Below are 72,089 nucleotides of genomic sequence, written 5' to 3' on the forward strand. Positions count from 1 at the left end.
CCACGTGCCCAACGTCCGTTGATTCAGCGTTCGGACAGGATCACGTACAATTTGAATATAGTTTAATAGAAAAATTTAAAAATTAATATATTTCATTTAAAATATGATAAACTCTATACAAAATATATTTCTCAAGATTCTTCAAAAAGTATAACACTATATAAAATATATTTCCTATGTTTCTCCAAAAAGTGTAATACCTATGAATACAAAAAAAAAATAAGTATGAAATAATCATTGAAAAATCTATATTTTCTAGCATTTTGAGAAGTAAAATCGTCAATAAGATTTTCAAAATCAAAATTTTCTAACACCTCATTTTCGATATATAAAATTGTCAAACCATTTATATGCAAATCATTATTGATCCTGTCCGAGCTCTGAGTCGACGGATGCTGGGGACGTGGCGCTCTCCGCTATCCTTTGGTGTCGAGGTGGACCTCCGGCGAGCCTGCAAAGAAGCTGAGCTGGGAGGGGTTTTCCGGCGACGACCCTCCGATGCTCAAATCAGGCAACGAAGAAGCAGAGTAACGTTACTGTGGCTACAGTGATCAAGATTGCATACCTTCGTCGAAGTCTGGGGGTCCTTATATAGGACTCCCGGGGAGGCGCGGGCATGCTTCTCAATGCGTGCACGCTTCCCCAAACATACTTCAGTAGGGTTGTGTCAGAAAAGCATGCCTAACGCGATTCCGCAATCGTCCGAGCATATCCCGGATGTGACGGTGGAAACTTCCACCGTATGATACTCTATCCGCTCCGGCCGCCGACCATGCTGTTTGTCGGTGGCAGGTGTCTCGAGGATGAAGCTACCAGCTGTCCTTTTTGTCTCCTAGCGTTTTCACCTGCTTTCGGGCCGAGCGGACTAGCCGCTCGGCGCTCTTGGTTTCCAGGGATGCACCTACATTGGCCTAGGCGGTGAAGCCCTGCTTCTGTGCTCGGATGGAATTGCGCCTTATTGTCATGCGGCTCGGCCGAGCGTTCCACCCGGTCCATAGACTCTACTTGAGTGTCGGAAACCCGACCCCTGGTCGGGCTGTCTTTCTTCCGGTCCGGGAGACCCTTGGTCGGATGTCCGCTCGGCATGACTTCTGTCCGTTCGACATGACCTTGGGGTTGACTTCCTTGACCGTTGACCTCCACGTGTCGTTGACCTCCCGCCAATGAGGGTTCCCCGTCCTTACCACCGGATCACATGCCTCCCCCTCAAGTCTAGTCGAAGGAGGCACTAAGTCTGACTGACTGGGCTATGATTTTGATCGAGCGACATGCACTCTGCCGCTCCTGAAAGTGTACCTCTGTTCGGCTCTAGGGAGGTCCATTCGGCCGACCGGCGAGTTGATGACTATGCCTTGTAGTTTTGATTTCTATTCGCCGCTTATCGCGCTATCGTTTTTAAGGACGGTCGGAGTCGTCGGGTCTCCTCGGAATTCATGCCAATCCTCATTAAGTTGCCCACGCGCGAGTAATGATGTTCATTAAATGCTGCCCCATCACTAATCGCCACTTGGCAAGTCCGCTGTCATCGTACGACGAGGGCGTCATCTTCGATGGGACAGACGTCGGTTCAAATCCGACGGTCCAATGCCGACGTCCCTTTCGATGACCTGGATCGAACAGTTGCTGTGGACTAAGCCCTGGGTTTATGAAGCGCCGACGCTGATCTTCCTTCTATCATTCTTGCTTTTGTGCTTTTGGTGATTCCTCTCGTGTCCAGTTTCCCGACATTCGCTTGCCTCGGCGCCCCGACGAACTTTCGACCTCCCTCTTCTTCACGCTTCGCCTCCCAGTAAGCCTTCTCCTATCTTTACCTTTTTCTGTGTTCTCCATTCCGGTGGCCTTTGCACCCGTTCAATACTATTCCGATCTCCTCCGTCAACCCTTTCGTTCTTCCCTCGGTCCTTTCTTCCTCGGTATTGTCCCAGCGATGGCTAGCACCTCACAACCTTCTAATCCTTCTCCTGGCCTATGGTATATGATCATGGTAAGCCGGTTTGACGAGGATGACGCGGGACGCTTCCTTCGTGAATTCGAAATTCCTCCTGACCATAGATTAGTTTTGGCCACCTCTTCCGATCGAACCCATAATCCACCGACCGACACTGTTTGTTTCTTTCACGACCAATTTGTGGCCGACCTACGCTTCCCTATACATCCTTTTATCCTTGAGGTTTGTAATTATTTCCGCCTCCCGCTCGACCAACTTGTCCCTAACTCTTTTAGGTTGCTGTACGGCGTAGTGATCCTTTTCAAGCTGCACGGAATTCCCTTAGTCCCTAGAGTATTCCAATATTTTTACTATCCAAAACAGTCCGAGTGGGGTACTTTTCTCTTCCAATCGTGGATCGGTCTTGTTTTTTTCGACAAGATGCCGGCCTCGAACAAGCATTGGAAGGAAAATTATTTTTATCTTCGCTTTCCCGAACGGCCATCCTTTCGCACCAAATGGCAGACCATTGTGCCGAGCCCGTCGGACCTCGGTAAATACAAGAGTCAGCCGGATTATCTTCATGCAGCCAATCTATTAGCCGGCCAGAGGTTCAGTATCAATAAGCTACTTCACGAGGGGGTGTTGTACATATTCGGATTGAGCCCGATCCGAACGAAGCTTCCGAGCAGCATGGGTAAGCGCTTTCCCTGTCCCCACTCCTTTTGGTCTAACTGGTTTATTCTTCTTTTATGCAGCTGACATCATGTGGTGCGCCAAGGCCACCGAGCGGATGAAATTGAAGACCGCCGAAATAGAAGCAACAGCGGCTAAGGAGATGGCCGATCTGGGGATCGTGCCAGTCGGCTCGCTCGGTCGGATCCCTACAACCGGAGCAATCGGTGATGCTATCTCGCCAGCCGGTCATCCTACCTCCGAAGACGTGGGGTAGTCAGCCGGCGACTCCCCCTTGATAACACGCAAACGGCGTCGAACAGATCTCACATTTGTGGAACCAGTGACCGAGCCAGTTGATGCCCCCTCTGAGGCGGTCAACCCAGTCCCTGCTTTAACCAAGGCCATCTCTTCGGACCGAACTCCTTCCCAGCTCAACCAACCAGCGGTCTCCCTCGAAGCACGACCCGTTATTTCCCTGCCCCGGGTTCGTCTTCGGCTCAGGCGCTCAGGAATAGTTTCTGCTCCGCTCGGTGAGTCATCCGGTCGATCCATCTCTTCTCAATTAGATCCGAGCGGGCGTCGAACGATCAAGGCCGTCCTCCATCTTCCCACTGAAGAGTTCCTTTTGGCCGCTGATCGGCCAACTACTCCGGAGCATCAGATCACTATTCGAGAACTGCTCGCCAAAGTATGGGAAGATGTGAGGGCTCGCGTTGCCCTGATGACCCCCAAGCAGCTCGGCGATAGCCATCTACAACAAGCAACCGGGATATGCTCTTTAACCTACTGTATGCTTAATCTTGGTTCTTGACATTTTTCTGTCCGAACAGTACTGGGTGGAGAACATTGAGGTCAGCAATCGCCTGGCTGCCCTGGAGGAAGAATTAAAAAAGCTTCAAATTTCTGGAGGAGCACCAGCTTAGCGGCCATCATACGCCATGCTCCGAGCCGAACTAAGCAAATCGGAGAAATTATTAGAGGCCGAACGACACAAATCCTCTGGCTTGGAGACCAAGGTAGCTGGCCTTGAGGCCCAAGTCAAGTCTCACGACCGGGAGATAAAGCTGGCGACCAACAGAAAAAATACAGCCATCTCCGATTTAGAGGCCAAGAATTAGCAGGCCCGAGCGCTGGAGCAGCGTGTCCAGGAGTTAGCCGATCTGCTTTCCGCTGAGCAAAAGGGTTGATCGACTACTGAGGCTAAACTTCAAGGAGACAATAAAGATCTCCAAGATGACTTAGAAGCCGCCCGAGCCACCTTCAAAGAATACCAAGATGGCGAACCAGGGCGCTTCGCGACGATGAGGCACGACTACTTCCGGTCGGATGACTTTGGTAACAAGTTCAGCGATCGGCTGGTCGTTGCCTTTGAAGAAGCCATCCAAGCCACAACTATGTACTTGAAGGCTAAGGGCCAGTTTCCGGAGGCGGCTTCTATCCCCCCCAAGGATCTGGCCGGGCTGCTGGAGCACATTCCTGAGCCCATTTTTGACGTTCTTGAGTGAAAAGTATTTTCTGTAATTCTCCCGGTCGACTCCTATAGCCTTACCTTTAATGAAGACTTGCTTTTTTCTGTACTTCTCCCGGTCGGCTTAAACGACCTTGATTTAATGAATGACATTTGTAACTTTGCTCTTGGTCGGCGAGATTTTAAATGTAATTTTGGAATGCCCACTTTTGCTCGGTTATCCTTTTGTTTAAGTGCTTCCTGTAACTACGCCGACCGGTCGCTCGACCCTTTTCCCACTATGTAACTTCTTAACTTCCTCGCTCGGTCAAATGACCTTTATCCCGTACGGGACTTCCGTTAGTTTTTTGTTCGTGTTCTTTTCGACTGCGCCGCTCGGCCCATCGACCTTTCCTCCATATGGAATTTCCGTTAGTTTTTCATTGATCGGTGCTGGTAAGCGCACGCCATTGCTTTCTCCCTGTCCTTAGGATCAAGGCTTGCTGATCATCGGCCCTAGATGCTGGGCCTCAGTATATCTGCGCGGCACAGTCCCATTCGGGGGGTTTATAGTCGCCGACCCGGCTCTAAAGTTTAACGTCGCCGCTCGACGGTCTTCAAGCCGGGGGGTTTATAGTCGCCGGTCTGACTTTAGAGTTTAACGTCGCCGCTCGATGATTTTCAAGCCGGAGGGTTTATAGTCGCCGGTCCGACTCTAGAGTTTAACGTCGCCGCTCGATGGTCTTCGGGCCGGGGGGTTTATAGTCGCCGGTCCGACTCTAGAGTTTAACGTTCCCGCTCGACGGTCTTCAAGCCGGGGGGTTTATAGTCACCGGTCCGACTCCAGAGTTTAACGTCGCCGCTCGACGGTCTTCAAGCCGGGGGGTTTATAGTCGCCGATCCGACTCTAGAGTTTAACGTCGCCGCTCGACGGTCTTTGGGCCGGGGGGTTTATAGTCGCCGGTCCGACTCTAGAGTTTAACGTCGCCGCTCGATGGTCTTCAAGCCGGGGGGTTTATAGTCGTCGGTCCGACTCTAGAGTTTAACATCGCCGCTCGACGATCTTCAAACCGAGGGGTTTATAGTCGCCGGTCCGACTCTAGAGTTTAACGTCACCACTCGACGGTCTTCAAGCCGGGGGGTTTATAGTCGTCGGTCCAACTCTAGAGTTTAACGTCGCCGCTCGATGGTCTTCATGTAGGTTGTCGTTCGGCGAATAACGCTCAGACTCTTCGCAATTGTTCTTATCTTCAATCCTGCAGCCAATGAATACATACGAACAGAACGTACATAAAATGAATTACAATGGTGCACCTTTTATCCAGCATGGTACGGCTGGAGGTGGTTTGCGCCCATGGTCGATCTAGTCGCCATCCGCCTTCATCTTCCAGGTAGTAGGCACCCGATCGGAGCTTCTCGACGACTTTAAAGGGCCCCGCATAGGGAGCTGCCATTTTGCTCACATCGCCGATCGACTTCACCTTCTTCCATATAAGATCACTGACCTGGAATGCTCTAGGAATTACACGCCTGTTGTAATTCTGTTTCATTCTCTGCCTATACGCCATCAGTCGGACGGCTGCTTTAGCTCTTGCTTCGTCCACCAGGTCCAACTCTAGCTGCCTCCGCTCGGCATTGTCCTCATCGTAGCTTTGGATCCGATCGGACTCCACCCCGACCTCGACTGGGACGACCGCTTCGCCACCGTACACCAAGTGGAACGGTGTCACTCCCGTTCCCTCTTTTGGGGTTGTGCGGATGACCCATAGTACGCCGGGCAGCTCGTCCACCCAGCTTCCTCCTAGGTGATCAAGCCGAACCCGAAGTATTCGCAAGATCTCCCGATTGGCCACTTCAGCTTGACCGTTGCTCTGAGGATACGCCATGGAAGTGAAGTGTTGTTTGATATCGTATCCTTTGCACCATTCTCCGAGCTCCTGACCAACGAATTGTCGGCCGTTATCCGAGATGAGTCGATGAGGGATGTCGAACTGACAGATTATATGCTGTCAGATGAACTTTTTGACCATCTGCTCGGTTATCTTGGCTAGTGGTTCGACTTCGACCTATTTGGAGAAGTAGTCGACTGCCACTAGTAGAAACCTCCGCTGACCGGTCGCCATGGGGAAAGGCCCTACGATATCCATGCCCCATTGGTCGAACGGGCAGGATACTGTGGACGCCTTCATTTCCATCGTAGGCCTATGGGAGAAATTGTGGTACCTTTGACAAGAAAGGCAGGTAGCGACGGTCCGAGCGGCGTCTTCCTGTAGAGTTGGCCAGAAGTAACCGGCCAGCAGGATCTTCCTAGCCAAAGACCGGCCGCCCGGATGACCTCTGCAAGATCCTTGGTGTACCTCTTGGAGAATGTACTCTGCGTCCTCCGAGCTGACGCACTTTAGCAGCGGTCGGGAGAATGTCTTCTTGTAGAGTTGGTCCCCGATGAGCGTGAACCGACCGACTCTCCTCCTCAATAGTTGGGCTTCCTCCCGATCGGACGGCATGACCTCCGATCACAAAAATTCTATTATGGATGTCCTCCAATCGCTCGGGAATGTGAGACCTTCCATCCGGTCAATGTACGCCACCAGGGACACTTGCTTGATTGGTTGCTGGATGACGACCGACGATATCGAATTGGAGAGCTTGGCTAGCTCATCCGCAGACTGGTTCTCGGCTCGGGGGATCTTCTGTATGACAACTTCTACGAAGTTGGTCCTGAACTTTTCAAAGGCCTCCCCGTAGAGCCTGAGCCTCGCGTTGTTTATCTCGAAGGACCCTGAGAGTTGCTGAGCGGCCAACTGTGAGTCTGAGAATAGAGTCACCCGGCTGGCTCGCACGTGTCGCGCGGCCTACAGGCCGGCTATTAGGGCTTCGTACTTCGCTTCATTATTGGTTGCCCGATAGCCCAGCCGGACGGACAGGTGCATCCGCCCTTCTTGAGGGGAAAGCAGCAGGATGCCAATTCCGCTTCCGAGCCGAGTGGACGATCCGTCCACAAATACTTTCCACATAGCTTCGGGCTCGGGATTTTGCACTTCGGTCACAAAATCTGCCAAGAACTGTGCCTTAATCGCCGAGCGGGGTTGATACTGAATATCGAACTCACTCAGCTCCGTTGTCCACTTGATAAGCCGCTCGGACGCTTCTGGATTCAGGAGCACCCTTTCCAGCGGGCTATTCGACATTACGATGATTGTATGCGCCAAAAAATAAGGGCGCAATCTCCGCGCGACGAGGATCAAGGCAAAAGCTAATTTCTCGAGACCAGTGTAGCGAAATTCAGTATCCTTTAGTATGTGGCTTAAAAAGTACACGGGCTGCTCTTCGTCGTTCGACCTTACTAATGTCGAGCCCATAACATGCTCGGTCGAAGATAAGTAAATCCGGAGCGGCTCTCCTACAACCGGTTTGGCCAGCACAGGCAAAGAATTGAGATAAGTCTTCAGCTCCTCGAACACCCGATCGCATTCCTCGTCCCATTGAAACTTGGTAGCCTTGCGCAGAATTTTGAAAAAAGAGAAGCTTCGGTCGGCCGTTCGGGAGATGAATCGTGATAGCGCCGTTATCCGACCGGTGAGGCGCTGTACTTCTCGAAGATTTCTAGGAGGAGGCATATCTTGCAATGCTTTCACCTTGCTGGGGTTCGCCCCTATGCCCCTCTCGATCACGATATAGCCCAAGAAATGCCCGCCTTTTGCTCCAAACAAGCACTTCTGGGGGTTCAGCTTCACCCCGTATCTTCTCAGTGTCTGGAAAGTTTCTTCCAAATCCACATAAAGGTCTGCCGCTCGGAAGGATTTGATAAGTATATCGTCTAAATACACTTCCTGTTGGTTGCTACTCGGAAAACCTATAGGTTCCACTGTACAAAAATTTTGTACAAAGGTCTGAACCTTTTCCTAGCTACCATGTGTTCTTTTAAATTAAATTTTGGATCGCCTGCGGAACTTAACACGTTTGATCCAAAACTTAACCTATTTGTTCTTTTAGGTTTTGACTTGGATCTCCTGCGGAACTTAACACGTTCGACCCAAGTCTCCTTAAGTTACTAATTCCATTAAATATTAATTTCCATAAAAGGTTCCCAGTACTGACGTGGCGAGGCACATGGCCTTCTTGGATATGGGAGCAACCACCACCGACTAGACAAAACCTTTAATAGAAAGCTAATATTTAATTTCCTAAAATAACTTTAGGTTAACCAAAGAGAACAATCAAATCACAAGGAAAAGAAAGAAACAAAAGAACACAACTTCAAAAAAACATATTCGAAATACTAGAACGTAAGCCTCTTGTATTTGGTATTATTTTCATAAATAACTAGCATGATGCGGAAATAGAAATTACTAGTTATACCTTGTAGAAAAAACCTCTTGATCTTCTACCGTATTCCTCTTCTAACCTCGGACGTTGTGTGGGCAACGATCTACCAAGATGAGAACCACCAACCACCTTCTTCTCCTCCAAGCAAGGTTCGGCCACAAAGGAAGAACTTTACCAAAGAAGAAAATCAAAATACTAACCAAGCTCCAAGAGATGCTAACTTTCTCTCCTTCTTCTTCTTCTTCTCCAAGTAGTATCCGGCCACCACAAGAACTCCAAGAAGAAGTATTCGGCCACCACAAGAGGAAGAGAGGGAGAGGGTAATGGCCGGCCACAACACCAAGGAAAAAGGGAGAGAAAACAATAGAAGTTGTATCTCATGAAGGCACCCCTACCCCTTCTTTTATATTCCTTGGCCTAGGCAAATTAGGAAATTTAATTACAATAAAACTTCCTTAATTTTCCTTGACATGAATTAATTGAGAAAAATAAAACAAAATTTCCCAATTAACTTGAGATGGTCGGCCACATCATTGGAAACAAAAGAGGACAAGTTTTAATCAACAATTAAAACTTCCTAATTTGTTTCCGGAAATTTTAAAAAATAAAATTTCTCTTTAAAATCTCTTCATGGTTAATAAAAGGAAATATCTATAATTTTAATTTTATTAACATGTGAATAATTTTAAAGAGAAAATAAAACATCTCTCCAATCTACAAATAAGGAAAGAGATCTAATCTCTTTCTTTAATCTTTTGTAAATCTTTTACAAGAGAGATATTTTAATTTTAATTCTCTTTTAAATTAAATCTTCCACATAATAATAAACATTAAAATTAAATTTTCTTTTTAATTAATTATGGCCGGCCCTACTAGCTTGGGTTCAAGCTAGGGCCGGCCACCTTAAACCCTAGCTTGATTCCAAGCTAGCTTGGCCGGCCCCCTTTAGGTGGGTATAGAAGGTGGGTATATGTGGGTATAGTACTCTATAAATAAGAGGCTACGATAGGGACCGAGAGGAGGAATTGGTTTTGGTCTCCCGATAAAATTAAGCATCCCATGTTCGCCCCGAACACACAACTTAATTTTATCAATGATAATTCATTCCACTAGAGAACTATCATTGAACTACCGCACCAATCCCAAATTACATTTTGGGCTCCTTCTTATTATGAGTGTGTTAGTCTCCCACATGTTTAAGATATCGAATGTCCACTAATTAAGTGAGTTACTGACAACTCATTTAATTAATATCTAAGTCCAAGAGTAGTACCACTCAACCTTATCGTCATGTCGGACTAAGTCCACCTGCAGGGTTTAACATGACAATCTTTATGAGCTCCTCTTGAGGACATTATCAACCTAGTATCTCTAGGACACAGTTTCCTTCTATAATCAACAACACACACTATAAGTGATACCATTTCCCAACTTATCGGGTTTATTGATTCAACGAACTAAATCTCACCCATTGATAAATTAAAGAAATGAATATCAAATATATGTGCTTGTTATTATATTAGGATTAAGAGCACACACTTCCATAATAACTAAGGTCTTTGTTCCTTTATAAAGTCAGTATAAAAGAAACGACCTCAAATGGTCCTACTCAATACACTCTGAGTGTACTAGTGTAATTATATAGTCAAGATAAACTAATACCTAATTACACTACGACCTTCTAATGGTTTGTTCCTTTTCCATTTTGGTCGTGAGCTACTTTTTATAATTTATAAGGTACTGATAATATCATCTTCTGTATGTGACACCACATACTATGTTATCTACAATATAAATTAAATGAACAACTACAAACAAATGTAGACAATTAGACCAAATGTGATTCTTTATTCATAATAAATGTTTACAAAGCTTAGGCTTTCAGTATACATTCCAACAATCTCCCACTTATACTAATGACTAAGCTGCCATATCTTCTACCATACATCTGATTCCCATTCCCTCCACATGCCGATCGAATTTGCCGGAAGGGCCTTAGTGAAAGGATCTGCCAGGTTATCCGCTGATGCAATCTTGGCGATGACAACTTCTCCTCGCTTCACGATATCTCGTATCGGTGGTACTTGCGCTCTATATGTTTACTCGCCTTATGAGCTCGTGGTTCCTTCGAGTTTGCAATCGCACCGCTATTATCACAATAAATTGTGATGATCTTGGCAAACCAGAATCACATCTAAGTCCATTAGAAAGTTCTGAGCCATCTGCTTCTTTAGCCGCCTCGAGGCTTCACATACTCGACTTCCATGGTTGAGTCCGACGCATTTCGCTAACACTCCTCCATGAAATGGCTCCACCTCCTAAAGTAAACACATAGCCTAATGTAGACTTACTATTGTCCCTATCTGATTGAAAATCGAATCCGTGTAACCCACAGGGAGCAAATCATCCGCTTGGTAAACTAACATATAATCCCTAGTCCTTCTCCGGTACTTTAATATATGCTTTACCGCGGTCCAATGTCCTTGTCCGAGGTTACTCGATATCTGCTGACCATGCCTACGGCAAAACAGATATCCGGTCTCGTCAATAACATTGCATACATTAGGCTTCCTATACCTGGAACGGCTTTCATGTCCTCTATCTCTTTTGATGTCTTTGGAGACATCTCTTTAGATAGAGCTACTCCATGTCTAAAGGTAAGAAACCTTTCTTGGAGTCTTGCATGCTAAAGCGAGCAAGGATTGTATCTATATATGAAGCTTGGGATAGACACAACATTCTTTTCTTGCGATCCCTTATAACTTTGATCCCAAGAATGTGTGCACATTCTCCTAAGTCCTTCATATCAAATTGTTTGGACAACCATACCCTTACGTCTGATAATACCTTGACATTGTTGCCAATTAACAAAATATCATCTACGTATAGTACAAGAAATACCACCGTTTCCGTTACACTTCTTATATACACAAGACTCATCGGACTTTGAATAAATCCATATGATGGATTACTTCATTAAACGGATGTTCCAAGACCTTGAAGCTTGCTTCATCCATAAATGGACCGATTGAGCTTGCATACTAGATGCTCTTTGCCTTTTCAATAAATCCTACGGTTGCTTCATATGGATGTTCTCTTCAAGACTTCCATTAAGGAAAACTGTCTTGACATCCATTTGCCAAATCTCATAATCCATATGAGCAAAGAATGGAAAGTATCCGGATAGACTTAAGCATAGCTACCGGTGAAAAGGTTTCCTCATAATCGATTCCCTCTTTAAGTGTACCCTTTCGCAACAAGCCTAGCTTTGAAGGTTTCTACCTTCCATCCCTCTTTTCCTTTTGTAGATCCACTTGCATCCAACGGCTTTTACACCATCGTGGTTCAAGCTCCTGGACCTTATTAGAGTACATGGACTCTATTTCGAATTCATTGCCTTTTGCCAAGATCTTGCATCTATATCTTGGAGTGCTTAGTCATATGACCGGGATCGGGTTCATGTTTACCGGGATCAAGTCGAAGACTCTCCCAAAACATGAATCTTCAGTGCCTCACAACCTCCCACTACGACGAGGCACTATCGTGGTTGTGTATCGTGTGTGACACGTGTTGAGTCTCTTGTGGTACTTCATCTTGTACTGTTGGTACTGAAGTAGACATGTCGTCTCTAAGTTCTTCTAAAACAACTTTACTACTGGGCTTGTGATCCATTATATAGTCTTCTTCTAAAAGCTGGGCATTGGTGCTAACAATGACCTTCAGTCTTTAGGACTATAAAATAAACCACCTTTCGTTCCTTTGGGATATCCTACAAACACCGAACTTCTGTACGAGATTCTAACTTATCAACATCTGGTTTCAGCACTGGACTACCCCAAATCCGAATATGTCTTAGACTGGGTTTTCGCCCATTCCACAATTCTATGGGAGTAGAAGAACTGATTTAGAAGGTACTAAGTTCGAGCGATATCTTCTTGTTTCGAGCATATCCCCAAAACGAATTTGGTAATTCGAATAACTTATCATCGATCTAACCATTTCCATAAGAGTCCTATTCCTTCTTGCTACACCATTCATTGGGGTGTTCCAGTGCGAACAATTGGGATTGAATCACCTTCGATAAGTAATTCCTAAACTCTCTAAGAGGTATTCGCCACCACGATCGGATCGTAGTATCTTGATACTTTTACCTAATCGTTTCTCCACATCGCCTTGTATTCTTTGAACTTGTCAAAGCACTCGGACTTCGGCGCATTAGGTAAATGTATCCATATCTTGAATAATCGTCTATGAAAGAGACAAAATATTCAAAACCTTCTCTTGCCCAGACGGACATAGGACCACACAAATCGAGTGAACCAACTCTAACACTTCTTTGGCTCTATACCCTTGGCCTTGAATGACCTCTTGGTCATTTTACCTTCTAAGCAAGATTCACAAGTTGGAAAATTTTCCAACTCTAATGAACTCAAAGTTCATCGGCTATAAGCCTCTGAATCCTACTTAAATTAATATGACCAAGTCTTAGATGTCAAAGATATGCTTGGTTCATTTCTAAAGGTTCTTTTCTCTTATTAGAATTAGAAGATGAGTTATAAATTTCCATGTTTTGCTTTGTGGAAGAAATTGGATTTAAAATATACAAATTGCCAACTAATGCACGAGCAGATAATCACTTTATTTCTTTTAATAACTACATCGTTCTTGAAAGAAACTGAATATCCATCTATAAACAGTTTAGAAACTGAAATTAAATTCTTTCTAAAACTGGGTACATAAAGACAATTTCTTAAAACCAAATTCCTATTTCTACTAAAAGATAAGTAGACGTCTCCCACTGCAACAGTTGCCACCTTAGTAGCATTGCCCATGTAGACGATAATTTCTCCTTCAGATAGTCGTCGGGTTTCTGGAACCCCTGCAAGGAATTGCAGACATGATCATGGCTCCGTATCTACACACCAGGTGCTTGTAGATAACACCGCTAAACATGTTTCAACAACTAGAGTATGAGATATACCTTTGTTTTGGTTCCCTACGAGGGCGATCAGCCTTCAATGTCACCGCTTGCTTACGGATGAAGCACTTGCCTTGGCTTCTTCATTCCGACCTTAAATCCGTACTCTGAGATTTATTCACTTTCTTTCTTGAACGACTTGTTTCTTTTTCTTCTTTCCTTTCGGTTTAGAAGTAGAACCATTTTCGCATAGTGAATATGAGCATTGTGACGAAATAATCCTACTTGCTTGAAGTTCTGTCGGTAGTTCCGCTAATGAATAAGCCCTCTTATTCATATTATAGTTCAAGCGAAACTTCTAGGTAGCGTTGGAGGATCATATCGATCTGGGTTTCCCATCAATTTCTCCTCCAAGGATCTGTATCTCGTTCGGATAAGCCATCATCTTTAGGATATGATCCCTTACAGGAGTACCCTCTTGCATGGTGGTTGTCATTATCTTTCTCATGGCTTCTTGCCTAGAAGCCCTATCCCGATGACCAAAGAGTTCCTTGAGATTGTTCATAATATCATAAGTCGTTGGTAAATCTTGATGTTGATGTTGCAATACATTTGACATTGAAGCCAAAATGTAACACCGCGCCATCTCATCTGCTTTACCCATTTCCTATGATATTCAATCTCCTCTTAGGTAGATTCACCATGGGTGCATCAGGGCAATGCTCATCAATACAAATTTATAGCTTTCAGCAGTAAGAACAATGTCCAGGTTTTCCAATCTATGTAGTTTGGTCGAGTAAGTCTATTCTTGAAGTATGATGGACAGTGGGTTGAAAGACATCCTAAGAATCACAAATAACTTTTGGTCAGAACTCTAAATTTAGAATAATATTGATTCCTCAAACAATACTATTTTAAATTAACCAACACCTCATAACACCGTGAATTTTGTATGCCACGTTAGTGTGGACGTATACAAATTCAACATTTGTAAAAGGAGGGTTTTAACCCATTAATTTTATTATCTTGTCAACCTAACTTTTTGACAAATAAAATAATAGTTGGTATCATTTGGTCACACAAATAATAGCAGTGACTCCGTTGGGGATGATACTATTAGATGTGTCTAAGTGTATACCATTACTTGACACTAAGTCCATTAATAAGATTATGCCCCTTCCGTTGGGGAAGATCACACGCTCTTAATTAACTTCCTATAGTCATCCAAAAATAGAAGTCTGTTCTAGTGATCTGCAAACAAGCTCATCCGTTATGGAGGAAGGCACTCAGAGCCAACGCACAAGCTTGTTTGCATCACTTACAAACCAGTAATGGAGACCATGGGATTTATTTAAAAATCCCTCTCCCACTTAGTTATTTATAAATGAGGAATTTTAACTATACTAGCCTACTTAAACTTGTAAACTAACATGCACACACAGTACAATATAAAAGAAATAAATAGAAAATTTAATTTTCAACTATTATGGCTTTTATCTCTAATTGTCCTCCGTGTGTTGTCATCCCAAGCTGCTGCCATATTTGGCCACCGCCTCCGGGTCTAGCTGTCGCATCCATCTTGCTCCTAGTTCCGCTGCGCCTCTGGTCCTTAGAAGGTTCCACGCTTTGCAAGATTCGATCCGCGACATAAATAGAATTTTACATTTTTGATCCTATATTCCATAAAAGGAATGTACATGTATCTAGATCAAAAATAAAATCCTAATAAAACTAAATACAGCTCCTGCTGTATTTTAATACAATCATGCACACACATATAAATTGCCCTTGACATGTCCAAGGGTCCAATCACAAACATAATTAACTAAAAGCCATAATAGTTGGATCCTGCATCCACAAAGTTAGCACATCCTACTATTATCCTGCCTAAATTATGTATGACATGCATAATTAAACTAAATACCAAATACGCAGGGCAAACCCTAGCTCGATACCAATTGTTGGTTGCTACTCGGAAAACCTATAGGTTCCACTGTACAAAATTTTGTACAAAGGTCTGAACCTTTTCCTAGCTACCATGTGTTCTTTTAAATTAAATTTTGGATCGCCTGCGGAACTTAACACGTTTGATCCAAAACTTAACCTATTTGTTCTTTTAGGTTTTGACTTGGATCTCCTGCGGAACTTAACACGTTCGACCCAAGTCTCCTTAAGTTACTAATTCCATTAAATATTAATTTCCATAAAAGGTTCCCAGTACGTGGCGAGGCACATGGCCTTCTTGGATATGGGAGCAACCACCACCGACTAGACAAAACCTTTAATAGAAAGCTAATATTTAATTTCCTAAAATAACTTTAGGTTAACCAAAGAGAACAATCAAATCACAAGGAAAAGAAAGAAACAAAAGAACACAACTTCGAAAAAACATATTCGAAATACTAGAACGTAAGCCTCTTGTATTTGGTATTATTTCCATAAATAACTAGCATGATGCGGAAATAGAAATTACTAGTTATACCTTGTAGAAAAACCTCTTGATCTTCTACCGTATTTCTCTTCTAACCTCGGACGTTGTGTGGGCAACGATCTACCAAGATGAGAAACCACCAACCACCTTCTTCTCCTCCAAGCAAGGTTCGGCCACAAAGGAAGAACTTTACCAAAGAAGAAAATCAAAATACTAACCAAGCTCCAAGAGATGCTAACTTTCTCTCCTTCTTCTTCTTCTTCTCCAAGTAGTATCCGACCACCACAAGAACTCCAAGAAAGATGAAGTATTCGGCCACCACAAGAGGAAGAGAGGGAGAGGTATGGTACGGCCACAACAAAAAAGGAAGAAAACAATAGAAGTTGTATCTCATGAAGGCACCCCTACCCTTCTTTTATATTCCTTGGCCTAGGCAAATTAGGAAATTTAATTACAATAAAACTTCCTTAATTTTCCTTGACATGAATTAATTGAGAAAAATAAAACAAAATTTCCCAATTAACTTGAGATGGTCGGCCACATCATTGGAAACAAAAGAGGACAAGTTTTAATCAACAATTAAAACTTCCTGATTTGTTTCCGGAAATTTTAAAAAATAAAATTTCTCTTTAAAATCTCTTCATGGTTAATAAAAGGAAATATCTATAATTTTAATTTTATTAACATGTGAATAATTTTAAAGAGAAAATAAAACATCTCTCCAATCTACAAATAAGGAAAGAGATCTAATCTCTTTCTTTAATCTTTTGTAAATCTTTTACAAGAGAGATATTTTAATTTTAATTCTCTTTTAAATTAAATCTTCCACATAATAATAAACATTAAAATTAAATTTTCTTTTTAATTAATTATGGCCGGCCCTACTAGCTTGGGTTCAAGCTAGGGCCGGCCACCTTAAACCCAAGCTTAGGCCGGCCCTAGCTTGATTCCAAGCTAGCTTGGCCGACCCCCTTTAGGTGGGTATAGAAGGTGGGTATATGTGGGTATAGTACTCTACAAATAAGAGGCTACGATAGGGACCGAGAGGAGGAATTGGTTTTGGTCTCCCGATAAAATTAAGCATCCCATGTTCGCCCCGAACACACAACTTAATTTTATCAATGATAATTCATTCCACTAGAGAACTATCATTGAACTACCGCACCAATCCCAAATTACATTTTTGGGCTCCTTCTTATTATGAGTGTGTTAGTCTCCCTGTGTTTAAGATATCGAATGTCTACTAATTAAGTGAGTTACTGACAACTCATTTAATTAATATCTAAGTCCAAGAGTAGTACCACTCAACCTTATCGTCATGTCGGACTAAGTCCACCGGGGTTTAACATGACAATCTTTATGAGCTCCTCTTGAGGACATTATCAACCTAGTATCTCTAGGACACGCTTCCTTCTATAATCAACAACACACACTATAAGTGATACCATTTCCCAACTTATCGGGTTTATTGATTCAACGAACTAAATCTCACCCATTGATAAATTAAAGAAATGAATATCAAATATATGTGCTTGTTATTATATTAGGATTAAGAGCACACACTTCCATAATAACTAAGGTCTTTGTTCCTTTATAAAGTCAGTATAAAAGAAACGACCTCAAATGGTCCTACTCAATACACTCTGAGTGTACTAGTGTAATTATATAGTCAAGATAAACTAATACCTAATTACACTACGACCTTCTAATGGTTTGTTCCTTTTCCATTTTGGTCGTGAGCTACTGTTTATAATTTATAAGGTACTGATAACATCATCTTCTGTATGTGACACCACATACTATGTTATCTACAATATAAATTAAATGAACAACTACAAACAAATGTAGACAATTAGACCAAATGTGATTCTTTATTCATAATAAATGTTTACAAAGATTAGGCTTTCAGTATACATTCCAACACTTCCAAGTTGCGCCCGATCAGCTCCCGGAATACCTTATTCATCAGCCGCTGATAGGTAGCTCCCGCATTCTTCAGTCCGAACGACATTATGTTGTAATAGTAAGTGCCGTCTGCAGTGACGAAATTGACTTTCTCTTGGTCTTCTCGGGCGAGCGGCACTTGATGGTAGCCCTGATAAGCATCCAACATGCATATTAGCTCGCATCCGGTCGTGGAGTCTACCAGTTGATCTATCCGGGGCAGAGGATAGAAATCCTTCGGGCAGACATTGTTTAGATCCCGGAAGTCAATGCAAACTCTCCATTTGTTGCCTAGTTTGGAGACCAGCACCACGTTTGCGAGCCAGCTCGGGAACTGCACCTCCCTTATGCGGCCGACCTCCAAGAGCTTTTCCACCTCCGCTCAGATGATGATATTCTGTTCAGCATTGAAGTCCCTCTTCCTTTGCTTTACAGGCCGAGCATCCGGTCGGACGTGAAGCTCGTGCTGCGCTATGCTCGGCGAAACTCCTGGCAACTCGTGAGTCGACCAAGCGAAAATGTCGCAGTTTTTCTGGAGGCATCTGATCAACTTCTCTTTCTGGCTTGCTTCCAGGTCGGACGCTATGAAAGTAGTGGCCTCCGGTCGGGCAGGGTGGATCTGTACCTCCTCTTTTTCTTCATAAACTAGAGAAGGTGGCTTTTCGGTTACAGCGTTTACCTCGACTCGTGGCACTTTCCGAGCGGCTTTAGCCTCGGCTCGGACCATATCTACATTGCATCGTCGAGCAGCGAGCTGATCTCCTCGGACCTCCCCAACTTGGTCTTCCACCGGGAATTTGATCTTCTGGCAGAAGGTGGAGACGACCGCTCGGAACTCGTTGAGAGCCGATCGCCCCAGGATAACATTGTACGCCGAGGGAGCATCGACCACGATGAAGTTGGCGGTCCGTGTTCTTCTGAGTGGCTCCTCTCCTAGCGAGATAACCAACCGGACTTGTCCGACTGACAAAACTTCGTTACCGGTGAACCCGTAGAGGGGGGTGGTCATCGACAACAACTCGGCTCGGTCAATTTGTAATTGGTCGAAGGCCTTTCGGAAGATTATGTTGACCGAGCTGCATGTATCAATGAAGATGCGGTGAATAGTATAATTAGCTATTACCGCTCGGATGATGAGGGCGTCATCATGCGGGACTTCGACTCCTTTGAGGTCCTTAGGCCCAAAGCTGATCTCAGGCCCGTTCGCCCGCTCTTAACTGCAACCGACCGTATGGATCGTAAGTTGCCTTGCATGTGCCTTCCGTGCCCTGTTGGAGTCTCCTCCGGTCGGCCCTCCGGCGATGATGTTGATTTCGTCCCTCGAGGCATTCCCTTTGTTCTCTTCCTCCCGAGCGGACGACCTAGGTCGTTCATGCGACGCCCAGGGATTAGCTCTGTGCGGCTGGTGAGGGTGCCGCTCGGGTGATTCTCTGGCTGCCCGTCGCCTAGCGACGATGTCGCCTATCAGGTGATGGGGATCGACGACGATAACTCCTAGGAGCGGGATGAGCGATCGGAGGGAGACTCCGACAATCCCGAGTGTTGTGTGTGGCGGATTGGTGGAGCGAGCAAAACATGGGAGTCCATACCTTCCCCTTTGGCTTGGGCCGATCGGCCGCTACTTGTTGAATGGCGTGCGGCCTTGCTTGCTGATGAGGATGAGCTATCTCTGCATGGGGTCCTCTCGGTGGTTGATAATTGGAAGGTGGCTTCCGCTCGGTGTGGGCTGGTGGCTCGGATGGTGCTTCCTTTTTCCTCGCCATCTGAGCTTCCTCCTCGTTGATGTACTCGTTGACTTTGTTCAGCATGTGGTCGTAGCTGCGAGGTGGCTTTCGGATAAGTGATCGGAAGAACTCACCGTCCACAAGTCCCTGTGTGAACGCGTTCATCATAGTTTCCGAGGCGACCATTGGGATGTCCATAGCCACCTAGTTGAAGCGTTGGATGTAAGCTCGGAGCGACTCCTTCGCGCCTTGCTTGATGGCGAACAGACTAACGCTGGTCTTCTGATAGCGTCTGCTGCTCGCGAAGTGATGGAGGAACACCGTGCGGAACTCTTTGAAGCTTGTGATCGATCAGTCCGGCAACCTCCGGAACCACCGTTGTGCCGACCCAGAAAGGGTGGTGAGGAACACTCGGCACTTCACCCCATCTGTATATTGATGTAAACTGGCGGTGTTGTCGAACTTACCCAGATGGTCATCTGGGTCAGTGGTCCCGTTATATTCTCCAATCATCGGGGGGCGTGTAGTGCCTTGGTAGGGGGTCGCGTAGGATGGCCTCGGAGAATTGCCGGTTGATCCGCTCGGGAGACGAATCCGTCCGGAGCGCCTTACCCTTCCTTGCGTCACGGATGGGCACCTCGTCAGACGAAGAACCTCGGTCGAGGTTGGCTTGCGCGACTTCTGACGGCGTTTGGAATAAAGCCCGGTGGAACGGTATCGGGGCGGGCGGAGCTTCCACCTGAGTGTCGTTCGGACCTTTGTTCTAGCCCCATTGAGAGCTGCTCCGGTCGGTCGTCTGGTGCCGCTCGACCGCCCGATGCCGACGTTGCCTGTTGCGCTATCCGTTCGGCTTGAGCCTTTTGTTGTTGCTCGACTATCTTGGCTGCTCGCGCTTGGATGAGTGTGTCGAGCTCTTCGGGGGAGAGTGTCACCATAAGTTGGCGTCTAGCTTCTTCCATCTTCTTCACTCGGATTCAGGTGTGATTCCTACAGACGGCGCCAATTTGATCATGTCTGAGCTCTGAGTCGACGGATGCTGGGGACGTGGTGCTCTCCGCTGTCCTTTGGTGTCGAGGTGGACCTCCGGCGAACCTGCAAAGAAGTCGAGCCGGGAGGGGTTTCCCGGCGACGACCCTCCGACGCTCAAGTCAGGCAACGAAGAAGCAGAGTAACATTACTGTGGCTACAGTGATCAAGATTGCATACCTTCGTCGAAGTTTAGGGGTCCTTATATAGGACCTCGGGGAGGCGCGGGCACGCTTCTCAATGCGTGCACGCTTCCCCAAACATACCTCAATAGGGTTGTGTCAGAAAAGTATGCCTGACGCCATTCTGCAATCGTCCGAGCATATCCCGGATGTGACGGTGGAAACTTCCACCATACGATACTCTGTCCGCTCTGGCCGCCGACCATTCTGTTTGTTGGCGGCAGGTGTCTCGAGGATGAAGCTACCAGTTGTCCTTTTTGTCTCCTAGCGTTTTCACCTGCTTCCGGGCCGAGCGGACCAGCCGCTCGGCGCTCTTGGTTTCCAGGGATGCGCCTACCTTGGCCTGGGAGGTGAAGCCCTGCTTCTGTGCTCGGATGGAATTGCGCCTTATTGTCATACGGCTCGGCCGAGCGTTCCGCTCGGCCCATAGACTCTACTTGAGCGTCGGAAACTCGACCCTGGTCGGGCTGTCTTTCGTCCGGTCCGGGAGACCCTTGGTCGGATGTCCGCTCGACATGACCTCTGTCCGTTTGGCACGACCTTGGGGTTGACTTCCTTGACCGTTGACCTCCATGTGTCGTTGACCTCCCGCCAATGAGGGTTCTCCGTCCTTACCACCGGATCAATTATCATCATCTTCTCTCAATTCTTCTTGCTCATTCGTTGCATGATTATGATCATCATTTTCTCTCAATTCTTCTCGTTTATTGATTGTATTATCATTTAGTTTTTCTTGATTACTCAATTGTTGTTCATTTGTTGTATAATCATTTAGTTCTTCTTGACTTTTTTCTTGTAATTCATTAATTAAATTTTCAATTGAAGAATTAGCTTTAAAAAACTTACAAATAATACCTTTGTGAGTTTTAATAATCTGTTCCACTCTTTATCTTTTGTTTCTTTTTTGACTCCAAAGTTGATATTTCTTTGAAAACATGTTTGTACTACCAATTTCAAGTGTAAAAATAAAAGACACAAAACCAGCAATAAAGCTAATAATAAAACAAACACAAGTAATGAAAATAATAGTTGAAGAACAATAAAGCTTGGTTTATGCTTGAAGCAATCGATATAATCTATTTTATAATGATTAAAATTGAGATAATTTATTTTGAGTCTTTCAAATATGTAAGAAAAATCATAAAATATTAGCTCCAATATAATATTAAAAATCAATATTGAATATTGACAATAAGAAAAAAAATATAGATAAGTAGGTAACTTACATTGTAAGTTTATATATCGATCAATGATGATATTGATGAAACTAAAATTTCAATTGGAGAATAAACTTTTCTAATTTAATTAGAAGAGATTCGGGGGTGTTTGGTTTAGGGGAATAGGAGTGGGGAATGAGAATGAGAATCATTGATTGTCATTGTTAATGTTTGGATTATAGGAATAGGAATACAAATAAGGGAATGAATCCTTGAAATTGGGTAATAACTCATTCCCATGTACCTCCCCTTCAATGAGTCATTACCCTATTTTCATCAATCAAAATATTCCCTTATTCCAAAAATACCCTTGACCTAAAACTAAAATTTTCTCCCTTAATATCAAATATCAAAATATATTTATTTATTTTTCCTTTCATATCACTTCTCTCTCCTTGTTCTCTCTCATCATTTTATCACACTTTCTCTCTCCTTAATCTCTCGTATCACACTCTCTTTCCTCTTTTTCTCATTACACTTTCTCTCTCATTATACTTTCTCTCTCCTCAATCTCTTCCATCGCACTCTCTTCCTTCTTTTTTCTCATCATACTTTCTATCTCATCATACTTTCTCTTTCCTCAATCTCTTCCATCGTACTCTCTTCCTTCTTTTTTTTTCATCATACTTTCTCTCTCATCATACTTTCTTTCTCCTCAATCTCTTTCATCGCACTCTCTTTTCTCTTTTTTTCTCGTCACATTTTTGCTCTCATCATACTTTCTCTCTCCTCAATTTCTCTTATCACACTCCCTCCTTTTTTTTCCTTAACACATTTTCTCTCTTATCATACTTTCTCTCCCCTCAATCTCTCCATCACACTCCCTGTTCTCTTTTTTTCTCATCACACTTTCTCTCTCATCATACTTTCTCTCTCACCATACTTTTTCTCTCATCATACTTTCTCTCTCACCATACTTTCTCTCTCCTTAATCTCTCTCATCACACTCTCTCTCCTCATTTTTTCTCATTACATTTTCTCTCTCTTCATCCTCTCCCATCATACTTTCTCTCACATCATATTTTCTCTCTCATATTCTCTCATCATGATCTCTCCTATCACACTCTCTTTTCTCATTTTCTCTCATCACACTTTCTATCTCTTCATTCTCTCTGATCACACTTTCTCTCTCATCATTCTCTTTCATCATATTTTTCTCTTACATCTAATTTTTTATCTTATTTTCCTTTAAGGGTAAAAAAGGAAATTTTGATTTATTCCGATAGAAAATATGCAACTAACAAAATATTGCTTTTAAGAGTGATATCCATGCTCATACTCATTCTCATTCCACAATATAATGATTCTCATTCTGATTCCTATTCCTAGGAAAGAACCAAACACCCCCTGAAGAAAAGAGAAAATTAACATTCATAATTCACACTCAAATTAATGAAGAAAGAGTTGTACAAATAATAAAATCTTGAAAAGAGAAAAAAAATGATCATTTACCTTCCTTCTTTTTTTCTTGGACATTTGTTAAAATAATTCAATAAATTTTTTTTGGAGGTTTTTATTAAAAAAATCTAATTATGTATAATATATATTATATATGTATGTAAAATTCAGGGTCCCCTAAAAATTGAGGGCCCTTGGTCGTCGCCCCGAGTGACATACCTTAGGGCCAACCTTGTTGATAGAAATATCTCCACCTCAATTGTTAGAGTATGTTTAATTCAAATTATCATATATAATCTTAGTTATGTGATTATCAAATAATCACATAACTAAAATTATACGGAATAAAACATAATCAAATATTATTTTATTCAACCTAGATAATATAATAAAAATTGATTTGAAGATTTTAATTAATAAACTAGTTTAATATTTTACTGTATTACTTTCCATTACAAAATATATTTTACTGTATTACTTTCCATTACAAAATCAACCCTTTTTTTTTTACGTTTTTCTTTATTTTCTTCATTGTTTGTTTTTTATTTTTTTTTTTACATTTTTCTTTTTTATTTTTTTACTTTACTTTTTTTAATGTTTTTATGTATTTTTTTTTTACTTTTTATTTTTTTTACGTTTTAATTTTTTACATTGTTTTTAATTTTTTTTTTACCTTTTTTTATATTTTTATTTTTTATTTTTACATTTTTTGATTTTTTTACGTTTTAAATTTTTTTTATGTTTCTTTATTTTTTACGTTTTTTTATTTGTTTACTTTTCTTTTATTTTTATAATTTTTATGGGTTTTCATGTTTTTTATTTTTTTTATGTTTTTTAATTTTTTTTATAAACTTTTTATATAATATTTTTTTTACGTTTTTTCCATGTTTTTCTCCTATTAGAAGATATTTTTGATAATTTTTTTTTAAATTCCGGAATCAAAAGAGCTGAGAAGATTTTTCGATTCTAGATTACATGTCCTTTTTACTAACATGTCAGACATAGAATATTACTTAGAAATCATCGATTATCTTAATTAAGATTATAAAAAATAATCCCCAATTAAACGTACTATTAATATTTTAAATATATATTTTTTAATAGATCATAATATATTATTAAATCATACATTTTTATTTATTATTTTTTAAAATTTAAATTCAAATTTAAATTTCGTACACATAATAATTCGATTTTTTAATTAAATTTTAAATTTTTATAAATCTCTTTAAGAATCATGAGCCCAGCCTCCAGCATGCAGGTTCATTTGTTGGCAGCGCACCAATTTAAGCTTAATCTGCTTAAAAAGCATTTAATGCGGCCCACTTCTTAGCTGTATAGGATACCGATCATAAATATGGGCAATCCTAATAGTTATTTTAAATAATAGTTATTATAAATAAAAAGATAATAAAAACTAAAATCTTGTCTAAAAAAACTCGTAAAAAAAAATTTCACTGTATATTTATATATAAATATGGATATGGGATGATATTTTGTTGTTATATGTATTAGTTATTTCATGTAGTTTATTTAATTATTTAGTATTTTAGATATTAATGTAAATGAACCATAACTATGTAGACCTATCCTTAATAGATTGATTTCAAAATAGTATATCCAAATTATAAGGAATCCCATAGAAGTCACAAGTGTCGAATTTGTACTGTGCAAATTTTGATTTGTACTCATTCTAATATGTAAATAAATTACGAATATGATCCAAGTAATAAATGCCCAAATTTTCTTGGGTCCCAACTCCAATACGATTTAGACTGAGGATGTATAAGACTTCATCGACGCTCAATTTTTATTAATGGCAGCAAAAGATGAATACGTCCGTCCTGTCAATCCGTCCCAGAGTCAACACAGAAGAGGTAAATCATGGACAGTTACTAGTTTTTGGAATAATGACTAGTACATAAGATATACATTTACCTCGCCTTTGTCAAGATTCGAATCCCACGATTCCATGATTATAAGTTCATAACCCCAGTCCATTCCTATTTTGGGCGGAACAGATCTACTAATTCTTTTATTCCAGTTAGTAAGAGGGATCTTGAACTAAGAAATAGACCTAGAAGCTAAAAGAGGGTATCCTGAGCAATTGTAAGAATTGAGTTCATTGATATTCTTGGTATAGTAGATGCTATCACACATACAGTCATACTCAATTCGATGGAATTGTTTGATCATAAATGAGATCTTTTATAATTTCGCACGTAAGGGGTTATTTCTTGATTTCGTCCGATCATTAATAACTTGATTACTTTTAGATAATAGTAGATGGAAACAACACTCGTAAGGAGTCCTATTGAAACCAAGAAATATAGGCTTGCCTGCCATCCACACCAGAATAGATGGAGTTTTCCAAAAAAACTTGCTAGTGGAGGAAGACTCCTTAGGGATAAGACACATAGGGCTGAAGAGAGAGCTAAAAAATGATCTTTCGTGTATAATCCTACGTAATCTCGAATATTATCATTTCCAATATGTAGATCAAATAATACCTTGTACGCTAACGACTCGCCCAATTTTTATTAATGCAATGACATTAAATGGTTGAATATGAATTTCATGTGACGTCTTAATACATAATTTTTTGTAATAAATAATTGATCTAAAAAACTGGATTAATAGTTATTTGTGGTAAGTATTTTTATAAATTCGAGTTGGTCATCCCAAAACTGAAAATCCGGTGTTAATTAAAAAATTATATATATATATATATATATATATATATATAAAAGAGTAAAAAATCAATTAAATTGAAATTAACATGTTTGAATTTTAAATTTTAATTCAGTTTTTTTTAAAAAAATTATTTTTCAATTTATTCAATTTAATTTTGATTTTAAATTTCACAAATACAATAAATCGATTAAGTCGAAATATTATATCATAATCGGAAGTAACTAGACTGATAAAACCAATCAAATTCTACTGTTCAATATTAATAGTATTAATATCATCACTCGATTAATAATAAAAATTTGATTTGTAAAAAAATAGATTTAATCATTTTTGAATTCGATTGAATTTTGAACTTATTATTCATCCCTAATATTCAAAAATTTATGATTGTTTAATAAATAATAAATGAAAAACAATTGAAAATAGTTTTTTGTTATGACCCGTATGAAAATGAAATATTATATTTTTGCTCAGATATTATTGAAAATTACACGCAAGCTGGTTGAGCATCGGGAGGGGAATTAGTAACTTTTCAGGATTTTTCTGAATAATATTTTTTGTAGTTAAACGTCAAAATCTCACAAAAACAAATCAAAAATTTTGAAACTTCGTTCGAATCTTTAAAATGATAAGAAAAGTAAAAAAGGGATTCCGCCGTGTCACGTGGAGTGAAGACGAGAAAAGTCGTTTCCGTTTCCGTTCCTCACAAGATCACGACAGAAGGAAGAGAAAGGGATAGAGAGAGAGAGAGAGAGAGAGAGAGGAGAGAGTGATTTTACCTCGGTCTTTCTTGCCTACGGACTCGCATTCCACGCTCTCCCCCAACTTCCATTCCCCGCTATCCTTGCTCGCCTACCTACCTTTCCATTCTCTTCGATGGAAGTCGGTAGCGCCAGTTCCTGTTCGCCACCGAGTAACGCGTGCGTGGAAGGAGATTCCGGGTCATAGTGACCCTGCTCTTTGTCGCGACCGGGCGGAAAGGAGTTCAAGAGGCAGCAGTGGCAGAGGCGTTACAGAAGCGTTGCTTTAAAACGCTCGATTAAGGGAGAATAGAGAGGAGGACGAGGAGAATTTCTTGTTTTTGGGTGTTGGCTGATCGAACCCAGGTGCGAGATTTCTTCGCTCCGGTATTTGTTTAGAATTTTTTTTTTTTAATTTTAAATGTTGCTCAAGTTAATTCCATGGCGAAGGGTTCTTGCTTTGTTCAAAAGTTGGAATATTTCCCCTTTTGGTGACCTTGAAGGCGGTGGTGTTTTAAATGTAACTAACCACCCTTCTCTTTCGGAAACATTGGTTGTAGAGTAAGCGTGTAAGAGAAACATCAAACTTTTTAGCACTTTGGAGGTATGGATTTCTAGGATGGTCACAAGTATATGGAAAAAAGATATTTTTGGGGGTATTTTTCATTCTGCCGATGATTTCAGCACGTTTGACTCGGAGTTTGACCTTTGCTGATCGCTGACATCGTTTTAATTATTTATTTGTTTGTTTATTTGCCTTTTGGTCTTTGGATAATTATGCCCTTTGCGTTGTATCTATATAACTTTCTTTTCTGAACCTTACGTTTATTCAAATCTCTCGAATTCTTGAACTCTTGAATGAATTGAGGACTCAGACTTCGATTTTTTATGAAAATAATTGGCTTTCTTTGGAACTCGTCCAGATGAGATATTTTAATCCACCAAAGTTGACCAATTAGTTAAGTAAGAATTGACCATTACAAGATTGTCCAAATGATAGAAACTTCAAATCTGCCCAGGGAGACAATTAAGACTGACTGATATTATGGTAGAGTACCTGAATAAACAATCTGGGCAGATAACTAATTTTTTTTGTTCATTTTCTCTAGGCTCTTGCTTTATTATTTTCTTTTGAAGAAAAAGGAGTAATAGCCAATCTAGATTCATAGATCTGTTAAAGCTAGCAATCCAAACAATTCCGTTGCCATTTGGTCTGACAGATATTCAGCTAATTAACAGTATTATATGTTGGGATCCTTCGTACGGCTAGAGAGGGGGGGTGTGAATAGCCAACCCCAATCTTTCTCGTTTCTTCCTACGATTAGGTTAGCGCAGCGGAAATACAAAGTAGAAAGAAAACAGGAGAAGAAAGACAAACCATATAACGAGGTTCGGAGATGAACTCCTACTCCTCGGCGTGTCCGTAAGGTGGACGAAGCCTACCAATCCGTCGGTGGATGAGTCCCCGGAAACCCGGCTAATAGATACTCCTTGTGGGTGGAGAAACCTCACCACAATCTTTGCAACAGCAATAGGAGTACAAATAGGAACAAGAAAACAAGAACAGAAATGTAAACAACACTTGCTTGCCTTCTTGAAGTCAGCAGGAACCCTGGTGAAGCAGCAGCTTCTCGGATCCAAGCCTAGCTAGAAAACCAAGAACAGGAAGAAGCTCACGCGAAGCTTTAGCACCCAACGAGCTCCAAAGCAAAGCTCAGAAGAGAGAGCGAGGATAAATATAGAGAAGAGCCCTAATCTAGCCAATACATAGAACTAGCGACACCCTACCTCCAAGATCGCTCCTCGATCGTGTCTCTTGATCCAAATCCGATCGTGAAGAGGTGGATCACACTGTGAGCAGTGCGAGGAGAGGAAACAGGAAGTTGATTGGTTGGGAGACGACGCGAGATCTGGTCCTTCACCGTGCCCTAGCCACAGCACCTTCGGCGATCGACTACAAACTCCACCGATCAGCAACTCCTCGACCGAAGACAGCCTGAGCTCCGTTGGTTTCCGTTGTGCTCTAGCAAGCTTCGGCGAATGAAGATGATCGTCGAAGGTAGAAGCTCTACTCCCGTCGACGTCGGTTCGTCCGTGAGATGAGCCAGAGAGAAGAGTCGAGGACAAAGGCCGGCCAAGAGCAGTGGATCGACGATCTGGCCACCCTCGACCGCTAAGCACTCGCTAAGTGTCCCAACCTTCACCCACTTAGATTTCCACACCAGATGTCCGATCATCCCGATCCATCCGATTTTCCTCTTCGTGCCAAGCATCCGATCACCCTCGACCTACTTGGACTTTTCAACACCGTGTCCGATCATCCCCGATCCATCCGGATTTTCCTCGCCTTGCCACTCACCAGACTTTCCACCGGCTTCACTCACCAGATTTCACACCTAACATCCCAGCTAGGACTTTCTCATTCACCTAGCTTCACTCACTAGATTTTCACCGCTTCACTCACCGTGATTTTCCCGAACGCCGGCTTCACTTACCGTGACTTTCACCTTCACCTAGCTTCACTCACTAGATTTTCACCGGATTCACTCACCAGATTTCCATGGCTTCACTCACCAGGATTTTCACCTTCACCTAGCTTCACCACTAGGATTTTCACCGGATTCACTCACCAGATTTCCCACCGCCCGGCTTCACTCACTGTGACTTTTCCCGTGCCAAACTCCCTGTTTGACTTTCCCTGCCAAGTCTCCATACTTGACTTTTCCAGCCAAGTCTCCATACTGATTTTCGCGCCAAGCTCCCTCGCTGACTTTTCCGTGCCAAGTTTCCATACTGACTTTCCCTGCTTGGACTTTTCCCCGCCAAGTCTCCATACTTGGACTTTTCCCGATCAGTCAACTCAACTCGGTCTACGGTTGCACCAATAATCTCCCAAACATCTATTCTTGTCCCACATCAAGAATAACTCTCTCACGAGTGTCAACATCAACACGCAACACAACTAGGTCAATCTTGACCTAAGGTCAGACCGACAATCTTCCCAAGTCAAACATCAAAATACAACTCGAGTCACGCCAACTCGAGTCGGGTCAACCAGTCAACCTCGACCCAAGGGCACTACAATCTCCCCTTTGATGTTCGACAAAACCATAACAAGGTTAACCCGATAACCTAACTTAGGTTTTCCAACCATCTTCCAACGCCCAATGTTCTTTCCTCGAACATTCTCTCGACATTCTCCCCTTAGGTTAACCCGATAACCCAACTTGGGTTCTCCAATACCTCCCCTCGACACACATCAAAAGATTACCAATGTTCTTCCTCGAACATTCCTCGACATTCTTTTCCTAGCTTAGGTTAACCCGATAACCTAACTCGGGTTCTCCAATAATTCTCCAACGAACACTCTCCCTTGACACACAAAAAGAGAAAGGAGGGTATCAAGGTCAAGAGTTTCTTCCAATGAAAGTCCCATACCTTTCATTCAAACTCTTAATTTCCCTTGATACTAAACTCAATAATCAACTTAGTGATAATCCCATATCACTAATCCTTAAAAGTCTTTCGAGTAAAAACTCCCCCAAAAGTCAACTCCCCTCGACAATTAGGTAAACTTCCCTAAAGGTCAACTCCCCTCGACCATTGTACCAACAATGTCTCGCGAGTTTTAAACCTTTAAATCCACAAACCCAACTTCCAATGAAATTTCGCATCAACACGAAAATCGAACCGCACGCATCGATCGGTCCCGCATCGATCGAATCCTGATCGGTCCCCGCACCGATCCACGCCCACCGATCGCATCGATTGCCACCGACGGCCACCGGACCGATCAGAACTTCCCGGATCGGTCCGGACCGATCCACACTCGAATCGAGATTGATTTCCTTCCGAAATTCAGAAACTCCTAATAAATTCCAGAAAATTCCAAAATCGTAAAATTTTGAGGATACACTCCTCATACCATATACTATCACGGAAAAATAATTTTCTATGAAAATAGTTTCCATTTTTCAATCTTGATACAAAGTTCAAAAACTTTGAAATAGTTCAAGTTTAACTCAACTTTGTATCACAATGTTCAACGATGAATGCTATCACTAGAAAGCTTCATCAAAGTTTTTCAAATCAATTTTAAAATGCTTTAAAACATTTCAATTTAGGACCATAATCTTAGGCTAGATGTATATGACTTGTACACAAGCTTTCCCTATGATCCTCCTTTTCTTGAATTAGGCTCATCTAGGTACAAAACTATGCACCTCGATCCTAACTCATGATCCTAATATCTCACACACATCTAAGGTGTATCAAACCACATTCAAGTCAATTTGATGTGAGATATGGGTTAAGGTCAACTTAGGCTAAGTTCTCATGCATTTTCTAAACATCAATTTGATCTCAATATCAAATTATATGTTTGTCCTTAAATCAATTTTATTGATTATAATGCAAGAGATGATGACATGGCATATAATGATATCATAAGTAAAAACATGTGCCAATGTCATGATGTCATGGCATAAAGTTTGAAACTAAACTAACACATGACATATAATAACCTAAGCATTATCATGGCATTTCAAATGATCATAAATTAAATATGATGTCATGACATGACATATGGCAAACAACCATGGTAAGTTAACACAAATAAAATACCTAGATTACCTATCTAAGTATCCTTAATCACTTAGCTAACTTAAATTCTAATCCTAGATTGCCCAAAGTGCTCCAAGAAAATGTCACAACCCAAATTGACATTTCTTGATCTCTTGTTTGATTTATACCATTTAAAATTCTACAAGAGTAGCACTTCAAAGTTAAGGCCCGGATTGCCTTGATTACCTAAGAGAATATCAAAATCCCAATTTGATATTTCTCTAGGTTTTTCCAAATTGTGTCAATTTAAAGTAAGATTAATATATTCTCACTTTGGCACAACTTACTCTTCCAAGGAGTGAATGACAAAGATTATTCCATTTCATTTTCAAAGGTTCCCAAACACCTTGAAAATGCTCCTCGAGTGTCAATTTCCTCAAAGTTGGGTTAACTACCCTTCTTATTGGAGTTGACACTCTCTAACCCATCTATGGGGTAGAGAAGATGCTCCTAGGAACCCAATACCTATTAGAGCTCATTGGGTTCACTAAATATTCACTAGGGATAACTTCCCTAGCAACCCTCCTAATGACCCTCTTAGGCTTTAAAGCCTTGGTCATTTGGGTCTCATCAAGGTCAACTATAGGGGTGACTTCCCTTGTCACCTTGGTAGTGGTCTTCCTAGCCCTAGGTTTTGTTCCATAATCGAACGGAACATTATGATAAGTGGGCTTGACCAATTGGGACTTAGGTTTGTGACCCAAACCTTTCTTGTCCTTCGACTTGGGTTTTTGACCCTAGACCCTAGAGTCAAATCCTTAAGAGTCTTTTCTAGAGAGTCAAGTCTCGACCTTAAGGCTTGATTTTCTTTCTCTAATACCTCAAGTTTTGATTTGTCATTCTTTCTCGAGGTGTTCCTAGGCATGTGTCTAGTTGATTTAGGGTTTCACCCAGGTTTTCCTTAACCTTAGAAGTGTTAATCCTAGGGTTAGCATTCCTAGTAGTATCCCTATCTAGGTCGACATGTTTAGCACCTAAGCACATGTATTGATTTCTAGTGTTAACATGCTTATCATTATCGACTAACGCAACAAAATTACTAGCATGTATCCTACTAGAATTGCACGAACGAGCCTTAAAAGATACCTTAGGGTTTGCCTTAGCTCCCCATCGACGTGCTCGTCTTCTTGTCCTTGCTCGAACAATGACTCTATAGTGTCCCTTTGCTTGCATTGGAAGCACACGACGTGCTCCTGCCCTTGCGTTTCGGGACCCGGCTTCCTCGACCTTCGCGGTGGAGTCTTTCATCCTCTTCGACATTTACTCTTGTAATGTCCACTCCCTACACTCAAAGCACATAATATGTAATTTAATTGAACTTAAATCGCTTGAGTTACCTAGGGTTGAGGGTGGATGCAGCTCTCTTCTTCATCCCTCCCGAGTAGCTTCTTCTTCTTGCTCCGAACTCAAGAAGAACTCTCCTCCTCTTCTTCCTCGAATGTCGAGCCCTCAACTCCATCGCTTCTTCCACGATGTGAGCTACTTGCTCACTAGGCTCCTCTTCACGGCTTGAAGTGGAGTTCCCCTCACGGAAGTTCGCCAAGTTGTTCCACAACTCCTTCGCATTGTTGTACCTATCTATCTTGCACAAAACATTATTAGGTAAAGCAAATTCAATAATTTTTGTTACCTCGTCATTGATTTCGGATTGTCGGATTTGCTCTTTCGTCCACTCCTTCTTCTTGATAGGTTTTCCTTCCTCATCCATCGGAGGGGAAAACCCTTCTTGTACACAAAACCAATTTAACATATTAGTTCTAAGAAAATACATCATCCTTACCTTCCAATATGTGAAGTTGTCGTGAGACTCGTAGAAGGGTTGAATGGTGATGTCTTCTCCATAGAGATCCATCTCTAGCTTTGCTCCCACGGGTGTTGATCCGATGAAGAGCAACCTCGCTCTGATACCACTTGTTGGGATCCTTCAGACGGCTAGAGAGGGGGTGTGAATAGCCGACCCAACTTCTCGCGTTCTTCCTACAGTTAGGGTTAGTCGCAGCGGAAATACAAGGAAGAAACTAAGGAGAAGAAAAACAAACCGATGTAACGAGGTTCGGAGATGAACTCCTACTCCCCGGCGTGTCCGTAAGGTGGACGAAGCCTACCAATCCGTCGGTGGATGAGTCCCCGGAAAACCGGCTAATAGATACTCCTCTGGGTGGAGAAACCTCACCACATCTCAGGCGATCAAGAATCAAGAACACAGAATAGAATCACATGCTCGGCTTTGCTCCCTAGCGAGCACTTCGTGATCTCGGCCAAGAATCTGAAGCCGACAGCCAAGATCCCTCTCCGACGATGGTTCTAGAGCACAGATCAAAGAGAGAGCGAGGATAAATATAGAGAAGAGCCCTAATCTAGCCAATACATAGATCTAGCGACACCCTACCTCCAAGATCGCTCCTCGATGGTGTCTCTTGATCCAAATCCGATCGTGAAGAGGTGGATCGCACTGTGACCAGTGCGAGGAGAGGAAACAGGAAGTTGATCGGTTGGGAGACGACGCGAGATCTGGTCCTTCACCGTGCCCTAGCCACAGCACCTTCGGCGATCGACTACAAACTCCACCGATCAGCAACTCATCGACCGAAGACAGCCTGAGCTCCGTTGGTTACCGTTGTGATCTAGCAACCATCGGCGAATGAAGATGATCGTCGACGGTAGAAGCTCTACTCCCGTCGACGTCGGTTCCGATCCAAACTTCTCACCCTAAACCTAAGGCTTCCACACCAACATCCGTCAAACTCGACTGTTGGTACATCACGCCTAGCATCCGGCCACTCCCTCGACCGCTAGCACTCCCGCCAAGTGTCGGCCAATCCCTTTGACCCACTTAGACTTTTCCACACCGGATGTCCGATCATCCCCGATCCATCCGGATTTTCCTCTTCGTGTCAAGTATCCGATCACCCTCGACCTACTTGGACTTTTCAACAAGTCCGATCATCCCCGATCCATCTGGATTTTCCTCGCCCGGCTTCACTCACCAGACTTTCCACCCGGCTTCACTCACCAGATTTCACACCGCCTAACATCCCAGCCAGACTTTCTCATTCACCTAGCTTCACTCACTAGGATTTTCACCGGCTTCACTCACTGTGATTTTCCAACCTGGCTTCACTTACCAGACTTTCACCTTCACCTAGCTTCACTCACTAGATTTTCACCGGATTCTCTCACCAGATTTCTCACCGCCTCGGCTTCACTCACCGTGATTTTCACCTTCACCTAGCTTCACTCACTAGGATTTTCACCGGATTCACTCACCAGATTTCCTTTCACTCACCGTGACTTTTCCCGTGCCAAACTCCTTGCTTGGACCTTGCCAAGTCTCCATACTTGGACTTTTCCAGCCAAGTCTCCATACTTGACTTTTCGCGTGCCAAGCCTTGGACTTTTCCGTGCCAAGTCTCCATACTTGGACTTTTCCAGTGCCAAGCTCCCTGCTTGGACTTTTCCGTGCCAAGTCTCCATACTTGGACTTTTCCCGAATCAGGTCAACCAGGTCAACCTTGACCTGCGGTTGCACCAATAATCTCCCAAACATCTATTCTTGTCCCACATCAAGAATAGAACTCTCTCACGAGTGTCAAACATCAACATGCAACACAACTAGGTCAACCTTGACCTAAGGTTGCACCGACAATCTTCCCAAGTCAAACATCAAAATACAACTCGAGTCACGTCAACTCGAGTCGGGTCAACCAGGTCAACCTTGACCTAAGGTTGCGCCAACATTATAGTCATAAATATTTGAAGATTTTAAATCTCATTCTGAGCTACAGTTTTGGTCCCTGGCCAAAACAAGATATTTTGGTGTCATGTTGAAAGTGCTGGCACATAGCGTAGAAGACATTGACATGCTAGGAGATTGGAATTGGAATGGAGTAGAAAAAAGGAAGAAGATCAGAGGAACAAAAGGAAGAACAAAAACCTTAAAGGCCTAACCTCATCGAGTTGTCATTTAGCAGAAGCTCGTAGCATCTCGGACATCTCATGGAAGTCTTGAGCTACTCCATCGTCTCAAATAGGTCGTGGAAGCTTCATTACCATCTCTGAGATCACGGTAGCTTCTAATCATGTGCACTACTAGTTTCCTCCACTATCTACTACATGAGCAAAGTAGACATTGTGGATAAATTGGAACTTTATTTTTAACAGAAAATCTTTTGAATTCAGCTTGATGGGTAATGGTAGTCATGTGGTGCGGGGAAAAAAGATGACAATAATTTGAGTAACCAATGCGTGCAGCTGAAAATGCAGCCATAGAAATGCTTAGAAAGCAAAAATCTTGGAGCAACCAAATATTATTCTAGATATGAGGTATATATTGTTCGCTAGGTAATCCCAAGGAGATTAATGGCCAGAAAGGTAAATCCACCACCATCTAACCCAGGTTACGTATCTTCATATTGAGTATTCCCATACCACCAATTTCAGTGGGTTGACAAGTTTGATACCAAGCCACAAGGTGTCAAGCTACATAGATGAAATTAAATTAGGTTCTCCAAAAGAATGATCTTCAATTGTTGTCTTATCTTTTGAATCACCCAAGATGGGATGAGGCACATTTGTGTCGAGTAGACAATAATATTGGTTAGAACATTATTAATAAGCACATGTTATCCACCTAGAAATGCCTTTTGCTAAGGCTATATTCTCTTGAAGCCACTTGACAAGTGCTTGTCTCAATACTCTCTTTTGCTTGTTAGTACCAAGCTAAAAAACCCAATTACTTGATTGGTAGAGTAAGAGTGACATCAAAAGCCTAAGCAATAGCCTCAGCCAGCTGAATATTGAGATCCATTATTGGAAAGTGAGATTTTCCAGCTTATTGATTTTCAGGCCCCACTGAAAGCCTAGAAAGTAGAAATAAGTATTTTTTGGTTGCCAACAGCTGATAAGTTCGCTTTAGAAAAGATAAGCATGTCATCCACAAATTGAAATATCTGAAAACACTGTGTAATGCCAAGCAAAAATGATGCAAAGCATCAGTAAGAAGCACAAATAGATACGAGGAGAGTGAGTTCCCTTGCCAAAGCCCTCGATGAAACTAAGGACCAATTTTTCCATTAACCATCATAACACCCTAGACTGTGGAGATGATAGTACTGATCATGCAATTGATCCATGTGGTTAGGAAGATTCTTAGAGAGAGAAACAAAAGGATCATAGCACTCTGCTTAACATTGTCAAATACTTTTTGGTAATCAGCTTAAATACCAGAGTCCTCACCTGTGACACATGACCAATTTATTGCTTTATAGGCACACATACATGGTCTGCACTATTCTGGCGCTTTATAAAATTAATTGGCATGGACTAATCAAATCCGGAATAAACTTTTGCAGGCAAAGAACAAAATTATTGAAATGAACTTAATAATTAAATCTTTAAGTGGGATTGATCTGAAATCGACATCCTTAGTGCCTTCAAATTTGGGTATGAAGAGAAGTAAGAAATAGTTGAAACTACAAAGAGAAGCTCTTCATTAATAGAAGTCAGAAAAAATTCCTGCACATACATATCAAGTGGACAATTTAAAATGGAAGTGATGTCAATAGGGGAGGGTGATTTGTCAACAGAGCAGAAAATATTCAGAGTGGGTTCATTGTCTGATACACTTGAAAGTAGTGCTTAATGTGCCATCTAGTTTTCTCAGGAAAAATGATTTAGGATGGATCCTGGTTTCAGCAAGAGGAAGCATCGCAGATTTTTGATGCAACTACACTGAAATGGCCATCAGTTATTAGAAAATGTGTATGTTGTTCTATTCTGTATTCTGGGTTGCAGGCATTTGAAAAGATATGGTAAGAGAGAACGATTAACTTCTAAACATGAGCCTGTTATGATGCATGTAGCAGGGAAGAGGACAAATACAGGTTGTCAAACTAATGATTTCATTGAAGCACACCTCACACTTTGTTCCACTCAGGAGGGCAAATTCATATATGTAGTTACAAGATGACTTATATTGCTTGCAGACCATTGAGCTTGTGAAATTTGTCAATGAACAGGATGTTTCAAGAGAGTCATAGATATTCTCAATGGTTGCTTTTATTTCAATGGAAGAACAAGACAAATGTGACTATCTTTTCTAGTAAAATTGTTTTTCTCCGGCCTCTGGTGAGAATGTTTTACTCATTATTTACTCAACTGCCATTTTACTGCTTTTAGCAAGATGGCTGCATTGGTTATGTGATCACGATGAATTCGTCTGCAGTATTTCTTGAAACAGACAACTTTTGTTTTGGGACAGAATTTGATAAGTTTTTCATTTAGACTTTGGAAGAATTTTGATAACCTTGGAGAACAAATCATTCCAATGGAATCATATCTTGATTACTAGAAGAATTATTCTTGGGGATCTCTTTGCTGTCTTCTGAACAGGCAATTGGCCCCTCTTGGTCCAGATGGCTGTCATTTTATGAACTTGATCTCCAATATTTTGATAGAATGAGGGAGGGAATTGCAATGTATATTGTCAATGGAGGATACTGTAGGGGATCGGTGGCCGGCTAGAAGGGGGGTTGGATAGACGACACCCCCAACTTCGATAGCTTCCTATGTATTCGTTAGTGCGCAAGCAGAATACAATAATACAAATACGAATACAAAAGCTAAAAACAATGAGAAAGGAAATGCAAACCGCTAACACGTCAATGTAACGTGGTTCGGAGATAATTTGCTCCTACTCCACGGTTGTCCGTAAGGTGGACGATCCCTCAATCCATCGGTGGATTAGTCTCCGGAAACTCTGGCTAGCTCAAACCTCCTTGTTGGTGGAGAAACCTCACCACAACACTCACTAAAGACACTTGGACACAAGGGAAACCTTGAACACTTAGTGACTACTAATTAGGCTTTAACCAAGTCTAATTTCGTCACCTTGGCTGGCCATCCCAAGCTCCTTCTTATAGATCTTGGAAGAAAACAACCTTGCTGTTTTACCGTTACCAGTCGATTGGTCCTTGCACCAGTCGACTGGTGCCAGCCCAACGACTCTCTACCAGTCGACTGTTACAATACACCAGTTGACTGCTACAGTACACTAGTCGACTGCTACAGTGCACCAGTCGCATGCTACAGTAAGTGCTACAGTACCGTTGACTGTTACAGTACCTCCGAGATTTTTCTCCGAGTACAATCTCTTATGCACTCGTACCTTCACGACTCACTTGACTGTTCTTTACAGCCTTGACCTCTTGCCTTCAAGCCTACTTCCTTTGGCTCTCGTCCCTCGGATGCATCCAAGCCCGCGGCTCGTACCCAATTCCATCCTTTGCGTATACCTTGAAGTCACTTCCCTCGACCCTTGTCTTTACTGCCTTGTCCACGGTCCCTCGGATGCTCCATTTTTCACCGGACCCGAATATCCCAATTGTTGAAAACTTGTAGTCCAAACTGACCCTAAACTCATATATTTATCCCCCATGGATCCTATACATCTAAACGAGTTGACATGATCAAGAACAGCGCTGAAAAACACTATCAGGCTGGTATCATGCATTTATCCCCCATGGATCCTATACATCTAAACGAGTTGACATGATCAAGAACAGCGCTGAAAAACACTATCAGGCTAGTATCAGTCGACTGTTCCTTGGTACCAGTTGACTGCCCTTATTGAAATCAACACACAGAAGCATTCTATGTTCGAAATCTACTGTTACCAGTCGACTGGTATCAGCAAAATGAGTTTACAGAGACATTCTGTGCTCAAAAGCACTGTTACCAGTTGACTGGTACCCTATTTCTGAAAAAATCAGCCTTTTCTGACCAACTTCAGAAATGCACTAGAAATTCCACAGACCTCCAAAAATTTTCAAATTTTGTGGAGAGGTCTGTTTTACTAGTGTCTACTTGGAAAAAATACATTACAAAATGTATTTATCACCAATCCCAAGATTGACACAAAATCCAAAACTAGCTAAATGGTTCAATTAAACCTTGATCTAAAGTCCTAGTTTTGGCTTTCTCTTGATGTATTTGCCTATACCAACCCATAATGCATCCCTAGCATTGGTTTATATGACATCTACACATCCAAAACCAATTATCATGCTATATGACCCCAAATGTCATATTTCTTGCATGAAACACAAATCATGTATGCCAAATCCCTAGGTTTGAGACTCAAGTCCGTCTCTAAACCATTTGGCACACTCCATGGCTTCTCTAGACTCCCAAATAGTACCCACCTGAGATCCATTGGCCATAGGTCCCAATTTAACTCTTTGAGCTCCCCCTAGAGCCCTTAGCCTTAGCCACCTCCCTAGGTGACTCATCTACAATTGCTAGGCCACATCGGTGCACCTCCGGTGACACTTGGCCTACAAAACTAACCTTCTTAACCTTGGATACCTTGTCCTTGGTTAATTTAACCTTACCTTTAAATGGATTTCTCTTGCCATTTATTGGCTTATCCTTGCTATAATCATATGCAACCCTAGCATAAGACTTTTCTTTAGCATTGGAGACACTAGATCGGTATCCTAGACCTGATCTATCATTGTTGGGTCTTTGACTACCCAACACCATACCTAAATCCTTAAATCCAACATTGAATCTTTCTAGGGTTTTCTCTAACTTATCAAGCTTTGCTTTCAAAGCTTGATTTTCCCTTTCTAGGTTCTTAAACCTAGAGTCAACATGTCCACCATGGACATTTCTAGACCTACCCATTTTTCTAGGCATATGTCTTTCCTTCTTTGGATTTTTGCCTAGATTCTCCTTAGATTTATCATGCCTAGATTTATCATGAATGGTTCTCCTAGGGTTATGATCTACGTTTACCTTACTCCTATCATGATATTTAAAGCCAAAATTTTTCATTGCTACATAATGATAATAATTATTTATCTTAGCATGCATGGAGGAATTTAAGTTTGACTTTAAATTTAAACTAGGGTTTACCTTACCCTTTACCTTTGGAGCTCCCCCTTGACATGAGCCTCCATTTTTCCTCCACTTCTTTTCCCACATCCTCAAATGCACTAACTTCTTGAGCTCTCTCTTCCTTGGGCATTTGGTGTGGTAGTGCCCCATTTCATCACACGTGAAGCATCTAATGTGCTTCTTCTCCTTCTTCTTCTTGGCACCATCATTCCTACAACCTATATTAGTATCTAAAATAATTTGAGTAGGTTTAGGAGTTACCTCTTTCTTACTCAATGGACACCTACTCTTGTAGTGTCCCTTCTCATTGCACCCGAAGCACATGATGTGGTCCTTTGACTTGATTTCGGTGGAGACGCTCACTAAGTTGACCTCCAAGACCTCTTCTTCATTCGTCTTGGATTCTTCTTCAACCCTTAAGAATGTTGATGATGCTTCCTCATCCTCCTTCTCCTCCTCGGATGTTGAGCATGACTCAACTTCCAGTTGCTCCACCTCCTCTCCTTGAGCAATTAAACCCTTCTCCTTGGGCTCTTCTTCTTCTTGTGTAGGTTCTTCCCATTGAACCTTTTTTATCTTGCTCCACAATTCATGGACATTCTTGTATTCACCTACATCACTTAACACGTTAGAAGGCAAAATATCTACCAAAATTGATATTACCTTATCGTTTGCCTTTGACCGTGTGGTTTGCTCTTCCATCCAATGTCATGGTCGGAGCTTCTTTTCTTTCTTGTCTTTCGGGACTTCGAATGGTTCCTTGATCACCATCATGGTATCCCAATCCGTGTCGAAGAAGACCTCCATCTTCATCATCCAATAAGTTATGCCCCATAAGCCTCCACCTTCAAACTTCGGCGGTTCAATCAAGCCGGTCATCTTCTTGTATTTGCTCTTCTCGGCGATTAGTCCGGTGAAGTGCGACCTCGGCTCTGATACCACTTGTAGGGGATCGGTGGCCAGCTAGAAGGGGGGTTGGATAGACGGCACCCCCAACTTCGATAGCTTCCTATGTATTCGTTAGTGCACAAGCGGAAATGCAATAATACGAATACAAATACAAAAGCTAAAAACAATTAGAAAGGAAATGAAAACCGCTAACACGTTAATGTAACGTGGTTCAGAGATAACTTGCTCCTACTCCACGACTGTCCGTAAGGTGGACGATCCCTCAATCCGTCGGTGGATTAGTCCTTGGAAACTCCGGCTAGCTCAAATCTTCTTATGGGTGGAGAAACCTTACCACAACACTCACCAAAGACACTTGGACACAAGGGAAACCTTGAGCACTTATTGACTACTAATTAGGCTTTAACCAAGTCTAATTTCGTCATCTTGGTCGGTCATCCCAAGCTCCTTCTTATAGAACTTGGAAGAAAATAATCCTACTGTTTTACCGTTACCAGTCAACTGGTCCTTGAAGGACCAGTCGACTGGTACCAGCCCAACAACTCTCTACTAGTCGACTGCTACAGTGCACCAGTCAACTGCTATAGTACACCAGTCGACTACTACAGTGCACTAGTTGCATGCTACAGTAACTGCTACAATACCCCCCCCAAAGATTTTTCTCCGAGTATAATCTCTCATGCACTCATACCCTCACGACTCACTTGACTCTTCTTTATAGCCTTGACCTCTTGGCTTCAAGCCTACTTCCTTTGACTCTCATCCCTCGGATGCATCCAAGCTCGCGGCTCGTACCCAATGTCGTCCTTCGCGTATGCCTTGAAGTCGTTTCTCTCGGCCCTTGTCCTTGCTACCTTGTCCACGGTCCCTCGGATGCTCTATTCTTCACCGGACCCGAAGCCATCAAGCTGAGTCATATGTGTATCCTGCAAACCTGCACACTCACATACATTTATCAAATAACAGGGTAAACCTAACTTAAACCCTTTGCCTAAACACCAAAACACATGGTCGCACAGACCATTGAGATTGCTCCAACATATACCAGATTAGACTTTGGAAAAGCTTTGACCATCCAGTTTACATGAACTCTCACACAAACATAAGTGGTGACTGGTGAGTAATTTCATCTCCAAGTTGACAAATAAGTGAAGACTGTAGCAATGTGAAAGACTGTAGCAACTGAACAAATCATGTCCTTATCGAATTTTCTTGAGACTCCAATAACTTGTTTCTCTATATCATGAATATTAGTAATTTGTATAAAGTAAACTCCAAGTTGAATCTAAGATTGCCCTCTGATTCAACTTGTTTCTCTATATCATGTTTGAAATTTGAGCAACTTTATCACTTTTGGATTAGAGAAACCTGCAACAGTTTTATCTATTTTTGACTGTTTCCTAAATGTAGATTTCCGCGAAGAACCACTTGTCTTGTTGAACTCATAATAAACATGAACCGTTTGAACCATGTGGAGCATCTCTCAGTTGCAATAATCCGTTTGTCTTTTTGTTCTTAAAAGACATGGCAAAAACTGTAAATGTGGCATGCAGGTCTGTGGATTCTTTGGTTGAAGTCCATTGGCAGTATATAACATTTGTTTTTCTGGCTAATCTTCTAAGTTTAGGCTGACATTGTTTCTCCACCCTGCAATGGATTGCAGCAGTTTTCTTAGGAATCCAAATGAGAATATGAGGCTTGCTGTAGCTATCATATTTGGAATTGGTTTAGGTTTTTTTGGTGGAATTTCCTTTCCGTCATCTAATATTGCAAAGGTATATTTTCAGTATTGTTGAATGCATTTTTGTAGTACAGCAGTATGCATAATGTGCTTAATATGGCAGCAGCTCCGCTTGACTAGTAGCGTCATGGCCCATATCGAGGACAGGAAGTCAGGCCTTGCAACTGAAGCACTGTTGAACCATGCTTTTGCTTCAGCACAAAGTCGCAACGTGAACAATTCAATATTACCTTATGATGATTCTTCAAAGGTATTTGAAAAGTTAATCGACCGTGACATTTAGTTATATTCTAATGCATGGACATACACTATTTTAATAATTTTGTTATATTATAAATTGTAAATCAGATTTCCAGTATAGTTCACAATAATCTATATCAATACCTTTATTATTGTTAAGCTTGTCCAAATTCATTAAAAATAGGTAAGGAAATAAAGAAATGTCTGGCACCAGCCTAAATATATTTATTTATGCGGACAAAGGAGAAGAATTGGTTCAGTTCTTTATTTGCTACTTTGATCTGAAGTTTGGTCTCAGATTTCTGTCAGGTTTTGTTATTTTGCTTGTGAACCAGTAGCAGGGCTAACCTTTGACGCATCCTTTTTTAGGAGGCAGTGGAGTTGGAATGACCAAAGTAGTTTTTTTTTTTACATTGGTGCCAAACTGTCTGACTTACGATTTTGGCCATTTAACTTTGATAATTTATAGGATTCTTTTAGGAATTACAAGCCACACTATAAGAATTTTTGTGGCATTCTAAGGAATCACACCATGGGTGGTTCTAATACCAAGTTTTTTGGACCCCTCAAGGATCAATTACCATAAGCAAGAATGACTAGTGTTCTTGGAGAGAAAAAGATGAGCAGTGATCTTCTTAACAGAGGATATAAAGGAGAAGAGTGAATAAAGAGAGGAAATTATCTGTGGTTAAACTAATTGATATATATGGATGTAAAATTTTTGTTAAGCTCAGTTGTTTTGACTTGGTATCACTATTTTTCAAACAGAACATATTGGTATATTGCATCTAAATGATCAATGCCTCAGCTTCAGCTAAATTGCAAGCCACTATGTTGCACAACATATAACAACCTTCTTGCTGCAACTATAATTTAAGAAAACTCTTCATTTTCCATGTACGACCATAACTTCTGAAAATGTATAATGCCCTAGATCTACATTTCTACAAATCTTCGTGGTGCAGAAAGATTACCACCGGATATTATAGTATCTGAGTCAGATCTCTACCCACGAAGGTTATGGGGCGATCCAAGTGAGGTATGCTATTTGCTTGAATATTTTACATTTCTGTATATTCATTTTTTATAAAATGTGGATAGAACATAGAAACTCGCACAAAACATTCATTCTAACAGGTTTTCTTGATGATTCTTTTGATTTCTACACAATAGTTGCATTTCTCTGTTTGAAGAAAAAATTGAAGTATTTAAATTGATTTTGTTGCTATTGAGGTCAAGTGCTCATTTTGTTGCTATTGAGGTCAAGTGCTCAACAGTTGTAAAAGTCATGTGACTACAACAGCGGTGAGACTTTATGACATGCTATTATCATTTAAGTAGGTTGTCATCCTTATTGTGAATTATTGATCTCTTACAATATTTGTTTAATTTAACTACCTTTTATGTCAGAGGTGTACGCCTTTTCATTTTAGCTTCTGAAAAACACAATTTTTAGCCTATAATTGCTTGAGTTTCAGAGTATATGACTTAGTTGCTTTAACTTGTAAAAGATAATAATTGTGCCTTGCTGACTTGTGCTTGAAATATTTTTGGAAAACGACCAAACAAGAGAAAGGATTGTTCTACTTCAACTCGGCTTATGCCATTGCAGACCAGCAATCTGAATTTGACGAATAGCAATCTTCAAATATTTCTGCAAAAATTTTGGTACCTTTTTTTTTTTTTTTTTTCAATTTCCTTAACACTGGTTGAAATTCAGGATTTGCAGATCCAACAGAAGTACCTTGTAACTTTCACAGTTGGATATGACCAGAAAAAAAATATTGATGCAGCTATTAAAAAGGTTAGTAGAGCAACAGAGTTGACAATCGATTAGTTTCTAACTGCTACCTTATTTAACTTATATATTATTGATGGGCCAAAAAGAAAGGAACCTACAAAACTTTGTTATCATTAATAAATTTGGTATAGAATGATGCCTATTCATTTTAGTTTCTTTATTGTCATTGGTTGTCCATGCTCAAATGTTTGACGCTGCGCTTATGTTGTTCATTCCATATTCCTTTCCAAAATAAATCAATGTCATTCACTCAACCACTCATCATTTGTTGGTGAAAAATAGACTCGCAAACTTTAGGTTTTGTATGATCCTTGATTTCTGAAGATCATGATAATGTTTGCCATTAGAAATATACCCTATTCCAAAAGAAAAGAATTCTTCTTATGTTATTAATAACGAACTATTGCCTGTGATTCCAAGTACGTAGGAATTTCCCACTATTCTGTTCAGTCATTTCTAGGAATTTGATCTGAAATAAGAGGTCTCATGATAAGCTTGAATTTTGTTTTATTCAGTAAGGTGTGAGTTTACAGTGGATGCTTATATGCAACTTATGTGCATCTATATACTTTGTATTTCATTCCTGAGAATCACAATGTCGCAGTTCTCAGAGAATTTTACAATCATGCTGTTCCATTATGACGGTCGGGCAAGTGAGTGGGATGAATTTGAATGGTCAAAGAAGGCAATTCACATTAGCATAAGAAAACAAACTAAATGGTAATTTACGAGTCTCAACTTCGTTTAAGATGGGTTGGTAAAAAACATATTGCGTATTCTTATTCTCCTAATTCATTCAAGGTGGTTTGCTAAGCGCTTTCTGCACCCTGATATCGTGGCACCGTATGACTACATATTTATTTGGGATGAAGATCTTGGAGTTGAGCATTTTAATGCGGAAGAGTAAGTTGTTTGGTTTGCTTTAAGCATGCTAAGTTTAGTACACCTAGCAAATGAAAACTGATGGATTATTTCAGATACATTAAACTGGTAAAGAAACATGGCTTAGAAATTTCACAGCCTGGCTTAGAAGCAAATAAAGGTTTGACATGGCAAATGACAAAGAGGAGAGGGGACAAAGAAGTTCACAAGTGAGCTTTACTTTGATAAATTTGCTTCTGTTATATTTTGGTCTAGTTATTGTCCTGTTTTATCTAAATCAATTGATATATTTTTTTTTTCTGATCTTATAGCCAATTTTTTTGCTTACAAATAAAAATTCTACATGACGGTCTATTCTCACTTCAAAACAGGGAAACTGAAGAGAAACCTGGATGGTGTTTTGACCCTCATCTACCGCCATGTGCTTCGTAAGAACCCTTGCCTTTTTTTAGCTCCTCTAAAATGAACATCATTCCACTTTTGTTGTGTTTCATGTGCAGGTTTGTCGAGATAATGGCGCCTGTTTTTTCCCGAGATGCTTGGCGTTGCACATGGCATATGATTCAGGTACCTCCTCCTGTTCTCCTAATGATCTAACCACAATCCTCCTGCCTTAATCCTAATAACCTTACTGCAATAGAATGACTTGGTCCATGGATGGGGTCTTGATTTTGCCCTTAGAAGATGTGTCGAGGTATTTGGAGGATCATTACTCTTCATTATACGTTTCATATGCCTCTACTTCTCTTGTTACTTTAGCTAATGCTACATTGATCTTCTATCTAGCTGGCTCACGAACAAATTGGCGTAGTAGATGCACAATGGATTGTTCATCACGGTGTTCTGACACTTGGAAACCAGGTCGGGCGATATTTTTTAGAAAAACACTTGTGAGCTAACTATAGCAATCTCCTAACATCTTGATGCCTTCTGTTCAAAAATAAAATAAAACAAAACAAATTCTCTTTTGATGTGTTCAAGGACCTGAAGCTGAATGGAAAACCAGAACGGGAAGGAGTATGATTAGAAACTTGTTCTCTTCTTCATGCATTTCCTCAAACTTGGATCTATCTTGTTGATGAGTTTTGGCCTCTACTTTTCTTCTTTCAAATAGGTGAGAGCGCGGTGCCGAAAGGAATGGAGGATGTTCCAAAATCGAATGGCGAGTGCGGAAAGGTCATATTTCAAAGCGACGAGGGAAAACTCACTCTATCCTACAGCTACTCAGATGAATCACTAACACTGATTCTTTTTCTTTTTTATCTTAATTTTTTTTTCTATCACAGAAAGGGTAAGGGGATAGAGGTAGCATTTAGTGTTGTGGGACTTGAACATGATCTATCAGTTTACCGATCAATCCAAAAATGTTAATGTGATGCGAGTCAAACAAGTTGATTGAGGCGAGTGAATCCGGCAAAAAGTCCGAATGGACCCTTTGAGTCGTCGGTTGGCCAATTGGATTGCTCAAGCCAATCGAGCCAAGTGAGGTGGTTGAACTAGGCCTATCGAAATGGTAGGCCTAATTTTGCAAATATAATGGTAATAAAGGTGGTTCTTCATAGGGTTAAACATTAATTAAATGGTAATATTAAAATCATCAAAACTTAAATTGACTAATTAATCCTCCAAATCAATTAATTTAGTTCCAAATTTAATTATCATTATATATGACAAGCACATTAAATTACATGAGTGGAGTATTTCAGATTCTAGCATGCACTATTAATTGGTAATAAATAAGGATAAGTATAGTAAATAATTAAACTCTGTTGTTATGATTTATGAAATTAAGGCATCATCCATCTGACACTGATGTCTCATGAAACATCAAGCTCAACATTTTCCTAGCTAGCCACAGCACGGTGGCCACAAGGTGCCATATTGGACTGGAAAATCTAGAATCGAAGAGGCACCAGCCGCTGCATGTGAATCGTGTCCGATTGTCTGCTTTGATAGAGTGGATGATTGATGAGGAAAGGAGCATGCTTAACTCCTCGACCTTCAGCACCACAACCATGGCTTTCCTTGCCTTGGCCGGAGAGATGGGCGAGGAATCTGCTGGGACCAGGTTTGGACTTTAGTTTGCCTCTAGATCTTGTCGGAGAGATGTCCTCAAGATTTACTGTTCATGGGGTCCGCGATGAGAACGACTTGGCGTGGACACAAAGGAGGTGCACGTTTCAGTTGTGGGGGAGTGGCCTGAGTTACGTAACCCAGTGTTATGAGGACTGGCTCTGATTGATTGAGACCGATCGAACAGGATGAGACACACTCAACTCATACTCACATATGAGTCACTTGGGTTCAATGTAATCCGAATTCTAAATTTATACTCCTACAGGAGATCCTCCACTCATACATATTCACAACTTCGAGTATTGTTGGTGATCCTGTCTGAACTAGGAGTCAACGGACGCTGGGGACGTGGCGCTCCCTGCTGGATCCTTGAGTGCTCCGGCGAACCTGCAACAAGACCGAGCCGGGGGGGGGGGGTGTCCCGGCGACGGCCCTCCGACGCTCAAGTCAGGCGAGGAAATAGCAAAGAAGTGGCTTCAGAGATCCAGACGCGCGTACCTCCGGTGAAGAAATGGAGGCCTTATATAGAGTTATCGAAAGAGCCCAGGCACGTCGATCGAAGCAGTCATCTGCTTCAGACCATACCCAAGTATGAGCCTGTCAGAAGAGCATATATGAGGCCATACTGCTACTGTATCCACCTCTCCCTGATGTGACGGCGGGAGCTTCCATCGTGCAATCTCGAGTACGGCCTTATCATCAGACGTGCCTTCTCTGACATCCCATATCTCGAGACAAGCGCATAGGCCGCTCGGCTACCTTTGTACCCTCGCCCTTATCTTGGCCGAGCGGACCACCTGCTCGGCCCTTAGGTCCCAGCCGAGCGGACTCCTGCTCGGCCCTTAGATCCTCCTGCCTTGGCGTCAGAAACCCAAGCCCATGGATGGGTTATCTATAGCTCCGCTCGGACCATTATCCGCTGGGCCAGCCCTCCATCCGTCCTTAGGCTGGGACCCTTCGGAGGGTGGGCCCCCCATTCTTACCGCCGGATCACTTGCCTTCCCTTCAAGTCTAGTCGAAGGAGGCAGTGAGTCCGACTGACTGGACTATGTGTCCGAGCGGGCGGTCGTCGCCTTTCAGTCGCTTATAGTGTCCGTGGGGCCGTTCGGCCCTTCCTCCAAATTCAGCCGTTCGGCGTCCTTATGTTTCTTTGCTTGTATTTTTTTGTTTGCCCTTCATTGTCTCGTTTTAGCGTGTTGCTGCGTATTCGTAGCATCAGTTGGACTCCCCTAGCTTCCTACTAAACGGCCGATCGGGTTAACCAATTGACTTATTTCCTCAGAATCGTTTAGCGCTTGGCTATAATAATTGCCTTCAGTGAATGCGAAGTGTTCGCAAACCGACGGCCGATCGGGTCAATCAATCTGGTACTTGCGAACAATCATGATCGGTGGGGCTCTCGATCTTTAACGACGGTGCTCGTCGGAGCGATTATTTATAGCCGATCGGCGCGGCTCCCGATGTTTAACGACGGTGCTCGTCGATCTTCCGCTCGGGGATTTATAGACGCCGGCTCGTCTCTCGATGTGGATATTTATAGCCGGTCGGCGCGGCTCTCGATTTTTAACGTTGGTGCTCGACGACCTTCCGCTCGGGGATTTATAGACGCCGGCTCGTCTCGATTTTTAACGTCGGTGCTCGACGGCGCGGATATTTATAGCCGGTCGGCGCGGCTCTCGATTTTTAACGACGGTGCTCGTCGACCTTCCGCTCGGGGATTTATAGACGCCGGCTCGTCTCTCGATTTTTAACGTCGGTGCTCGACGGTGCGGATATTTATAGCCGGTCGGCGCGGCTCTCCGGTTTAACGTCTGGGCTAGACGGTCTTCAAGCCGGGGTTTTTATAGTCGCCGGTCCGACTGCGGCCCGACTCTTGGTCGGTCGCCCGGAAGGTTTATAGTCGCCGGTCCGACTGCAGCCCGACTCTTGGTCGGTCGCCCGGAAGGTTTATAGTCGCCGGTCCGACTGCGGCCCGACTCTTGGTCGGTCGCCCGGAAGGTTTATAGTCGCCGGTCCGACTCTCGATTTTTAACGACGGTGCTCGTCGGCCTTCCGCTCGGGGATTTATAGACGCCGGCTCGTCTCTTGATTTTTAACGTCGGTGCTCGACGGCGCGGATATTTATAGCCGGTCGGCGCGGCTCTCCGGTTTAACGTCTGGGCTAGACGGTCTTCAAGCCGGGGTTTTTATAGTCGCCGGTCCGACTGCGGCCCGACTCTTGGTCGGTCGCCCGGAAGGTTTATAGTCGCCGGTCCGACTGCGGCCCGACTCTTGGTCGGTCGCCCGGAAGGTTTATAGTCGCCGGTCCGACTCTCGATTTTTAACGACGGTGCTCGTCGGCCTTCCGCTCGGGGATTTATAGACACCGGCTCGTCTCGCTTTTTAACGTGGGTGCTCGACGGCGCGGATATTTATAGCCGGTCGGCGCGGCTCTCCGGTTTAACGTCTGGGCTAGACGGTCTTCAAGCCGGGGTTTTTATAGTCGCCGGTCCGACTGCGGCCCGACTCTTGGTCGGTCGCCCGGAAGGTTTATAGTCGCCGGTCCGACTGCGGCCCGACTCTTGGTCGGTCGCCCGGAAGGTTTATAGTCGCCGGTCCGACTCTCGATTTTTAACGACGGTGCTCGTCGGCCTTCCGCTCGGGGATTTATAGACGCCGGCTCGTCTCTCGATTTTTAACGTCGGTGCTCGACGGCGCGGATATTTATAGCCGGTCGGCGCGGCTCTCGATTTTTAACGACGGTGCTCGTCGACCTTCCGCTCGGGGATTTATAGACGCCGGCTCGTCTCTCGATTTTTAACGTCGGTGCTCGACGGCGCGGATATTTATAGCCGGTCGGCGCGGCTCTCGATGTTTAACGACGGTGCTCGTCGACCTTCCGCTCGGGGATTTATAGACGCCGGCTCGTCTCTTGATTTTTAACGTCGGTGCTCGACGGCGCGGATATTTATAGTCGGTCGGCGCGGCTCTCGATTTTTAACGACGGTGCTCGTCGACCTTTAAGGCTAACTCCTTACCAGGTCAAGCGACCTTGGCCTTCATTTCAAGTCTAGCTTGGATAATTACCCCCTGGCCGAACGGCTCAGGGTCCACTTCATCAAGTATCTTGGCTCGGATAATATACCCCCTTTCGAATGGTACGGGGCCTCCGTTTTTAGAGCGCTTGTCGCCAATTTGATCCGTATACCACCGGCCGAGCGGCTCGGGGCCTTCGTTGTCGAGCGCTTGGCTCGGAAAACCATATACCCGGCCGACCGGCTCAGGCCTCCACATCAGGCAATAATCCTCCCTCTATCATCCTGAACAGCGGCTCAGGCCTTCGCTCCAGGTAATAACGAACGATGCTTATATTCTATACGCAGCCCGGCCGAACGGCCTGGGGTCTTCGGGTCACGATGATAATGCCTTATATTCTCTCTTTTGACTTTTCATCTCTGCATTTCAAGTATTTGGTCGAAAAATGAAATACACGGTGATTTACAGTGATACACCTTTCACCCCGCCCGGTAAGGCTGGAGGTGGTTCGCGCTCCACGGCCTATCTAGCTGCCGTCCGTCCTCGTCCTCCAAATAATACGCGCGGAGCCTTTCGATGATTTTGAAAGGGCCCCGCCCATGGAGCTTCAAGCTTGCCGACCTCTCAACCGGCTTGACTTTCTTCGAGACAAGATCGCCGACTTGGAACGATCTTTACGCGACGGTTGTAGTTTTGCTTCATCCACGATGCCACCGAACGGACGCCTTTGCCCTCTCTTCTTCTACCAAGTCCACTCCATGTTTCTTCGTTCGGCGTTGTCATCATCATAGCTCCGACTCAACGCCGACTTCGACCGGTATGACGACCTCACCGCCATATACCAAATGGAACGGTGACTCCTGTCCCTTCTTTTGGCGTCGTTCGGATGGCCCACAAGACGCTTGGCACTTCATCCGCCAACTCCCTCCCAAATGGTCGAGCCGAGCGCGCAGAATACGAAGGAGCTTGACCGTTGCTCGAGGATAGGCCACGGACGTGAAATGTTGCTCAATGCCGTAGCTTTTGCACCAATCCTCTAACATTTTCCTGTGAACTGCCGCCCGTTGTCGGACACTAGTCGGCGAGGGATACCGAACCGACAAATGATGTGTTGCGGATGAATCTTTTAACCATTTGTTCAGCGGCTCGGCCTCCACCCACTTGGAGAAATAGTCCACCGCCACTAGTAAAATTTCCTTTGCCCGGTCGCCATCGGAAATGGACCCACAATATCCATTCCCCATTGATCGAACGGGCATGAAATGGTTCATCTCCTCTGCCGGCCGTGGGAGAAGTTGTGATACTTCGCATGAAAGGCATGTAGATACTGTCCGAGCAGCATCTGTTTGTAAAGTTGGCCAAAAGTATCCGGCCAAGAGGATCTTCTTGGCCAATGAGCGCCCGGATGACCCCCGCATGATCCTTGATGTACTTCTGGAGGATGTAAGCTGCGTCCTCCGAGCTTACATTTCAGAAAGGGCACGAAAGCTTTCTTGTAAAGGCGATCTCCGATGAGTGTAAACCGACCGGCTCTTCTTCCGAGGAGCTGCATATTCATCGGACGGTGTGGTGCCCGACGGAGGAATTCTATAATAGGTGTCCTCCAATCACTTGGAAACGCGAGGCCTTGCATCCCGGTCGACATGCGCCACCAGCAGCTTTTTCAATTGCTGAATGGCGACCGGCGTTATTGAGCTCGCGAGTTTGGCTAACTCGTCTGGTTCTCCGTTCGTGGGATCTTCCGAATAAGCACCTCTCGGAAAGTAGCTTGGAGTTTTCAAAGGCCTCGGTAGAGTTTGAGCCGAACACGCTTGATTTCAAAGGTCTTGGGAAAGTTCTTGGCTGGCCAACCGTGAATCGAATAGAGTGTCACCGGCCCGCTCCCACATGCCGTGCAATCCGGCTATGAGGGCCTCATACTGCTTCATTGTTAGTAGCTTTGTAATCTAGCCGGACGGATAGGTGCATCTTTTCTTCCCGAGGTGAGAGTAGTAATATTCCGATCCCACTTCCGAGCCGAGTGGAGGATCCATCCACATATATTCTCCACATAGCTTCCGGCTCTGGCCTTTGCACTTCGGTCACAAAATCAGCCAAGGATTGGGCTTTAATCGCCGAGCGGGGCTGATATTGGATGTCAAATTCACTTAATTCTGCCGTCCACTTGATGAGCCGTCCGGACGCTTCTGATTCAACAGACTCTTCCGAGTGGACGTTCGTCCGGACAATAATGGTGTGAGCCAAGAAATACGGTCGCGGCTAGAACCAAAGCAAAGGCCAACTTCTCGAGCCCGGTATCGAGATTTGACATCTTTTAAAATGTGGCTTAGAAAATACACTGGCTGCTCCTCGCTCTCAGTGCAGAGTCTGAGCCGAACACAGTTGATACATATAAAGTGACTCACCCCGACCGGCTTGGCTAACACTGGCAGAGAATTAAGATATGTCTTCAACTCTTCAAATGCTCGGTCACATTCTTCATCCCACTGGAACTTAGTGGCCTTGCGCAGGATCTTGAAGAATGGCAGGCTCCGGTCGGCGGTTCTCGAGATGAATCTGGATAAAGCAGTTATCCGACCGGTCAACCTTTGCACTTCTCTTGTATTTCTTGGGGGCGGCATGTCTTGCAGTGCTTTAATCTTGCTGGGATTTGCTTCAATTCCCCGCTCGGTCACTATATACCCCAGAAAACGCCCTCCTTTGGCTCCGAACAGGCACTTTTGGGGGTTTAGTTTGACTCCATATTTGCGCAGCGTTCGGAAGGTTTCTTCCATATCCTTGAAAAGATCGGCCGCTCGGACGGATTTGATAAGAATGTCGTCCACATAAACTTCCAGATTCCGCCCGATCTGCTCCTTGAACACCTTGTTCATCAAGCGTTGATAGGTGGCACCGGCATTCTTCAATCCGAACGGCATCACATTGTAACAATATGTGTCGTCGACCGTTACGAAGCTTACTTTTCTTGATCTTCCGGCGAGCGGCACTTGATGATATCCTTGGTAGGCGTCAAGCATGCAAATTAATTCGCCGTAGAGTCCACCGGTTGATCTATCCGGGGAGGATAAAAATCCTTGGGGCATGCCTTGTTTAAATCTCGAAAGTCGATGCAACCCTCCACTTGCCGCCCGGCTTGGAGACCAAGACTACGTTGGCCAGCCAACTCGGGAACTGCACCTCGCGTATGTGGCCTTGAAGTTTTCCACCTCCGGGATAATGGCATTACGCTCGTGAGGTCCTTTTCTGCTTCATCGCCGGCGTCCGGTCGGACATGCAATTCATGCTGCGCTAGGCTTGGCGAAATTCCGTGTAACTCATTTGACCAGACGAAGACATCATGATTTCGTTGGAGGCATTGAATCGGCTTCTCCTTTTCTTCCCGATCGAGGCGATAAAAGTCGTGGCCTCCGATCGGGTCGGATGGATCCGGACTTCCTCCTTTTCATCATAAATTAAAGCAGGAGGTTTCGGTTATGGCGTGTACCTCAATTGGGCGCCTTCCGAGCGGAACAAGCTCGCTCGGATCATCTCTATATAGCACCGCCGATCTCTCCGCACTTCTCCTACTTTGTCCTCCACGGGAACTTTATCTTCGGTGGAAGGTTGAGACCACCGCTCGGAATTCGCCGAGCAAAATGACGTTGTAGGATGAGGGAGAGTCGACCACCACGAAGTTTATTGTCCCGGTCCTCTGGCGGCTCTTCTCCCGGTGAGGTAGCCGGATTTGTCCCATGAACCGTTGCCGTAAACCCGTGAGCGGGGTTGCCATGGCTTTCGGCTCGATCAATTTGCGATTGATCGAACGCCTTCTTGAATATGATGTTGACCGAGCTACCGTGTCAACAAATATGCGGTGAATGGTGTAATTTGCTATTACCGCTTTAATGAGCAGTCGTCATGGGGCACTTCTACTCCTTCTAAGTCCCCGGGTCCGAAAGTTATTTCCGGTCCACTTGCCCGCTCTTGGCTGCAGCCGACCGCGTGGATCTGCAGCTGCCGGACACCCGCCTTTCTGGCTCGGTTGGAGTCTCCTCCGGTCGGCCCGCCAGCGATGACATTGATCTCGCCTCGGGAAGTGTTGCTTTTATTTTCTTCTTCGCGAGCGGATGGTCGGGATCGTTCTCTGGACGCTCGGCGATTCTCTTGCCTGGGTGAGCGATGCCGATCGGGAGTCTGTTGCCGTGGCCTATCAACTCGAGTCCGATCGGCTTCCGAATTCTTTGTCGCCGATCGGCTGAGGGAGATCGCCGTCCGGCATTCCGCGGCACAGGATGAGCCACGAAGGGAAGACTTCGACAATCCCTGGTGTTGTGCGTATCCGTCTGGTGGAAGGAGCAGAACATCGGGGTCCATTTCTTCTTTGGCTTGCTTCGAGCGGCAGCTACTTCTTGTACCTGGGACCTTACACGAGGGGATCGGATTGCTTCTGCCCTCGGTCCTCTAGGTGGCTGCTGAGCGGCGTGCTGTTTCCGCTCGGTCGGCGTTTCCTGTTTCCGGGCGGCTTGCGCTTCTTCCACGTTAATGTACTCGTTGGCCCGATTTAGCATGTGATCATAATCTCGGGGCGGCTTGCGGATGAGCGATCGGAAGAAGTCGCCATCCACTAGGCCTTGTGTGAAGGCATTCATCATGGTCTCTGATGTGGCCGTTGGAATATCCATCGCCACTTGGTTGAATCGTTGGATGTAAGCACGAAGCGATTCTCTCGGCTCTTGCTTGATGGCGAACAAGCTGACACTTGTCTTCTGATAACGCCGACTGCTAGCGAAGTGGTGGAGGAAGGCCGTTCGGAAGTCCTTGAAGCTAGTGATAGATCCGTCCGGCAGCCTCCGAAACCACCGTTGAGCCGATCCCGAGAGAGTTGTAAGGAAGACGCGGCACTTTACTCCATCTGTATACTGATGGAGTGTAGCTGTGTTATCAAACTTACCCAGATGATCATCTGGGTCCGTTGTTCCGTTGTACTCTCCGATCGTCGGAGGCACGTAATGCTTGGGCAAAGGGTCTCGTAGAATGGCCTCCGAGAATTGGCGATTGATCCGCTCGGGAGATGAATCTGCTCGGGGAGCTTTCCCCTTTCTGGCGTCTCGCCTGGGCATTTCGTCAGAAGAAGATCCCCTGTCTTTCCGAGCTGGTACGGTTTCAGGGGTGCGGAATAAGGCCCGATGGAACGCCACGGTGGCTTGAGGTGCTTCCGCTCGGCCACCCGACGCAGATGTTGCTTGTTGCTCCTGCCGCTCGGCTGCCTCTTTCTGTTTCTGCTCCACAAGTTTGGCGGCCCTCATCTCGACCAGAGCGTCCAACTCTTCTTGTGAGAGTGCCACATTGTGTATCCTTCCAGCCTCGTCCATTGTCTCTGCTCAGATGCAGGTGCGTTCCCACAGACGGCGCCAATTTGATCCTGTCCGAACCAAGAGTCAGCGGACGCTGGGACGTGGCGCCTCTGCTGGATCCTTGAGTGCTCCGGCGAACCTGCAACAAGACCGAGCCGGGGGTGTCCCGGCGACGGCCCTCCGACGCTCAAGTCAGGCGAGGAAATAGCAAAGAAGTGGCTTCAGAGATCCAGACGCGCGTACCTCCGGTGAAGAAATGGAGGCCTTATATAGAGCTATCGAAAGAGCCCAGGCACGTCGATCGAAGCAGTCATCTGCTTCAGACCATACCCAAGTATGGGCCTGTCAGAAGAGCATATATGAGGCCATACTGCTACTGTATCCACCTCTCCCTGATGTGACGGCGGGAGCTTCCATCGTGCAATCTCGGGTACGGCCTTATCATCAGACGTGCCTTCTCTGACATCCCATATCTCGAGACAAGCGCATAGGCCGCTCGGCTACCTTTGTACCCTCGCCCTTATCTTGGCCGAGCGGACCACCCGCTCGGCCCTTAGGTCCCAGCCGAGCGGACTCCTGCTCGGCCCTTAGATCCTCCTGCCTTGGCGTCAGAAACCCAAGCCCATGGATGGGTTATCTATAGCTCCGCTCGGACCATTATCCGCTGGGCCAGCCCTCCCTCCGTCCTTAGGCTGGGACCCTTCAGAGGGTGGGCCCCCCATTCTTACCGCTGGATCAGTTGGTATAGGGAGTATCAAAAGCTCCTACATATATTGAGAAGCTCAACAGTCCTGTTGAAATGAAGGTCAAGATTAAGGTGGGTGAACCAGATCACTTCTGCTCGATTCATCTCCATTGACTTGGCACACTGCCACTCAGTTAGTCTTTACCGACTCGGCACACCATCTTGCTCGGCTCAACTCCATTGATTCAACACTTTGTCACGCTTGGCTCAGCTCCATTGACTCGCCACTCGGCTATTTTCCACCGACCTGATGCTCTACTCATCTCCATTTGATCCTGTTGATCTGATTGATCAACGCCACTCAACTTCATCAACCTGACACATTGCCTTGTTAGGCTCAGTTCTTACTGACTTGACACTCAAGCCTATCTGACTCAGGTTTGATAGTCTAACGTCCTGCGACCTAAATATGCTCAGATCATCCAACCCCACTAGCTGATAAATCTCTAATTACGTGGACTGTCAGAGTTTGTGAAACAACATGGTGTATATGGCGTGTGATAACTCACACAACATGACCTTTCATTGTACAGAATGTGGGCGACATGATCTTAGATGTTGATATCGGATGGGATAGCGGTTATCTTGAGAAATGTGGAGAAAGAGGATTTATGAAAAAAATAAAAAGATAATTCAAAAAAACCAAAGAGAAAATCATCGTTTTTAGGAAAGTTTATTCAATAATCAAGATAATATCTCAAAGATCTAAACAAGACGTCTATATAGACAAACACCAACTTTTAATATATGACATACCAAAAATAAGTTAAATGTCATAAAAATATAAATTACTAAAATAGTAAAAAAGATATTTCGGATCCATAAATGATGTTTTTCAGACTAAAAATTTAGTTGTTATGGGTTCCACCTGATAACAAATGTAGATATCTAAAAGAGCTACACATGAGCGTAAAAAGAGTCTCGATTTGATATCCGAGTAAAAAATTATGACATGACAAAAATTGAGTACTCCTATATTGGTCCTGCATATTAAATACGATGTGACATTTTCCTTACTAAGTATAACAGACGTCTCATCATCAATTAATACTTGGAGGAAAAAGGTATTTGAGGGTTGTGATATAAAAGGAGTCCGCTCCTACGAAAGGTATGCACACACATAACCGCATCTCCTCATTCACTATTCTTCTTCTTCTCTATCTCCTCTTTCGAAGATTGACTTGAGTGTCAGAGTGGTTAAGCCGGGGCACCCTTAGCCTCCATTTTAACTCTCTTTTTCTTTCTGAGACTTTACAGGCGCTTCAATTGATTTGGCTGATCTCTCCTTCCTACTCCCTCTTGAAGTTCAGCGGCTCATCCAACTCACCGATGACTCAATTGTCGACGGTCTCAGACACGAACAAGAGCAGTTGTGATTCATTATCCACAATATAAAAAAACTTTCATTGTGAAATTAAAATGTCTTTCACAATGGCGCAAGCGAACAAACCAAATGCATCTACCGAGCAAGTGAGTCAAATGATTCGAGCTAATCTAGCTAGCCAGAGGAGTCAAATAGGAATCACTGGCACAGTGTTCATATATAGAACAGTAGAGCGCGAGCATGGCAAAGTATCACTACCATTGTGCATTTGTCTGATGATCGAGAAAAAGACATAATCGAGCTCTGACATGACAGTCAAGCAACCCAACCAAACCACACGATCGAACAACTGCATGCTTTAAAACCATCGTGTGTCAAATTTTCGATCGTTCTGCGACACTTCCCCGGAGTAGTGTCGATCGACAGCATTATATTCACTAGCTGCAACGCCAGCATCTCCAGTTGAATCGCAGACAGCGAGCCCGGGGCTGTCGTCGCACCTCCTCCCTTCGCGCGTGGCGTCCGCACCGCCAAGCGTCTCTGTCGGAGCTAGCGCGCGTGCTGCTCGCGATCGGTTTCTCCGTGTCCGCAGCGCTGCATGCGCGCGGTAGGACAGACCGGCGTCACTGCACAGCATTTGACAGGACGTAACCGCGCGCGAGGAGGCACGCAGCTCCCGCGTGGTCCCGCAGTGGATTCGGGCCACTCAATCGAAAACTAGAAGGCGAGCGGCTTCGGTGGAGCTGTGCCATACCTTAGCCGAAGCAGCTGGGGACCACGGCCGTAGTGTCGCAGCAGCTGGACGCAGCAGCAGCAACGGCAGAGAGCGACGAACTGACGCATACGCATCATTGCATGCATGCACACAACCCTGGACCAGCTGGGTCAGCAACAGGGATAGAACAGCCTGCAAATTGATAATCGATTTATGGAATTGGAGATCGCCATAGATTTTTATAGAACGCGGCAATAATCAAAAGCAAAGTTTCATTTAATGCCTCACTTTATCTTTCAATTTAATTTGGTTGCTTGTAAGCAGGGAACACTGGTGAAGTTCTCTCTCTCCCTCTCGCCATTTATGACGCGCGCGATTCTTGAGTACTTTGATGTTATGGCAGCATGGCATAAGAAGAAGACAACTAGCTAGTTTCATATCACTGCATGCGAATTAAATCTCTCCAGCTGTGTGATTTTCAGTTATTTATGTCCTCTGTTGCTCGGTCTGGAGAAGTTAGGTGACGATATGCATGGGCATGTAGAACAAAAGTACTTTCAATCCCTGCGCGCGGGCATGTCCCATGATGTGTGTCTGGGACATGAACTGGAAGTGTCTGAGGCAATGACAGTCAATTGGGATGATGCTCAATTGGCCTCCGAGAATGGGGCATAAAAGAGATGATGCTCAATGCTTGTCGAAATCGTCCAAGGGTGATCCAACATAGCGCTTGCCAATTCGTCGAAATTTTGGAGAATGTCATTCAAAGTCACTGCACACTTGATGTGCATATAAGCAACACCGTCAAATTCCTAATTTATTGAAGTAAAGATGATATTGCTCACCTTAAACGATCTAGTATAGTCTCACGACTAAATATAGATATATAAATCATAAGAATATTTTACCCTAGTACAGTGATCCTTTGCATAGGGAGATCAGATATTTAATAAGATATTTTATATCTATTGAAAATTTATCCTAAAATCTATTAGAACAAATACTCATGCTATCTGACCCTAAAAGTCTAAGCTTGGTAAAAGGAGCATATGTTTCTTGGATATTAGACAAATTTCAATTTTAATTATGATCAGTTAGTTTTTCTTTAAATAAAAAAGGTACAATTATTTATTTACAAAGGAATGTGATCCTGTCTAAAATTGGAGAAGATGAAATACTAGATAGGTAGCTCTAATATTGACTGTGAGAAGACTTTGAGCTAGAAGAAAATGACGTCGAGCGCTCTGCATGTCAAAAAAGAATGTAGAAGGAAGAAAACATCATTAGCTGGGTTAGGGAGGGGTCTCAACGTAGACACTTTGATGCTTAAGTCAGAGAATGATCGAGAAGAAAAGGAATGCGATGAACCGTAGAAATTAATAGTGCTTCTGAGTGCATATGGTTGCGTTACGTTCGTACCTACGCTTGTAGATGGAAACCCCCTTATATAGTGTTACTCTTCTTCTGCCCATGAATACCAATGCGCTCACTTCCAAAAAAGGATTTGACCCTTTTGACATTCTAGCAACTTTCCAAAAATAAACCCATTATTTTTGTGTTTCACAGTGTTGAAGCCTCCTCACACAAATTGCACAGGAAATATTCATTTGATTCTCTGACAGCCGTTATACAAAATGCCAAGAAGGAATATTAAGTTGTTGAGTATGTGGGTCATCTATATGCTTAGTGGATAGGTTGGTCGGGACCCTCTGTCGTCCGATCAGGCCTCGTTAGTTGGGCCGGGTCGGGTCGGCTAAGGAATAATATTGTTCTCAAGGATTCGGTCTCCGCTCGATCGAAGAATCCGATCGGGCCATATGTCTAGTATTTTCACTCAGGCCTCTAGCCCGATTGGCTAGCCAGGTTGTGTGATCACGCTAACCATGAGTGACCAAGAGGACATGGTTCTACCTTGCACTTACACAGCTTGGTGTTTCATCAAACCTAAGGGACTTTGGATCCGATCGGACAATGGTCTGATTGGCTAGACGGCTTAGTCGGGACATATAACCGAGCTAATCCTGAGTATCAACCCCTCTTTGACTTCGAACGCCACATCACTCAGCTTCCTTGACTTTGACCCAATTTCATTAAACAAGTTATCTCTAAAAAAATTAGCATATAATATTTTAGACTCTTCAAATTTATTGCTCACGTTAATGAGATACACATTCTATGTATGAACTGAATTGAGTTTTTTATATTCCCATGATCCTCAATTTATATTGATCATATCTGAAAGTAGTGGAGACGACACGCTGGGTGGTGGCGTTACTGTTGACCGGGAGATGAATCTGTTAGGAAGAAGCGATGACACATGGCACTCCTTCTGTTTCCTCTCTGCGCACACTCGAAAGAGCAAACAGAACGGTCCTTGGCGTACGCTCTCTAATGCTCAAGTTAATATGATGGTCGAGCAAAAAGTGGAGAAGATGAATAGTAAAGTACGAGTGTGTAATGTTGTGTATTCAAGCATAAAGCATAAAATATTAAGCATATAACATCCCTCGCCAACGGAGAGAATCCCTTTTTTATATTTCCTCTCATAACCTCCGTAATAATAGGGCAACAAGGAATATTCAGTGCCAGAAGATGTCGGGTGATGGAAGGCGTATAGTTTTCCTCCGAAGAAGCTTCCGTTACACGTGTATGAACAATCTTTTGTAACCTCGCAATAATGATAGAAGCCGAGTAACCACTCTTATAAGAAGGTTTCATTGTATGTATGTGTCGGATATCATAGTATTTGCTAGTGAATAACTATTATTCTTTGACGGGTTGTTGCGATTCTCTGACAATGTTGTCTCCTGAAGGTAATCCAATTAGATTCATATCTAGTCAGCTATGTGTATAGGAAACTGTAATAAGAATGGGGAACTAGATCCCTCCAGTCCGACCGGTAATTAGGTCAATCGAGCTATATGTTGAGTTGTATTGTAATAGTATGAAAAGAATTATCTTCTAAGTCCGAACGACACTGAGTTCGACTGGCTATATACTGAGAGTGCTTTTGATGGGAAGTGGAGAGCCCTGCCCTAGGTCTGTTCGACACTTTAGACTGAGCATCCATATGTAACAAGACTTTCCCCTAAACTGTTATGCTGGGATTTAGAAGTCTGACTAGATCTCATCCTGGCTAGCTGTATGTTAGGAGATATTGCCTTTGTTGTATGCTGAGAGAATACTTCTAGAGGATGGGAAGCTTAAGACCCATTTGCCTGACCAACATTAGGATTGTTTAGGTTTATCTTGTATATCTTAGCATCAAGTGGAGCAATAAGTCCTCCCAGTCCGACCGTCTATTAGGGTCGACCGACCGTATACAGAGAGACTTACACCAAAGAATGGGGAACTAAATCTCGTAAGCCCGACCGACTACATTTTGAGAACCATAGCGCTGAGTGAAGAGTTGAGTCTTGATAAGAATAACCCATTCAGATGCATCTATTATGTCTGAGTCTTGATGAGAATAACCCATTTAGATGCATCTATTATGTCTCTGACTTTTACTACCACCTCACCTTGACTTTGATTGATACATCATCTTTGGGCTCACTTACAACACACCGTATCATTAGCCTTCCCCTCAAGTTTAGTCGAAGGAGGCTAATGCCCGACTAACTAGACCCAAGTCTTATTTCCATCCGATCATCCAATTTACTGGTCCAACCAATCGGTCGTGCTTCTGTTAACCCATTATTGCTACAATCAACATCATTTTTCTTGGAAAAATATGTGTTAACTGCTTGACATGCTAGGCAATGAGTCGATAATACATGGGAAAATGCTTTTAGTGAAATGATTTGAGTTGTCTCATTCATCATAAATGCTCATTTATGGGCAAGTGGCACGTGCCCCACTATCTTATTCTTTGAAACAATAGCTGACGTATGCCTTTTCATATAGACCAAAGATGCTTCCTCCTTTTCAATCTGACGGTCCCTGATGATCAAGCTGTTTTGGTCAGACGGTTGAGATTGAAAAATCACTTAAGACTTTCATTTAAAAAACCCTAAGCGTCATAGAAGAAGATTATCTATGTTTTGTCTTCTCCAACCCTTTCTTCTAATGATTTTTGTCGACGAATTTCCCCTTCTTGTGACTTATATAGTAAGTTCGGCCTCCGATCTTCCTTTGTTCTTCTTGCATCTTCCTTCATCCATCCATGACCCAAGAGACATTCTCTCTTTGGTATACCTTTACTCGATCAGACTTTGACAGCTTTGACTTAGAAATCCCCAAAATCATCTATCCCTAGAAATCCCCAAAAACTTTCATATCTGCATTCCTACCTGTTAGAATGTATACTAAAAACCTAGCTTTTGGTATAAAACATTTATCTAGAAATAAGAATCACATTGGTCAAATGTCTACATTTGTGATAAATGTAGTTGTTCAATTAATTTATATTGTAGATAACATGGTGTGTGGTGTCACACACAGAAGATCATGTTATCAGTACCTTATAAATTATAAACAGTAGCTCACGACCATGATGGAAAGGAACAAACCATTGGAAGGTCGTAGTGTAATTAGGTGTTAGTTTATCTTAACTATATAATTACACTAGTACACTAAGAGTGTATTGAGTAGGACCATTAGAGGTCGTTTCTTTTATACTGACTTTATAAAGGAACAAAGACATCAGTTATTATGGAAGTGTGTGCTCTTAATCCTAATATAATAACAAGCACATATATTTGATATTTATTTCTTTAATTTATCAATGAGTGAGATTTAGTTCGATGAATCAATAAGCCCGATAAGTTGGGAAATGATATCACTTATAGTGTGTGTTGTTGATTATAGAAGGAAACTGTGTCCTAGTAATCTAGGTTGAGAATGTCCCCAAGAGGAGCTCATAAGGATTGTCATGTTAAACCCTGCAGGTGGACTTAGTTCGACATGACGATGAAGTTGAGTAGTACTACTCTTGGAGCTAGATATTAATTAAGTGAGTTGTCAGTAACTTACTTAATTAGTGGACATTTGTTATCTTAAACACAGGGAGACTAACACACTCATGATAAGGAGCCCAAAATGTAATTTGGGATTGGTGCGGTAGTTCAATAATAGTTCTCTAGTAGAATGAATTATTATTGATAAAATTAAGTTGTGTGTTCGGGGCGAGCACGGGATGCTTAATTTTATCGGGAGACCAAAACCAATTCCTCCTCTCGGTCCCTATCGTAGCCTCTTGTATATAGAGTTTTATACCCACTATATACCCACCTTCTTACCCATCCAATGGGGCCGGCCAAGCTAGCTTGGAACCCAAGCTAGGGCCGGCCAAGACCAAGTGGATGAGCCAAGTTGGTGGTCGGCCAAAGCTTGGGTCCCAAGCTTAGGTGGCCGGCCACTAGAATATTAAAAAGGATTTTTATTAAAATTATTTCTTATGTGGATATCAAGGTTTTAAAAAGAGAGTTTAAAAATTAAAAATTTCCTTTTATAGCTTTCTACAAAAGATTAAGAGAAGAGATTAATCTATTTCCTTATTTGTAGATTAAAAGGATGGTTTTAATTTTTGGTAAAAACTTTCTTTATTTGTAAATCATCTACATGTTTAAAAGAGAGTTTAAAATTTGAAATCTTTCCTTATTTGTTGATCAAAAGGTGGATTTTAAATTTTAAGAAAACTTTCCTTTTTAACCATGTTCAGAGTTTAAAAAATTAAATATTCTCTTTTATAAGTTTCTACAAAAGATTAAGAAAAGATTTGATATCTTTCCTTATTTGTATATTAAAAGAGATTTTAATTTTTACAAGATAACTTTCTTTTTATCCATATGTTTAATAGAAAGATTTTAATTTATAAAATATCCTTTTTATTAACCAATCATGAAGGGAAAATTATTGGAGAAATTTTTTATAAATTTCCGGAAGCAAATAAGGAAGTTTTAATTTGTGTTTAAAATTTTATTTGCTTGGAGATTTTATTAGTGGTCGGCCATTGAAAATTGAATAGAGAAAATTGTTTTAATTAAATAAATTTTCCTTTTCAATGGCAAAAGAATTAAGGAAGTTTTTATTAAATTTTCCTTATTTGCCAAGACCAAGAATTATAAAAGAGGGGGTAGAGGAGGCTTCATGGTGAATATCTCTATTCTATTTTTCCTCTCTTTTCTCCTTGGGTGTGGCCGACCCTTTCTTTCCTCTCCTCTCCTTTGTGTGGCCGAAACCTTCTCATGGTGGAGATAGCTTTGGTGGCCGGAACTAAGAAGGAGAAGAAGGAGAGAAAAGAAGCCTCTTTTCTAGCATCCCTTGGAGCATGGTGGTGGTGGCCGAACCTCTTCATCCTACGAGAAGTTTTGATGGCCGAAACTTGTAAGGAAGAAGAAGGTGCTTGGTGGTTCTCATCTCGGAAGATCGTTGCTCACACAACGTCCGAGATTAGAAGAGGAATACGGTAGAAGATCAAGAGGTCTTTCTAAAAGGTATAATTAGTATTTTTCCTTTCCGCATCATACTAGTTATTTTTGGAAATAATACCAAATACAAGAGGCATGCGATTCTAGTATTTCGAATTTGTTTTCGATGTTGTGTTCTTTGTTTTTTTTTTCTTGTGATTTGATTGTTCCTTTCGGTTAACCTAAAGTTATTTTAGGAAATTAAATATTAGCTTTCCTTAAAAGGTTTTGTCTAGTCGGTGGTGGTTGCTCCCATATCCAAGAAGGTCATGTGCCTCGCCACGTCAGTACTGGGAACCAATTATGGAAATTAATATTTAATGGAATTAATAACTTAGGTGATTTGGATCGAACGTGTTAAGTTCCGCAGGAGATCCAAGTCAAAACCTAAAAGAACAAATAGATTAAACTTTGGATCAAACGTGTTAAGTTCCGCAGGCGATCCAAGTTTAATTTAAAAGAACACATGGTAGCTAGGAAAAGGTTCAGACCTTTGTGCAAAATTTTTGTACAGTGGAACCATTAGGTTTTCCGAGTAGCAACCAACAATTGGTATCAGAGCTAGGGTTTTGCCTCTGTGTATTTGGTATTAGTTTAATTATGCACATGTCATACATAATTTAGGCTGAATAATAGTAGGATATGCTAACTTTGTGGATGTAGGATCCAACTATTATGGCTTATAGTTATTATGTGTGTGATTGGACCCTTGGATATGTCAAGGGCATTTATTGTATGTGCATGATTGTATTATAAAATACAGCAGGAGCTGTATTTAGTTTTATTAGGATTTTATTTTTGATCTAGTTACATGTACATTCCTTTTATGAAATATAGGATCGATGGATGTAAATTTTATTTTATGTTCGATCTAGTTTACATGTACATTCCTTCGAGGAATATAGGATCGAAAAATGTAAAATTCTATTTATGTCGCGGATCGGATCTTGCAAGGCGTGGAACCTTTTGAGCACCAGAGGCGCAGCGGAACAAGGAGCAAGATGGATGCGACAACTAGACCCGGTGGCAATGGCCAAAGATGGCAGCAGCTAGGGTTGGCGACACACGGAGGACATCAATAGATAAAAGTCATAATAGTTGAAAATTAGTTTTTCTGTTTATTACTTTTTATGCTGTGACTGTGTGTGCTTGTTAGTATGCATGTTAAGTAGACTAGCATAGTCAAAATTCCTCACTTTAAATAACTAAGTGGGAGAGGGATTTATTTTTAAATAAATTCCACGGTCTCCATTACTGGTTTATAAGTGATGCAACAAGCTTGCGCGTTGGCTCTGAGTGCCTTCCTCCATATCGGATGAGCTTGTTTGCGGATCACTAGATTAAACTTCCATTTTGGATGACTATAGGAAGTTAATTAAGAGCGTGTGATCTTCGTCATCTGAAGGGGCATAATCTTATTAACGGACTTAGTGTCAAGTAATGGTATACACTTAGGCACGTCTAATAGTATCCTCCCTATCGGAGCCACTGCTATTATTTGTGTAACCAAAGAAAACCAACTATTAATTTGTCAAATAAATAGGTTGACAAGATAATAAAATTAAAAACTCCTCTTACAAATGTTTGATTTTGTATACGTCCACACTATCGTGGCATATAAAACTCACGGTGTTTGAGGTAATTTTATTTTGTCATAAAGATTTATTGACAAGATAATTAATGGGTAAAACCCTTCTCTTACAAATGTTTAAATTTTGTATACGTCCACACTATCGTGGCATGCAAAATTCACGGTGTTTGAGGTGTTGGTGAATTTAAATAATATTGTTTGAGGAATCAATGTTATTTTAAATTCAAAAAGTTTTGACCAAATATTTGATTAAAGACAGATCAACTATTAATTTTATTCGTCATAAAGTAAAGTTGGCGAGATAATAAAATTAATGGATAAAATCTCCTCTTTGATTTTGTATACGTCCACACTATCGTGGCATACAAAATTCATAGGGATTTTTAAAGAATTGGTCTTGACCAAATATTTTTGTGATTTAAAATGTTTGTCAATCCCCTAGTTGTTATACTATAGAAAAGACTTAGTAGTCCCAATTGTAATGATTGGAAATAGGACTTGGACATTAAGGTAGACTGTCTTCTTAGAACTAAAAACAATATAGGTGTATTTAATTTATCAGTTGAAACATGTCTAGTGGTGTTATCTACCAGAACCTGGAGTGTAGATACAGATGCCATTAATCATGTCTGTAATTCATTGCAGGGTTCTAGGAAACCCGACAACTAAATGAAAATTAAAACACCGTCCACATGGGCACTACTGCAAAAGTAGCAACTGTTGCAATGGGAGAGGTTTATTCTCTAATGGGAATAAAATATGGATTATTAGAGATTGTCTTTACATACTAAGTTTAGAAAGAACCTGATTTCAGTTTCTAAACTATTATAGAATAGATATTGTGTCTATTTTGATAACAAAGTTGTTATCAAGAAAAATAGGGAAGTTATCTATTCTGGTATGTTGGTTGACAAATTATAATTCAATAACTCCCACGATGCAACAAATGGAAATTAGTAACACATCTTCTAACTTTAAGAGAAAGCAACCTTCGGAAAATAACCAATTATATCTTTGGCATCTAAGGCTAGGTTATATTAACTTGAGTAGGATTCATTGGTAGCTGATGAACTTTTGGGTTCATTAGTAGTGGAAATCTTTCCAACCTGCGAGTCTTACTTGGAAGGAAAAATAACCAAGAAGCTTTTAAGTCTAAGGGGTATGGAGCCAAAGATATATTGAATTGGTTCATTCTGATTTGTGTGATCCTATGACTATCCAGTCAAGAGGTAGTATCGAATATTCGTCTATTTTATAGACAACTATTTAAGATACAAATACATTTACTTAATGTGCCGCAAGACTAAGTGCTTTGATTAGTTCAAAAAGTACAAGGCTGATGCAGAGGAACGTTAAAGTAAAAGTATCAAGTCACTATGGTAAGATCGTAGTGGTAAGTACCTCTTAGGATAATTTAGGAGTTACTTATCAGAAGTAGGGATTCACTCCTAACTAACTGCACCTGGTACACCCCAACAGAATGGTGTAGTAGAAAGAAGGTATAGGACTCTTATGGAAATAATTAGATTGATGATGAGTTATTCAGAAAATTACCAAATTCGTTTTAAGGATATACTCTGGAAAAGAAAGTGAACAAAGTACCTTCCAAAGTCAGAACTCTCTACTCATATAGAATTGCTGAATAGGCATAAGTCTATTTTGAAGCATATTCGGATTCGGGTAGTCCAGCACATATGCTGAAGAGAGACAATGATAAGCTGGATAGGAATTCACTTATTTATGGGTTATCCTAGAGAAACTAAAGTAGGTTTATAGTCTTAAAAATCAGAAGGTCATTGTTAGCATCAATGACTGATTTTTAGAGGACTATATAATGAACCATAAGCCCATAAGTAATTTGTTCTTAATAAAAGACACGTCTAATCTAGTACCAATTGTACAAGATGAAATATCACAAGAAACTGCAACACGTATCACAATTGATACACAATTATAGACAGTGCATCATTGTAGTGGGAGGGTTGTCAAACAACCTAAAAGATTCATGTTTTGGGAGAGTCTTTTGGACTTGATTCCAAATGAACATAAACCTAATCCCGGACATATGATGAAGCACTCCAAGATAAAGATGCAGCATCTTGGCAAAGAGCAATGAATACAGAATTAGAATATAATAAAATCTAGAAGCTTGTAGAATCACCAGATGGTGTAAAAGCCATTCAGTGAAAATAAGTCTACAATAGGAAAAGATGGATAGACAGAAAGGTAGAAACTTTCAAAGCAAGGCTTGATGAAAAAGGAAACTTTTTCACTGGTAGCCATGCTTAAGTCTATCCGGATTCTTTTATCTAGTGGATGTCAAGACAGCATTCCTTAAATGGAAGTCTTGAAGAAAACATCCATATAAAGCAACCAGAAGGGTTCATTGCAAAGGGCAAAGAGCATCTTGTATGCAAGCTCAATCAGTTTATGGACTGAGGCAAAGCTTCAAGGTCTTGGAACATCCGGTTTATCAAAGTAATCCAGACCTATGGATTTATTAAGTAACCGGATAAGTCTTGTGTATACAAAAAGTGTGATGGAAACGTGGTGGTATTTCTTGTACTATACGTAGATAACATTTTTGGTAGTTGGAAATAATATCAAAATGTTGTCAGAAGTAAGGGTATGGTTGTCCAAACAATTCGATATAAAGGACTTGGGAGAATGTATATATTCTTGAGATCAAAGTAATAAGGGATCGCAAGAAAAGAATATTTTACTTATCCCAAGCTTCATATATCGGAAAAATCCTTGCTCGTTTTAAGCATGCAGAACTCTAAGAAAGGTTTCTTACCTTTTAGGCATAGAGTAGCTTTATCTAAAGAGATGTCTCCGAAGATATTAAAGGAGATAAAGGACATGAAGGCAGTTCCTTATGCTTCAGCTCTGGGAAGCCTAATGTATGCAATGCTGTGTACGAGACAGGATATCTATTTTGCCGTGGGCATGGTTAGCAGATATCAAAGTAATCCTAGACAAGGACATTAGTCTGCAGTAAAGCATATATTGAAGTACCTTAGAGGCACTAGAGATTATATGCTAGCTTACAAGGCAGCTATTTTGGTCCCTGTGGGTTGCATGGATTTTGACTTCCAATCGGATAAGGACAATAATAAGTCAACCTCAGGGTTTTGTGTTTACTTTAGGAGGTAAAGTCATAACTATGGAAGAGTGATAAGCATAGGTGTTTTTCTGGACTCCACCATAGAAGCTTAGTATATGGCAAGCCTCTGAGGTAGTCATAAAAGCTGAATGACTCAATAACCTCAAGATAGACTTAGATATGATTTCTATTTTGTCCAAAGATTATTACAATTTATTGTAATAATATTGGTGCAGTAGCAAACTCGAAGAAACCATAAGTCTATAAGGCAAGTAAACACAATAGAGCGTAAGTACCACCCAATACGAGAAATCGTATAAACGAGGAGAAGTTGTTGCCACCTAGATTGCATCAGATGATAACCTAAGGTCCTTAAGGCAAGAGCTTTTTGAAAGGCATGGGAATCAGATGTATGGCAGCAAATATGACAGCTTAGTCTTTTAGTATAAGTAGGAGATTGTTAGAATGTATACTAAAAGCCTAGCTTTTGGTATAAAACATTTATCTAGAAATAAGAATCACATTGGTCAAATGTCTACATTTGTGATAAATGTAGTTGTTCAATTAATTTATATTGTAGATAACATGGTGTGTGGTGTCACACACAGAAGATCATGTTATCAGTACCTTATAAATTATAAACAGTAGCTCACGACCATGATGGAAAGGAACAAACCATTGGAAGGTCGTAGTGTAATTAGGTGTTAGTTTATCTTAACTATATAATTACACTAGTACACTAAGAGTGTATTGAGTAGGACCATTAGAGGTCGTTTCTTTTATACTGACTTTATAAAGGAACAAAGACCTCAGTTATTATGGAAGTGTGTGCTCTTAATCCTAATATAATAACAAGCATATATATTTGATATTTATTTCTTTAATTTATCAATGGGTGAGATTTAGTTCGATGAATCAATAAGCCCGATAAGTTGGGAAATGATATCACTTATAGTGTGTGTTGTTGATTATAGAAGGAAACTGTGTCCTAGTAATCTAGGTTGAGAATGTTCCCAAGATGAGCTCATAAGGATTGTCATGTTAAACCCTGCAGGTGGACTTAGTCCGACATGACGATGAAGTTGAGTGGTACTACTCTTGGAGCTAGATATTAATTAAGTGAGTTGTCAGTAACTTACTTAATTAGTGGACATTTGTTATCTTAAACACAGGGAGACTAACACACTCATGATAAGAAGGAGCCCAAAATGTAATTTGGGATTGGTGCGGTAGTTCAATAATAGTTCTCTAGTAGAATGAATTATTATTGATAAAATTAAGTTGTGTGTTCGGGGCGAGCACGGGATGCTTAATTTTATCGGGAGACCAAAACCAATTCCTCCTCTCGGTCCCTATCGTAGCCTCTTGTATATAGAGTTTTATACCCACCATATACCCACCTTCTTACCCATCCAATGGGGCCGGCCAAGCTAGCTTGGAACCCAAGCTAGGGCCAGCCAAGACCAAGTGGATGAGCCAAGTTGGTGGCCGACCAAAGCTTGGGTCCCAAGCTTAGGTGGCCGGCCACTAGAATATTAAAAAGGATTTTTATTAAAATTATTTCTTATGTGGATATCAAGGTTTTAAAAAGAGAGTTTAAAAATTAAAAATTTCCTTTTATAGCTTTCTACAAAAGATTAAGAGAAGAGATTAATCTCTTTCCTTATTTGTAGATTAAAAGGATGGTTTTAATTTTTGGTAAAAACTTTCTTTATTTGTAAATCATCTACATGTTTAAAAGAGAGTTTAAAATTTGAAATCTTTCCTTATTTGTTGATTAAAAGGTGGATTTTAAATTTTAAGAAAACTTTCCTTTTTAACCATGTTCATGATTTAAAAGAGAGTTTAAAAAATTAAATATTCTCTTTTATAAGTTTCTACAAAAGATTAAGAAAAGATTTGATATCTTTCCTTATTTGTAGATTAAAAGAGATTTTAATCTTTACAAGATAACTTTCTTTTTATCCACATGTTTAATAGAAAGATTTTAATTTATAAAATATCCTTTTTATTAACCAATCATGAAGG

At 42.2% G+C, this 72,089-nt stretch overlaps 1 protein-coding gene across 11 annotated transcripts; it reads left to right on the plus strand.

Annotated features, from left to right (window-relative positions):
- The first annotated feature begins 26,580 nt into the window (after nucleotides 1-26,580).
- On the plus strand, nucleotides 26,581-47,133 carry LOC121970926. Of its 11 annotated transcripts, none has more exons than XM_042521937.1 (15): nucleotides 26,583-27,018; nucleotides 42,493-42,635; nucleotides 42,746-42,857; nucleotides 42,927-43,073; nucleotides 43,998-44,102; nucleotides 44,784-44,867; nucleotides 45,469-45,584; nucleotides 45,666-45,767; nucleotides 45,842-45,955; nucleotides 46,118-46,174; nucleotides 46,247-46,313; nucleotides 46,387-46,440; nucleotides 46,533-46,607; nucleotides 46,728-46,763; nucleotides 46,861-47,133. In XM_042521937.1, exons 2-15 carry the CDS (start codon nucleotides 42,607-42,609, stop codon nucleotides 46,984-46,986), a joined length of 1,224 nt encoding a protein of 407 aa, XP_042377871.1. In that variant the 5' UTR covers nucleotides 26,583-27,018; nucleotides 42,493-42,606; the 3' UTR covers nucleotides 46,987-47,133. The 11 variants fall into 11 exon arrangements, with proteins under 11 accessions (XP_042377876.1, XP_042377871.1, XP_042377873.1 ...); XM_042521939.1 differs by having other exon boundaries at nucleotides 42,749-42,857; XM_042521940.1 differs by having other exon boundaries at nucleotides 26,585-27,018; nucleotides 42,749-42,857; nucleotides 42,930-43,073.
- Nucleotides 47,134-72,089: the final 24,956 nt, after the last annotated feature.

This window comes from Zingiber officinale, chromosome 4A (assembly GCF_018446385.1).
Source record: "Zingiber officinale cultivar Zhangliang chromosome 4A, Zo_v1.1, whole genome shotgun sequence".
NCBI classification, from domain to species: domain Eukaryota; kingdom Viridiplantae; phylum Streptophyta; class Magnoliopsida; order Zingiberales; family Zingiberaceae; genus Zingiber; species Zingiber officinale.

Bases quoted from the DNA above. Each gene is read 5' to 3' on its own strand.
- LOC121970926 (XM_042521937.1), top strand. From the start codon at position 42,607: ATGGCAAAAACTGTAAATGTGGCATGCAG. The intron at 44,103-44,783 runs GTATGCTATTTG...GTTGAAATTCAG, and splicing joins TATGGGGCGATCCAAGTGAG to GATTTGCAGATCCAACAGAA. The intron at 46,314-46,386 runs GTACCTCCTCCT...TTACTGCAATAG, and splicing joins GCACATGGCATATGATTCAG to AATGACTTGGTCCATGGATG.